This window comes from Anomaloglossus baeobatrachus, chromosome 8 (assembly GCF_048569485.1).
Source record: "Anomaloglossus baeobatrachus isolate aAnoBae1 chromosome 8, aAnoBae1.hap1, whole genome shotgun sequence".
Classification (NCBI taxonomy): Eukaryota; Metazoa; Chordata; class Amphibia; order Anura; family Aromobatidae; genus Anomaloglossus; species Anomaloglossus baeobatrachus.
In genome coordinates, this window is record NC_134360.1 from 218,363,755 (window position 1) to 218,435,079 (window position 71,325).

The 71,325-nt window shown below is 50.7% G+C and overlaps 2 protein-coding genes, 1 long non-coding RNA gene and 7 other non-coding genes across 10 annotated transcripts; all 10 read left to right on the plus strand.

Annotated features, from left to right (window-relative positions):
* Positions 1 to 10,364: 10,364 nt before the first annotated feature.
* Positions 10,365 to 18,137, plus strand: RPS8 (ribosomal protein S8). Its single transcript, XM_075320204.1, has 6 exons — positions 10,365 to 10,442; positions 12,366 to 12,472; positions 12,808 to 12,907; positions 13,143 to 13,318; positions 17,012 to 17,141; positions 17,966 to 18,137. The coding sequence occupies exons 1-6, from the start codon at positions 10,439 to 10,441 to the stop codon at positions 18,073 to 18,075; spliced, it is 627 nt and encodes a 208-aa protein (XP_075176319.1). The 5' UTR covers positions 10,365 to 10,438; the 3' UTR covers positions 18,076 to 18,137.
* On the plus strand, positions 12,209 to 12,287 carry LOC142250207 (small nucleolar RNA SNORD55/SNORD39). Its single transcript, XR_012725141.1, has one exon. It is a non-coding gene; the product is annotated as a small nucleolar RNA SNORD55/SNORD39 (small nucleolar RNA).
* Positions 12,633 to 12,738, plus strand: LOC142250211 (small nucleolar RNA SNORD46). The gene has a single exon (XR_012725145.1). It is a non-coding gene; the product is annotated as a small nucleolar RNA SNORD46 (small nucleolar RNA).
* LOC142250208 (small nucleolar RNA SNORD38) lies at positions 13,360 to 13,431 on the plus strand. Its single transcript, XR_012725142.1, has one exon. It is a non-coding gene; the product is annotated as a small nucleolar RNA SNORD38 (small nucleolar RNA).
* Positions 18,138 to 18,202: 65 nt separating the features above from the next.
* On the plus strand, positions 18,203 to 18,332 carry LOC142250222 (small nucleolar RNA SNORA35). Its single transcript, XR_012725155.1, has one exon. It is a non-coding gene; the product is annotated as a small nucleolar RNA SNORA35 (small nucleolar RNA).
* An 8,947-nt stretch (positions 18,333 to 27,279) lies between these two features.
* On the plus strand, positions 27,280 to 30,186 carry LOC142248862 (uncharacterized). The gene is made up of 3 exons (XR_012724952.1): positions 27,280 to 27,311; positions 28,589 to 28,635; positions 30,103 to 30,186. It is a non-coding gene; the product is annotated as an uncharacterized LOC142248862 (long non-coding RNA).
* On the plus strand, positions 28,360 to 28,430 carry LOC142250209 (small nucleolar RNA SNORD38). The gene has a single exon (XR_012725143.1). It is a non-coding gene; the product is annotated as a small nucleolar RNA SNORD38 (small nucleolar RNA).
* On the plus strand, positions 28,695 to 28,765 carry LOC142250210 (small nucleolar RNA SNORD38). The gene has a single exon (XR_012725144.1). It is a non-coding gene; the product is annotated as a small nucleolar RNA SNORD38 (small nucleolar RNA).
* A 28-nt stretch (positions 30,187 to 30,214) lies between the features above and the next one.
* LOC142250223 (small nucleolar RNA SNORA35) lies at positions 30,215 to 30,343 on the plus strand. Its single transcript, XR_012725156.1, has one exon. It is a non-coding gene; the product is annotated as a small nucleolar RNA SNORA35 (small nucleolar RNA).
* A 6,478-nt stretch (positions 30,344 to 36,821) lies between these two features.
* Positions 36,822 to 52,725, plus strand: BEST4 (bestrophin 4). The gene is made up of 8 exons (XM_075321105.1): positions 36,822 to 36,973; positions 42,837 to 43,165; positions 43,590 to 43,744; positions 44,942 to 45,019; positions 45,928 to 46,062; positions 46,148 to 46,228; positions 46,345 to 46,499; positions 49,814 to 52,725. The coding sequence occupies exons 1-8, from the start codon at positions 36,822 to 36,824 to the stop codon at positions 50,244 to 50,246; spliced, it is 1,518 nt and encodes a 505-aa protein (XP_075177220.1). The 3' UTR covers positions 50,247 to 52,725.
* Positions 52,726 to 71,325: the final 18,600 nt, after the last annotated feature.

The following is a 71,325-nucleotide window of genomic DNA, read 5'->3' on the forward strand; positions in this document are numbered from 1 at the left end:
GAGCAGACTGAAATCCTGCAGATGTGTCTGTATAGTGAGCAGAGGGAAAAACCTGCAGATGTGTCTTTATAGAGAGCGGAGGAAAAACCTGCAGATGTGTCTGTATAGAGAGCAGAAGGGAAAAACCTGCAGATGTGTCTTTATAGAGAGTGGAGGAAAAACCTGCAGATGTCTTTATAGAGAGCGGAGGGAAAAACCTGCAGATGTGTCTTTATAGAGAGCGGAGGAAAAAACCTGCAGATGTGTCTTTATAGAGAGCGGAGGGAAAACCTACAGATGTCTCTATAGAGAGCAGATGGAAATCCTGCAGATGTGTCTGTATAGAGAGCAGAAGGGAAAAACCTGCAGATGTGTCTTTATAGAGAGTGGAGGAAAAACCTGCAGCTGTCTTTATAGAAAGCGGAGGGAAAAACCTGCAGATGTGTCTGTATAGAGCGCAGAAGGGATAAACCTGCAACTGTGTCTTTATAGAGAGTGGAGGAAAAACCTACAGATGTGTCTGTTTAGGGAGCAGAAGGGAAAAACCTGCAGATGTCTTTATAGAAAATGGAGGGAAAAACCTGCAGATGTGTCTTTATAGGGAGAAGGGAAAAACCTGCAGATATGTCTTTATGGAGAATGGAGGAAAATTCTTGTAATAATCTCGTTGCCGTCTTTGAACTGACTCTAACTTCTGAATGTCCTTTTTAAAATGTGGAGCCCAAAACTGGATCCCATATTCCAGATGTGGCCTTACCAGTGCTTTATAGAGGGGTAACAATATGTTGGGATCACGGGATCTCGTCTCTTTTTATACATCCTAGAATTTTTTTCTGCATGACACTCTTATCCAATTGTATGGCACATGGGACTCTGGAGCAATGTCTCTGTATTTTCCGCTGCTGTGCCATTAGTAACATATTTCTTTGAGATCGTGTATTGCAGAGGACACTTTAGTTGTTGCACGGCTTATTGGTGGCATTGCACCTCGTATACAAAAACATGTTTTGTTCCTCTATTCAGCCTCAGATCTGGATATTGCACACAGAATCCTTTGTGCATTAGACGCCTATTGATCTGTGTGTTACACTTCATCTCGGGGAATAGCACCGCTTTCTCTGTTGATATCTGCAGGGAAGTTTTGCATTTGGAAACCTCTCCTTTGCACCAGCACCTTATGTAATTATACACCGTCTCCCCCCAATTTTCTTTTTCCCGTGAATATTTAGTTATTTGGAGCCTCTGTGTATTCTGCTTTATTGTCCTGTGGGGAAAGTTGCTATTTTCGCCGCTATGTGTATTGTAGAGTGTAAGATCCAGGGAGAGGCCACCGCTCCATCATCACCGCAGTATCCATCATGTCCGCACAGTTCTTGTGGTGTTGGGTTCAGTGTTACAGTGCAGGCCCGGACTGACCATAGGGCAATTCTGGCAAATCGCAGATGAGCCGGTCCCAGTAGTGTGCCGCTGTATCTGCAGTCACCGCCGTGCTCCTCAGCAGTGTGTGCATGCCGGGCACACTAGATGCAGCAGGAGCAGGAGGCAGCGCTGTGCTGTGTCAGCCCTGCTGTGTGACAGCGTGCCCGGCATGCACACACTGCTGAGGGATGCGGCGGTGGCGGTGACTGCAGCTTCCTCCTTCCTATTCCAATGTATTTGCGTCTTTCAGACGTAAATACATTTGAACTGTGCGCCGGGACTGGGCCTCGCCCCCGATGTGCAGAAACGTGATGAGATCAGCTGCTGACGTCATCACAGTGCTGCGGGCGCCACACTGGGACGCATCAGGCAGCGGTAAGCGCTCCATGGAGGAGCCGAAGATACAGGTTTAATTAATGGGTATGAGTGGGGAGGGGCTGAGGACACATGATGGGGAATATTTGTGAAAGAACACAGCTTTGTGACAGGCAGAGGGGGAGAACTGTATTCTGAGGGGGGGGGGGGCAGGAGTGTATTCTGAGGGGGGGGGCAGGAGTGTGTAGTAATGGGGTAGTGTAATTTGTGTGTGTAGGTGGTGATGGAGATGCATTGTATTATGTCTGGGGAGGGGGGTAATGGAGGGTGCATTGTATTGTGTCTGTGTATGTGTGGGGGGGAGGGTGTAATGGGGGGTGCATTGTATTTGTGTGTGTGTAGTGGGTGATGGGGGGGTGCATTGTAATGTGTGTGGGGGAAGGGGTAATGGAGCGTGCATTGTAGTGTGTGTGTGTGTGTGTAGGGGTAATGGGGTGCATTGTATTGTGTGTGGGGGAGGGGTAATGGAGCGTGCATTGTATTGTGTGTGTGTAGGGGTAGTGGGGGTGCATTGTATTGTGTGTGTGTGCGGAGGGGCGTGGAGTCATTAATCGAGGACTAATTAGTGTGATATCAGTGATATTAGTGCTGGACCTGTCCGCACAGGTACAATCCCCTGTAGTGACTGCAGCGCTTGTAGAGTGATTAGGACACAGGTATGTGGCCGAACAATCCACAAATCAGGGAAGCAAAGAGCAGAAAATACATCAAGGTCTGCTACACACTGCAAAAATGTGTCACATAGTGCCATACAGTACTTACATCATGCCATACAGTACTCACATAGTGCCATACAGTACTCACATAGTGCCATACAGTGTCACATAGTGCCTTACAGTACTCACATAATGCCATACAGTGTCACATCATGCCATACAGTACTCACATAATGCCATACAGTACTCACATAGTGCCATACAGTGTCACATAGTGCCATACAGTACTCACATCATGCCATACAGTACTCACATAATGCCATACAGTACTCACATAGTGCCATACAGTGTCAAATAGTGCCATACAGTACTCACATAGTGCCATACAGTACTCACATAGTGCCATACAGTGTCACATAATGCGATACAGTATTCACATAGTGCCATACAGTACTCACATAGTGCCATACAGTACTCATTGTGCCATACAGTACTCACATAATGCCATACTGGCCGTATTTCCCATTAGGCACCCGTGGTCCGGTGCCTGGGGCGGCAGGTTGCGGGAGGCGGCACCTTCTAGCAGCAAAAAAAAATATTATTTTTTCTTTTTCGGAGGGGGGAGGGGGGAGAGGCACACCTCCATTTATTTGTGTCCGCGTCAATTAAGACACGAATGCAAACAAACTGCAGCCGCCGAGCACAGGGAGAGGATTGACCCCGGAACTGCCGGCGCCTGCACTTCCGGGGTCACAGGCGCGCGCCAATCAGCTCCTTTCTCTGTGCTGCGTCCACTGCTGTGTGGACATCACATGCAGAGCTCACAGCTCACAGCAGGACGACGCGATGGAAGCCGGTGTCAGAAGAGGATACTCACGTGAGCCAGGAAGATGGCGGCGGGCACTGGATCAGGTAAGTGCTCGCAGAGCTGAAGATTCATAAGGAGCGTGGGGGTGTCTCTAATGCAGACCGGAGATCTGCGCATGCGGGGGGGAAGGCAGAGGCTGATACTGGGGGGAGGCTGGAGGGAGGCAGAGGCTGATACTGGGGGGAGGCTGGAGGGAGGCAGAGGCTGATACTGGGGGGAGGCTGGAGGGAGGCAGAGGCTGATACTGGGGGGAGGCTGGAGGGAGGCAGAGGCTGATACTGGGGGGAGGCTGGAGGGAGGCAGAGGCTGATACTGGGGGGAGGCTGGAGGGAGGCAGAGGCTGATAGTGGGGGGAGGCTGGAGGGAGGCAGAGGCTGATACTGGGGGGAGGCTGGAGGGAGGCAGAGGCTGATACTGGGGGGAGGCTGGAGGGAGGCAGAGGCTGATAGTGGGGGAAGGCTGGAGGGAGGCAGAGGCTGATACTGGGGGAGGCTGGAGGGAGGCAGAGGCTGATACTGGGGGAGGCTGGAGGGAGGCAGAGGCTGATACTGGGGGGAGGCTGGAGGGAGGCAGAGGCTCATACTGGGGGAGGCTGGAGGGAGGCAGAGGCTGATACTGGGGGGAGGCTGGAGGGAGGCAGAGGCTGATACTGGGGGAGGCAGAGGCTGAGACTGGGGGGAGGCAGAGGCTGAGACTGGGGGGGAGGCTAGAGGGAGGCAGAGGCTGAGACTGGGGAAGGCTGGAGGGAGGCAGAGGCTGAGACTGGGGGGAGGCTGGAGGGAGGCAGAGGCGGAGAGTGGGGGGTGGCTGGAGGGAGGCAGAGGCTGATACTGGGGGGAGGCTGGAGGGAGGCAGAGGCTGATACTGGGGGGAGGCTGGAGGGGGGCAGAGGCTGATACTGGGGGGAGGCTGGAGGTAGGCAGAGGCTGATAGTGGGGGAAGGCTGGAGGGAGGCAGAGGCTGATACTGGGGGAGGCTGGAGGGAGGCAGAGGCTGATACTGGGGGAGGCTGGAGGGAGGCAGAGGCTGATACTGGGGGGAGGCTGGAGGGAGGCAGAGGCTCATACTGGGGGAGGCTGGAGGGAGGCAGAGGCTGATACTGGGGGGAGGCTGGAGGGAGGCAGAGGCTGATACTGGGGGAGGCAGAGGCTGAGACTGGGGGGAGGCAGAGGCTGAGACTGGGGGGGAGGCTAGAGGGAGGCAGAGGCTGATACTGGGGGGAGGCTGGAGGGAGGCAGAGGCTGATACTGGGGGGAGGCTGGAGGGAGGCAGAGGCTGATACTGGGGGGAGGCTGGAGGGAGGCAGAGGCTGATACTGGGGGGAGGCTGGAGGGAGGCAGAGGCTGATACTGGGGGGAGGCTGGAGGGAGGCAGAGGCTGATACTGGGGGGAGGCTGGAGGTAGGCAGAGGCTGATAGTGGGGGAAGGCTGGAGGGAGGCAGAGGCTGATACTGGGGGAGGCTGGAGGGAGGCAGAGGCTGATACTGGGGGAGGCTGGAGGGAGGCAGAGGCTGATACTGGGGGGAGGCTGGAGGGAGGCAGAGGCTCATACTGGGGAAGGCTGGAGGGAGGCAGAGGCTGATACTGGGGGGAGGCTGGAGGGAGGCAGAGGCTGATACTGGGGGAGGCAGAGGCTGAGACTGGGGGGAGGCAGAGGCTGAGACTGGGGGGGAGGCTAGAGGGAGGCAGAGGCTGAGACTGGGGAAGGCTGGAGGGAGGCAGAGGCTGAGACTTGGGGGAGGCTGGAGGGAGGCAGAGGCGGAGACTGGGGGTGGCAGAGGCGGAGACTGGGGGGGAGGCTGGAGGTAGGCAAAGACAGAGACTGGAGGGAGGCTGAGACTGGAGGGAGGCTGAGACTGGAGGAGGCTGAGACTGGGGGGAGGCTGGAGGGAGGCTGAGACTGGGGGGAGGCTGGAGGGAGGCAGAGGCTGAGACTGGGGGGAGGCTGGAGGGAGGCAGAGGCTGAGACTGGGGGGAGGCTGGAGGGAGGCAGAGGCTGAGACTGGGGTAGGCTGGAGGGAGGCAGAGGCTGAGACTGGGGGGAGGCTGGAGGGAGGCAGAGGCTGAGACTGGGGGGAGGCTGGAGGGAGGCAGAGGCTGATACTGGGGGGAGGCTGGAGGGAGGCAGAGGCTGAGACTGAGGGGAGGCTGGAGGGAGGCTGAGACTGGGGAGAGGCTGGAGGGAGGCTGATTCTGGGGGGAGGCTGGAGGAAGGCTGAGACTGGGGGGAGGCTGGAGGGAGGCAGAGGCTGAGACTGTGGGAGGCTGAGACTGGGGGGGGCTGGAGGGAGGCAGAGACTGGGGGAGGCTGGAGTGAGGCTGAGGCGGAGACTGGGGCAGGCTGAGGCGTGGGGGGAAGTCAGAGGCTGAGACTGGGGGAGAGAGGCTGATGCTGAGGGAAGATAGAGGCTGATGCTGGGGGAGTGAGGCTGATGCTGGGGGAGAGAGGCTGATGCTGGGGGAGAGAGTCTGATGCTGGGGGAGAGAGGCTGATGCTGGGGGAGTGAGGCTGATGCTGGGGGAGTGAGGCTGATGCTGGGGAGAGAGGGGCTAACGCTAGAGACAGAGGACAGGGGTTGAGGGATAGTGCAATGACAAAATCGATTGGGTGGGGAGAGTGAAAGGACTCAGAATAAGAGGGGGGCAGCATTGGGAGCTCATTATGGAGAAGGGGCAGCATGTGTGGGCTCAGTATGGAGTGGAGCAATGTAGGGGAGTTAATATCAAGAGTGGAGTAGTGTGTGTATGGGGGGGGGGGTGTCAGCATAAACGTTAGTGTGGTGGTCTTAGCATGAGTGGGGCAACATGGAGGTGTCATTATGGAAAAGAGGAAGGCAGCATTAGGAGCTCATGGAGAGGGGCAGCATGCATGGGACATTGTGAGGAGGGAGCAGCATGCATGGGACACTGTGAGGAGGGAGCAGCATGCATGGGACACTGTGAGGAGGGGGCAGTATGCATGGGACACTGTGAGGAGGGGGCAGCATGCATGGGACATTGTGAGGAGGGGGAAGCATGCATGGGACATTGTGAGGAGGGGCAGCATGCATAGGACATGGTGAGGAGGGAGCAGCATGCATGGGACATTGTGAGGAGGGGGCAGCATGCATAGGACATGGTGAGGACGGAGCAGCATGCATGGGACATTGTGAGGAGGGGGCAGAATACATGGGACACTGTGAGAAGGGGGCAGCATGCATGGGACACTGAGGAGGGGGCAGCATGCATGGGACATTGTGAGGAGGGGGCAGCATGCATGGGACATTGTGAGGAGGGGGCAGCATGCATGGGACATTGTGAGGAGGGGGCAGCATGCATGGGACATTGTGAGGAGGGGGCAGCATGCATGGGACATTGTGAGGAGGGGGCAACATGCATGGGACATTGTGAGAAGGGGGCAGCATGCATGGGACATTGTGAGAAGGGGGCAGCATGAATGGGACATTGTGAGGAGGGGGAAGCATGCATGGGACATTGTGAGGAGGGGGCAGCATGCATGGGACATTGTGAGGAGGGGGCAGCATACATGGGACATTGTGAGGAGGGGGCAGCATGCATGGGACATTGTGAGGAGGGGGCAGCATGCATGGGACATTGTGAGGAGGGGGCAGCATGCATGGGACACTGTGAGGAGGTGGCAGCATGCATGGGACATTGTGAGGAGGGAGCAGCATGCATAGGACATTGTGAGGAGGGGGCAGCATGCATGGGACATTGTGAGGAGGGGGCAGCATGCATGGGACATTGTGAGGAGGGGGCAGCATACATGGGACATTGTGAGAAGGGGGCAGCATGCATGGGACATTGTGAGGAGGGGGCAGCATGCATGGGACATTGTGAGGAGGGGGCAGCATACATGGGACATTGTGAGAAGGGGGCAGCATGCATGGGACATTGTGAGGAGGGGGCAGCATGCATGGGACATTGTGAGGAGGGGGCAGCATGCATGGGACATTGTGAGGAGGGGGCAGCATACTTGGGACATTGTGAGGAGGGGGCAGCATGCATGGGACATTGTGAGGAGGGGGCAGCATGCATGGGACATTGTGAGGAGGGAGCAGCATGCATGGGACACTGTGAGGAGGTGGCAGCATGCATGGGACATTGTGAGGAGGGAGCAGCATCCATGGGACATTGTGAGGACGGGGCAGCATGCATGGGACATTGTGAGGAGGGGGCAGCATGCATGGGACATTGTGAGGAGGGGGAAATATGCATGGGACATTGTGAGGAGGGGGCAGCATGCATGGGACATTGTGAGGAGGGGGCAGTATGCATGGGACATTGTGAGGAGGGGTCAGCATGCATGGGACATTGTGAGGAGGGGTCAGCATGCATGGGACATTGTGAGGAGGGGGCAGTATGCATGGGACATTGTGAGGAGGGGTCAGCATGCATGGGACATTGTGAGGAGGGGACAGTATGCATGGGACATTGTCCTCACATCATGCTGCTCCCTCCTCACAATGTACAGATCATATTTAATAATTGAGGAAGGTGTGGTGGGTATAATTTATAAGGGAGGGAAGTGTGTAGTTTATTAGGAGCAGTGTGACAGTCACAGTATATAAGTGGGGATGGTGTGGTGGGAATATTTTTTACTCATGCTATGTTTTGATGTGCCTGTGGTGATCCCCATTGGGGGGGGTTAGTGCCCTTCGTTTCTCATTGATACTTTTTAAAGTGTTTTACAGAGTAGATCTGCCTTAAACAGATGTCGTGTGCGAAAACTCAGTTTTACATTGTCACTAAGGGGCGCGACCACTTAAAGTGCCTAGGGCAGCATGAAGGCAAAATACAGCCCTGCATACAGTACTCACATAGTGCCATACAGTACTCACATAGTGCCATATAGTACTCATAGTGCCATACAGTACTCACAAAATGCCATACAGTACTCACATAGTGCCATACAGTACTTACAAAATGCCATACAGTACTCACATAGTGCCATACAGTACTCACATAATGCCATACAGTACTCACATAGTGCCATACAGTACTCACATAGTGCCATACAGTACTCACATAGTGCCATACAGTGTCACATAATGCCATAGAGTACTCACATAGTGCCATACAGTGTCACATAGTGCCATACAGTACTCACATAGTGCCATACAGTACTCACATAGTGCCATACAGTACTCACATAATGCCATACAGTGCTCACATAGTGCCATACAGTACTCACATAGTGCCATACAGTGTCACATAGTGCCATACAGTGCTCACATCTACAAGTGCACAAAGATATTACACATTCATCACGCAAAAAGTGAGCCTGTGTACCCCCAAATGCCAGGGCTGAATTTTAGTCCCAGTCCGGCCCTGTTACTGTGTGATGGGATTCTCCGCTCTGCACAGTGTGATTTCTCAGGATTCTTCCATGTGTTGTAATTCTGTCTGGTATCATATGCAGCAGAGATGCTGCTGCTGCATATGATACTGTGTGGAGGGAAGGACTTTTATATAAATTTCTGAAGGTGATTCCATGTAAGAAAATGATGTACCTCTTGAACAATATGATTGCAAATTGAACTTTTCATCTTATTATGGGCGATTCAACCAGTTGTAAGAAATCTTTAAACAACGGACTGGCCCAGGGATCAGTGCTGGCACCTCTCCTGTTTGCCCTGTACCTAGCTGATATTCCTAAAACAGTGTCACGGAAATTTGGATATGCCGATGACTGGGCACTTGCTATGGTAAGCAAAACAATGGAGGAAGCAGAGGACGTTCTTACAAAAGATCTTAGTGTAATGGGAAAGTACTTCCGACAATGGAGATTAAAACCTAACCCATCAAAAACGGAAGTTTGTTGCTTTCATTTACACAATGCAAGTGCCAAGACTGAACTTAAAGTACAATTTGAAGGCCAATCTGTTAAACACAATTTCAATCCTAAGTATTTAGGTGTAACCCTTGATAGAAGTCTAACTTTTAAATCCCATCTGGATAAACTGGCACAGAAACTGAAAGCACGTAATAATATTATTCAGAAACTTTGTGGATCCTCATGGGGCTCGGCAACATCTGTTTTGAGAACATCTACTCTTGCCCTGGTGTACTCTGCTGCAGAACACTGTGCTCCAGCATGGTTAAATAGCTGTCATGTAAACTTAATTGACACTCAGCTGAACAACTCTTTGCGTATAATATCTGGTGCTATTAGACCTACACCTGTTCACTGGTTACCTGTGCTGAGTCATATCGCACCCGCAAATCTAAGAAGACAAAAGCTCTTACTTAAAGAGTACACTAAAGTAGTGAATAATGAAAAACTTCCAATACACCAAAATATCAGAGATGTTACAATACAACGAATGAAATCAAGACACCCGCCCATCCGAACTGCAATCACCTTGCATGAACAAAACTTCAATTTAGAGGAGAAATGGCGAGAACTTTGGGTCAATGTAGAAGAAGGTGATCCCCAAATGTTCCCTAATTTACAAAACCCTCCACCAGGCTTCAATCTACCGAGGAAAACATGGGTTACTCTAAATCGTATCAGAACAAACTTTGGCGTCTGTGCAGATTTTATGTAGAAGTGGGGAAAATATGACTCTCCGACCTGTGACTGTGGAGCAGATCGTCAAACTATCCAGCACATTGTTGAGGAGCCCCCTGAGATCCTACCATGGTGACAAGAAGGATTTCTATATTGTAAATGATAACGCTATTGCATATATAGAAAATCTTGATATTCAAATTTGATTTTTATCCTGTTGATATTTTTCAATCACTGTCTATTGTCTGGTGTTTATTTTTATATGATGGTAAGATATACGTTCATACGATTAAATAAATTCTGTCTGGAATAAATAATTATGTTACTACTTCTTGTTGTCTTCTTGCCTTGCTGGGGTTTCCTGTCCATCCTGGGGATTTGCTTTTGACTCCACACACATTCAGGCCTTGCTTCTTGAATCTTAAGATTCCACTCACTCCCCCCACCCCCATCCCGTGTAAGAACGAGATTGTATATGTTTTGTCCCTTGCCGGTCACCATACTCTTGCTTGGCGGCGTCTCTGTTGCTATGTGTGACGTCACACCCTGGGTATTGTCGCGAGGTTTCGAGGCTAACAAACTTTCCCGAGATCCTTTGCGTTTCCTCTTTCCTGCCAGCGCCTGAGAATGGGTAAGTAATGGCCGCTCCGCTGCCTGTGCTGGGCTGACCAGCAATCCGCTTGCATCCGCCCGCGCCGGGGACCCTGAGGTCCGGCTTGTGCCCGGAGAGGTTTGTTACCGTCTGAGGTTTCTAGGCCGGGGCTTATCTGCGAGACGTTTGTTAGTAGAGTGTGGAAACCCGGGTGTTGGTGTAAAGCGGGCTGCGGGCCCGACATAGCCGCCGCCATACTGCACTGCAGCCTCGGCCGGACTGGTGGGCAATAATCCTCCACGTGCTGCGCCTACAGCGCCCGGTGCAGGCGGTAACCCCGAGCCATGCGCGCCCCCAGCCCGTGCCGCTGCGACTCTCCGTGCACGCGCCCCCTGCCCCCTGATATCAGCACCACCATTGTACTGTACAGTGTGCGGCCCCCGGCTCCTGTGCCCCCTGTATAGTGTGCAGCCCCCGGCATTCTCTGTGCCCAGTCCTGGCATTATCCTGGCTCCTGTGCCCCCTGTATAGTGTGCAGCCCCTGGCATTCTCTGTGCCCAGTCCTGGCCTTATCCTGGCTCCTGTGCCCCCTGTATAGTGTGCAGCCCCCGGCATTCTCTGTGCCCAGTCCTGGCCTTATCCTGGCTCCTGTGCCCCCTGTATAGTGTGCAGCCCCCGGCATTCTCTGTGCCCAGTCCTGGCCTTATCCTGGCTCCTGTGCCCCCTGTATAGTGTGCAGCCCCTGGCATTCTCTGTGCCCAGTCCTGGCCTTATCCTGGCTCCTGTGCCCCCTGTATAGTGTGCAGCCCCTGGCATTCTCTGTGCCCAGTCCTGGCCTTATCCTGGCTCCTGTGCCCCCTGTATAGTGTGCAGCCCCCGGCATTCTCTGTGCCCAGTCCTGGCCTTATCCTGGCTCCTGTGCCCCCTGTATAGTGTGCAGCCCCCGGCATTCTCTGTGCCCAGTCCTGGCCTTATCCTGGCTCCTGTGCCCCCTGTATAGTGTGCAGCCCCCGGCATTCTCTGTGCCCAGTCCTGGCCTTATCCTGGCTCCTGTGCCCCCTGTATAGTGTGCAGCCCCCGGCATTCTCTGTGCCCAGTCCTGGCCTTATCCTGGCTCCTGTGCCCCCTGTATAGTGTGCAGCCCCCGGCATTCTCTGTGCCCAGTCCTGGCCTTATCCTGGCTCCTGTGCCCCCTGTATAGTGTGCAGCCCCCGGCATTCTCTGTGCCCAGTCCTGGCCTTATCCTGGCTCCTGTGCCCCCTGTATAGTGTGCAGCCCCCGGCATTCTCTGTGCCCAGTCCTGGCCTTATCCTGGCTCCTGTGCCCTCTCTATAGTGTGCAGCCCCTGGCATTTTGTGCCCAGTCCTGACCTTATTCTGGCTCCTGTGCCCCATGTGTTGTGGGCAGTCTGTGCCTGCTCCTGTCCCTCGTTATTCCCCCTGTACAGTGTTTAGTCCCCCGCATTCTCTGTGCCCAGCTCTGTTGTATCTCTTCTCCTGTTCCTCGTTATTCTCCCTGTATTTTGGATAGGCATTCTCTGTTCCTGGTCTTGGCCAGGCTCCTGTGCCTCGTTATTCCCCCTGTATTGTGTGCAGCTCCCGGCATTCTCTGTGCCAAGTCCTGGCCAAATACTGGCTCCTGTGCCCCCTGTATTGTGGGCAGTTTGTGCACGATCCTGGCTGGTGTGCCTCATTATTCCCCTTGGATTTCATGGTGTGCAGCCCCTGGCATTGTACTGGTGCCCGGAGGCTGCAGGTTTGCCCCTGGTATCGGTTTGTACCGTGCTGGTGCCAGGCTGCGGGCAGAGTGCATATGATGACTTTTTCATGCTGCGAATTTCTGAACTAGCAATGTGGAAAACTCCCTTGGAGAGCTGAGCACTCTGCCCCGTCCTGCCCAGTGAATGTTGGGGTTCACTTACTTTTGCTCTTTTTATAATTGCCGGAACCGTTTTTCTTGCAGGTATCTCAAGGGACAACTGGCACAAGCGCCGCAAGACTGGAGGCAAAAGGAAGCCCTACCATAAGAAGAGGAAGTATGAGCTGGGCCGCCCCGCTGCCAACACAAAGGTTCGAGATTGCTGTTTATATTGATGGGATTAACGGGGGGCTGTCACCAGTTGCTCCAGGAGTTGTGAGCCCCCTTAGGGCCTGCACCACCTTTGGGCTCATGGGTTTGTGAGAAGTGATGGTTTCAGCTTCTGGAAAGAGGGGGTGGGGGGAGATCAGCGGCGCGTGTGATGAAATATTACCCTTAGGCCGGCAGCGGTGGTCGTTTTGGCCTCCGTTTATGCTGCCGGCCGATGATAGGATCGTCATAGTTACACTGACGCGTTGCTCTCGTTGTAATGAAGATTTCGGTGTTTGATGTTTTTATCTGAGAACGTAGTTTTCTTTTTTTGCAGATCGGTCCTCGCCGTATCCACACCGTGAGAGTCCGCGGCGGAAACAAGAAATACAGAGCTCTGAGGTTGGACGCTGGCAACTTCTCCTGGGGCTCTGAGTGTAAGTGATGGCCTGAGCTTTATGGCAGATCAGTGGTCACATGACTGTGGGGGTCACATGACTGGGGCTACGCGTGATGATAACTGTGACCTTATGTGATGGTCTTACGGTCATTCTGACTTGTGGACTTCACCATGATAGGACTTGTCATAGTGCTGACTGTGCCGTGGTTTTCTGCTCGATGCGTGGGGGGTGCTTGTGGTCTCCTGTTCATGTAATGTTTCCGTTCTGTAAGGCTGCACCCGCAAGACCAGGATCATAGACGTCGTCTACAATGCCTCCAACAACGAGCTGGTCAGAACAAAGACCCTTGTGAAGAACTGCATTATTCTTATCGACAGCACCCCCTACAGACAGTGGTATGAAGCACACTACGCCACGCCACTCGGTCGCAAGAAGGGAGCTAAGCTGGTAAGTTGTCACGCTCCGCCATCATTTCCCCTCCCCCGCGTCTTCCAGTGATGATAACTATGTCCAGTTCTGCTACTGAATGGAAAGCGATGATCACTGTATATCTGAGGAAGACTAAAAGCCGCCTGTGTGCGGAGCTCCCGGTGATTGCCAGTGTCTGCAGGCGCTCGTCCCATCACACGACTGGTCGGATCAGAATCTGTCCTCTCACTGCAGCCTTAAGATTGTCGGCCAAAACTGCCCCCCCCCCCTTGCATATTTTACATGGTGGTTGTCCGCCTGTAAGACACTGGTGTTGGATTGAGACTCCGATAGGCGCGTTCAGTCCTCTTTATTTCACAATTCTCAGGATCTCTACTGTATAGTCAGAACGTGAAGCCTGATGTTCAGATCCGGAGCTGAGGGTTTAATCACTTCATGCCAGACTGGTCCAGTGTAAGAATGTAGGTAAAATCCGATGGGTGTCCAGCACTGCCTGCATCGGGCACTGTTGTAACAAACCCTCAGCTGTGAACAGGCAGAGCTGTGCATTTTATGCCTCTTTGATGGAAGCCAACATTAAACTGTTCGCTGGGTAAAATCCTCTGAGGGACAAGTGCCGGTGTCTGCTCGGTGTAAAGGCCCCGTTACACGCAACGACATCGCTAACGAGATGTCGCTGGGGTCACGCACATCCGGCCTCGTTAGCGACGTCGTTGCGTGTGACACGTACGAGCGACCGCTAACTATCAAAAATACCACAGCGTTGATCGTTGACACGTCGTTCATTTTCAAAATGCCGTTGATCTTCTGAGACGCAGGTTGTTCGTCGTTCCTGAGGCAGCACACATCGCTACGTGTGGCACCCCGGGAACGACTTAACAGCGTACCTGCGTCCTCCGGCAACGAAGTGGGAGTGACGTGAATTCGGCTGCTCTATTCCCCTCCGTTTCTATTGGAGGCCTGCTGTGTGATGCTGCACGAACCGCCTCCTTAGAAAAGAGGTTGTTCGCTGGCCTCAGCGACGTCGTTTGGCAGTTAGGTACGTGTGACGCGTACCTCCGATTTTGTCTGCCAGGGGCAACAATTTGCCCGTGACGCACAAACGACAGGGGCGGGTGCGATCGCTAGCGATGTCGCAGCGTGTAAAGCGCCCTTTAGGATCATCCATGGTTTGGACTCAACAGCTGAATGTAAATGGGGAAATCCTTTCTTGTGGATATGGGGGAGTATCGTAGACACTCGAATCCATGGTTGGTGCGGATTATGCGCTTGAATCTTTGTTCCCTCTGATTTATATTGGGGCAAATGTACCGTCACACAACGAGATCGCTGCTGAGTCACTGTTTCCGTGACGCAGTAGTGATCCCATTAGCGATCTCGTTATGTGTGACACCTACCAGCGATCAGGCCCTTGCTGTGAGATCTCTAGTCATTGCAGAATGGTCCAGGCCATTTTCTTCAAAGGCGATTGTCTTGCTAAATTCTACTAAAAAGGGGGCTGAAAGCCCGTACTTACGAAGCGCTCACTGATATCCTAATCAGGCACGAATACTAATATTCTTTATAGCAAGATACTATTTATTTTAATAGCACATGAATAGTTAATGGTACATAGGCATTTAGAAATATAGTCATAGAATCTTATACAATAACAGAAATATGCATCAACATTACCGTTTGTTGTAGCAATCCTTTCACATCGGAGGGAACTCGAGTTAATGATAAGGAAACAACATGGCATCTTGCATCACAGGAACAGTGCGTACGTACACTTCAATGTCCTGGAAGGTTTCCCTTAACATTAAGCGAGTCCGGTGTATTTTTATAGGAAAACGTTGTAGGTTGTGTTTAAATGGTCACCAGCATGTGACAGCTGAGTCATGTTCATGTAACTTGACCACAAACTGCTGTGGGCACCAGCAGGTTCCTGCACATTTACTTGTACATCCTGCCAGTTGACAACTGACCGACCACAGTTGACCATAGTGTTAGTGAAATATTGCAATGAGCCGTAAATTTCATATGCAAGCTTCCTTAAACCTGTCTTTAAGCCAACCACAAGTTTCCGGTAAGTGGAACTGTAAATGTGACTTCCTCATTATCTTGAAACTGCTTCAAAACCTGTTTGACATGTATTCTTTGGTCATCATATTGGCCATCCAGAGGACATCTCTTTGATACTGAATTATTGATAGGTCAAATAATATCTGGGATCACTCCTATCTTTTGATTATGATTCCTATCTAATCACACATTCTTTCAGTCATATCACATTGGTATCACAGCGATGTCCAGCTGGGCAGGACACATCGCTGTGTTTAACACTGTGTGACAGGGTCACAGTGACTGCTGAGATAGTTATACAGGTCGTTACTGCGACCTGTATCGTTCCTGCATCGCTGGTAAGATCTGACTGTGTGACATCTCACCAGCGACTTCCCAGCGATCCCTATCAAGTGGCATCGTTTTCGGGATCGCTGGTAAGTCGTTGTGTGTGACTGGGCCTTAAGAGCCACATACATATCAGTGGCAGAGGTCTGGGAATGACGTAGACTACTGCCTCCCACCTCCACCGCTCTTGTTTCTGCTCCGCTTTCTGTAAAAGGTCCAGTTGCTGTCCGCACCAATGACATGGACACTGCTGCTGCCAGTGATTGACTGCAGTGGTCATGTGGCCAGTTGTCAGGTGTTGACTTAGCCTGATCGAATGGTTTGTAGAGCAGAGATGCTTCTATGGTAATTGCTGATATTTTAATTTTGGGAGAGGTTGAGTCACATATGTGTCTGTGGTACATCGGGTTTACAGTTCTACTGCAAGATGGCTGACAACCTGCCCCATGTGGAGCGCCGCTCTGAACCTTCACATCTATGTGTGACGTAATCGAGCGCTGCTCCGTGGTCAGTGAATGCACCCTCCACTGTGTTAAAGTGACGTCTGCCATCTGATAGCAATTCAGATTAAAAGGGTCATAACATAATCTTCTCTGGTTGCACGCGGCTTTATTGCCAACTTTCCAGCTACTTTAGACTAATTGCTCTTCTGGACAGTGACCGTTGGGGCTTCCTCGGTCATGTAGAGTAGTCGGGACGTCTTCATCCTACAAGTTCATAGTAACCGCCGATTAGTGATGTGCCCCCTGTAGTGTAAAGGGTACTTTACATGCTGCGACATCACTAGCGATCTCGTTAGCGATGTGAATTTCTACACCGCAAGTGCGATCTTTCGAGATCGCACATAGGTCATTTTACGCATGTGCAATCTCAAAAGATCGCACTTGCGATCTAGAATTTCACATCGCTAACGAGATCGCTAGCGAGGTCGCAGCATGCAAAGTACCCTTAAAACTCTCCTCCAGCCACAAGATAAATGGTAATTGACTGAAATCAACCCCTGTATACAAGGCTGGAGTCGCATGGCTGCGGGACGTGCAGAACAATGCAGTGTTTGCATGGATTGCAGCTAAAGGCAGTTTCATGGTGTTTAGATGTCAGACCATGTGGCTATTACTAGACTCGCTGCCATCAATGTGATCTCTGGCGTTTTGCATGCCGGCGTGCCTTGTCACACCTCGGATGTGTTGGCCGATAGGTCAGACCCTGCAGAAGAGGAGAGAGGAGCATCTGGGGAGAAGGAAGGTGGTAGAGCGAAGCATCAGGGCTACTCTGAATTATGTGCACATCTTCAATTACTTTCTTGCTTTTTGCCTTCAGACCCCAGAAGAAGAGGAAATCCTGAACAAGAAAAGATCCAAGAAAACACAGAAGAAATACGAGGAGCGCAAAAAGACAGCGAAGATCAGCTCTCTGCTGGAGGAACAGTTCCAACAGGGAAAACTCCTTGGTGAGTGATCAGTGACAGGCAGTCAGTGCCCCCCACAAGGATTCAGGGGGTTATAATCTGATTCCACGGACCCTGTGCCCCTGATGCTTCATCATCCTCTTTCTCATCAGTTTAGTTTTCATCTTGAGCTCAGGAGACAAAATGTTCCTTCCAGTTTCTTGTGGGTTCATCTATGGGGGGGGGGGGGGGAGTCGTCAGCCCCTTCCTCTTGTCATTGCATCTTTCCTAGGGGCGCCATGCGGCATCTGATTTCAGTCTCCGAGATCAGCCTCTTCCATAGGATCGCTGCGTGCGGTTCGGTCACATGCTCCTCCACCAGTGGTCACTGTATGGACAGATCAGTCTGTGAGAAAAGCTGCTTTCACACTTTGCATTTCTTAGGGTTACATCGTCAGCTTAGTGACCAGATACAGATATCCCGTTGATGGTGCAGATGATATTTTGCGGCCCCTCGCCCATTAATGCCCCTTCTGTGGAGCGCAGGATTCTTCATTTTGCAGACCCTCTGCTTTATCCCCCCTGAGGGCACATTGTCTAATGGTTCCCTGAGCTTGTTGCTAGCGTTCTGCAGTCCACACATGGTCCCGATGTCTGTGTTTCTGGGTTTTGTGACATTTTTCTGTCTTTACCATCATGTCATTGTGGAGCCTCCGCGTCTGCTCGGTTCTGCTCCGTCACTTGTGACCTTCAGATAATGTCAGCTTGTGTATAAGCTCGTCCGAGCCGTGTTCTGTAGGCTGTGGGTCCATGCTGGGAGTTGTCGTCTAGGAGCGGTGTAGAATTTGAGGATCACGATGTGTAACCTGTCGCCCCTTTCTTCACAGCCTGTATAGCCTCCAGACCAGGCCAGTGCGGCAGAGCTGACGGATATGTTCTCGAGGGCAAGGAATTGGAGTTCTACCTGAGGAAGATCAAGGCCAAAAAAGGCAAATAAACCTGTTCCCATCTGTTCCGCTCCAAGTAAACGAAAGTTTAATAAATGACCGTTTAATACAAGGCTCTGCTCCGTGTGGCTTATTCACTGCCGGCTTGTGTGACTTGTCCTGTAGGTGCAGGTGACTTTGCACTGATAAGTGTCCCCTTAGTCTTCACCTTGGCTTTGGGGTCTCATTCCGGTGCTAGAACAAATCCCTTCCTGCAGAAAGGCCGGGCCCCGCAGTGACCTGTCCTTCCCGATGGCTGGGTACAAATGTGTGGTCAATGCTCTATGTGATGCACAATAAACCTCCGCCTGCAGTGACTTGTGTCCTCTTTATGGTGGTGGGGGGACGGCCGGCCTCTTGTGATTGTGGGAAATGTTTACTATGGAAGACCTTCACGTACAGGTGGATTGTATACGGTGACAATGTAACCTGCAGGGAATTGGTCATTGGACTATAAATCAGACACTGGTAGTGGAAACTCTGACCCAGGGCGTTTTCGCTGACCTTTTGCCACATTTTAGGGAAATCTTAGTAAATCTGGCTGTGCATCTCGCCTAATGAGTTCAAGATGGTTCCCAGTGTCTTCTCATTGTCTTGCTCGCTGGAGTGTACACTGGGAGAAACTGGTCAACCAAGTGGATTGGCGCAGTGAGAAGCCGGCACAGATATTCCGCAGAATAGCTGAGATATAAAGAGTTAAACCTACCCGCTGCAATTCTGGATTTATTTTCCCTTTTGGTCCAGGCAACATGAATCTAATCGCAGGTTCCCATGTTTAGGCCCTGTGCGCACACTGCGTTTTTACCTGCGTCTTTTTTTGCTGCAGAATTGTGAGAAAATGGTTGTAATCTTTACGCAGACATTCCCCAGCAAAACCTATGGAAGAAAAAAATTAGCTGTGAACACACTGCAGTTTTTTTTTCTTTTCTCAAGGACATTCTTTCTGCAGAATTTCTTGAGAAAAAGAATGTGCATGTCACTTCTTTTCTGCAGGTACCTGTGTTTTTTGCCCTAGATAATGGTAAAAAAAACCATGTAAACGCATGCGTTTTTCTATGCGTTATTGGTGTGTTTTTTTTTAACACAAGTGCACTAATCTTTCAGATTCAAGAAATCTCTTGAGAGAAATCCTTTTTCTATTGCGCAAAAGGCCTTAATGTGTCAAATGTAGATAAGTGTCCAGCCCAATACTGTACAGGCTGAGCTAGGAGGGGCTTGGACAGTCCATTTTACATGTACAAGGGGAGTAATGAGAAGAATAGTGATGGGCGGCCATGCTTGGTGCTTGGTCGAGCATTCTGGTACTCGCATACTATGCTCAAGTCCCAGGCCCGGATGCTTCCTGGCTTTATATCATCCAGTAAACATGCAGGGAGCCTGCCAATCATGGTATTGACGCAGAGACACAATGTTACCTGCACTGTACCCAGAAATGGGAGATTCTGCTGGAGAAGGGACAGTGTGTGATAATGTGATAGGACCTGATGGTGAAACAGTACAAGCCGTCCTTTCAGGAATGATAGAAGACTTCTATTCTATACTAATACCGCTCTTATTCTTCATTAAGGGTACCGTCACACTTTAGGCGACACTCCAGCGATCCCACCTGGTCAGGATCGCTGGTGCGTCGCTACATGGTCGCTGGTGAGCTGTCAGGCAGATCTCACCAGTGACGTGTGGAAGCGATGCTGCACTTGGTAACGAAGGTAAATATCGGGTAACCAAGCGCTTGGTTGCCTGATATTTACCTTGGTTACCAGCGCACACTGCTTAGCGCTGGCTCCCTGCGCTCCTAGCCAGAGTATACATCAGGTTAATAAGCAAACCGCTTTGCTTATTTACCCGATGTGTACTCTGGCTACGTGTGCAGGGAGCCGGCACTGGTAGCGTGAGACCGGTGGACGCTAATAACCAAGGTAAATATCGGGTAACCAAGCAAAGCACTTCGCTTGGTTACCCGATATTTACCTTGGTTACAGCTTACCGCAGGCTGCCTGACGCCGGCTCCCTGCACAATTCAGATCGTTCCTCTCTCGCTGTCAAACATTGCTCTCCCGCTGTGAAGCACACATCGCAATGTCCAAAAACATTAACCAGCACTGTGTAACGAGCAGCGATTTTCACAGTAGGGGCCCGATCGCTGCTCACAGCGAGATCGCTAATGAGGTTACTGGTGCGTCACAAAAACTGACTCCGCAGCGATCTCTCGATGTGAGAAGTACCCCTAACTGTAGGATGAGCTTCTGCAGTAGGGACAGTGTATTAGAGCCCGGTAGGCAGGGATTATAACCCTAGACTGTGCTGCTGATTAAAAAAATAATAATTTACATTTATTCTCTAATGCTGCTTTTTAGTGTAGGGCACGCTGCTGGAGAAGTGACAGTGTATTAGAGGCATGTAGGCAGGGATTGTAGCCTTAAAGACTTTGTTGCTGCAACCTAAAACAAATAGTCCCTGTCAGGCCTACATCTGTTCTATTCCTTTATTAATACCGCTGTTGGCTGCATTCAGTGTAGGGATGGCTGCTGGAGGAGGGAGAGGTTTGGATCAGAGGCATATAGTCAGGTTATATTGCTTTACAGTCCTATAGATATACTGCTGTTGCCACCTAACTGCATTGGTCAGGGCATGGGTGATGTTATGGGGAAGGTGTAAGGCTTGGCAGCTGCGCATGGAGTACCGCAGGACGGCTGCGGCCATCAGTCTGTGGAAAGCTTCAGAGTCCACAAGCCTAAACGCCAACACTTCTAGAGGGTGAGCAGTCGGGATATGCTGGCACATCGCACCCTGTGCACGTTCTCCATCTCCACCTGGTCTGTCCACACTGCTTCCGCTCCAGTTGTGAGCAGTCCCAGAAGCAGGATGGTGACGCGGGTCATGGCGTCATCACCGCTCACCATCTTGGTTCATTCCTCAAAGTTTTGTGAGTTGACTGAGGGCCGGCTGCTTGTCCTGTAAAAAATCATGAGCAAGTGCCGCATGAGGACTGTGGATGTGGTGGAGGAGAAGAAAAATAAGAAACGTGACCCGTATACTTTTTTTGGGTGTGAGAAGGGGCGCATGGGAAAAACAACAAAAACCATATTTGCTTTAGGTTCGGCTGCTGTTTCCCGCTTGGGATTACAAGTTGGGGCCAATGCAGGTATTAATCATTTTAAGAACGGTTGACAGGTGAATGTGCCGATTAGTTATTATGCCCTCGGTGCCAATAAAAACCCACAGAATGAACATAAAGCGGTGTTCCATCTCTAAGATCCTCTCACACTATGTAGATGTAATAATATTACCAAGTGCCTCCACTTAGAAATGTAGTATAGTTCTCCTAATTAGCCACGCCTCTTACCTCATGTACAGGGCATTGCTGCTTAGGTATCCATGGTTACGACCATGAGCTACTAATGCACTGTACATGAGGTAAAAGACATGGCTAACCAGGAGAACTACAGTATACTACATCTCTAATTAGAGGTATTTGATATCATTATTATTACAGCTACTGCATATTGGGATAGGATCCTGGAGATGGGAGTACCCCTTTGAGTAGGGAGGGAGCAGTGACTGGCCTGTGACACTTACATTATTTCCATGGTGTGGAGGCAAATTTTATTAGAAGCCTCGGGGCCACTGGATTCCCTGAGCCAGCACAGGAGGGACTGCCGCCCACCGAGTCCCATACCTGAAGAGCCTTGATGTGTCCCCTTTAGCCTGAGTAATGGCCCCTGGGGCTCCTTGTGCCACAGAAGGCCCCCTCCTTATTGTGAATGTTTTGGGAGGCCTCATCTATGTGTTCCAGAGTGTATTAGAGGGCCTCCGTATAATTTTTGGCCCAATGTGGCAATCTATACTACTCGTGGCACTTCTTGTAAAGAAAATATATATAATATTAAATGGAATATATCAAAATGTATAGTAAGAAGACCTATGTCATAAAATATTACAATTATCACATAAAAGAACATCCTACAACTACTGGATTAAATCTTATATCTGGAGCGAGGAAGAGGCGAAGTCTACACTTTCTACCACATCATTAACCCATTAAGTACTGACGCCTACAGAGGTAGAAGAAGCCCCGAGGCCTACAGAGATAGAAGAAGCCCCGAGGCCGACAGAGATAGAAATCGAAGGTATCTTCAGCTCACCTGCCACCCGGGCTGTTGGTCCTTGCGGGTGCCTGGGATCCACCGGTAAGTCCCAACCGGTTGAAGGTAATGGAAAAGATGAGGAAAGAGATCCGGCACAACCTCCTCTGAATAAAACATCCAAACTTTATTGGCAAATATTAAAAGGGTTCCATCCGTGAGAACAAAAAGGAGGGTATTAACCCATGGAAACTTTACGCGTTTCGGACTTCCACATTAAAACAAAAAATCACTTATGATTAAGGACTCTTTTTTGTTTTAATGTGGAAGTCCGAAACGCGTCCTGCATCCCCTGCATAATCTATGAAGATTATGCAGGAGCCGTGCGCATGTGGCGTTTTAAGAGCGCAGCGCTTCGGCTGCTGCCCAAAGCGCGCGTTCTAAGAAGTGACATGTCACTTCTTTTGTGCGTATTGGTTGTAATGTCGGTCTCTGTGTCTCCCTGTCGTCGGTCTCTATCTCTCTCTGTCGGTCTATCCCTCTCCCCCCTCTCATATACTCACCGATCAGCTGCACGGCGTTTACACTGCTCCAGCGGCTTCTCCTGCTTTTGAAAATGCCGGCCGCCCATTATTCAATCTCGTATTCCCTGCTTTCCCTGTCCACCGGCGCCTATGATTGGTTGCAGTCAGACACGCCCCCATGCTGAGTGACAGCTGTCTCTCTGCAACCAATCACAGCCGCCGGTGGGCGGGTCTATGTAGTGCAGTAAAATAAATAAATAATTTTTAAAAAAAATGGCGTCCGCTCCCCCCAATATTGATACCAGCCAGGGTAAAGCCACACGGCTGAAGGCTGCTATTCTCAGGATGGGGAGCCCCCCAGCCTAAAAATATCAGCCAGCAGCCGCCCGGAATTGCCGCATGGATTAGATGCGACAGTCCCGGGACTGTACCCGGCTCATCCAGAACTGCCCTGGTGCGGTGGCAATCTGGGTAATAAGGAGTTAATGGCAGCCCATAGCTGCCACTAAGTCCTAGTTAATCGTTGCAGGCGTCTATGAGACACCCCCAATGATTAACCTGGTGAAAGTAAATAAACACATACACCCGAAAAATCCTTTATTTGAAATAAAAGACAAAAACCACCCTCTCTCACCACTTTAATAAAGTCCCCAAATACCGCTCCAGGTCCGGCGTAATCCACGAGGTCCCGCAACACATCCAGCTCTGCTACATGAAGCTGACCGGAGCGGCAGTACAACACCGCCGTTCCTGTCCGCTCCATGTAGAAACTGAAGGGAATCGCGCTGTCAGCGGGGACGTCACTGAGGTAATGCCGGTGTGTGTGCGGGGATGATGTGGGCTGTAGTGTCAGGATGTGTGCGGGGATGTCGGGCTGTGTGCGGGGATGTCGGGATGTGTGCGGGGACGTCTCTCAGGTTACCCGCGGCCACAGGTCTCGGGTGGAGGACTCGAGCTGGCCGCGGGTAACCTGAGTGATGGCACCGGTGATCGCGTGGCTCACTGCAGTCACTCAGATTTGCGGTCACAGGTGAGTCCTTCACCTGTGACAGCAAATCAAGCCGCGGCACACAGACAGCCACGCGATCACAATGAAGTCGGGTGAAGTTCACCCGAGTTCATTCTGATTGCGCGGCTGTCTCCCGCAGCCAGCCATGTGCTCTTTTTGACATTCCGATCCCAGTCGGCTCTGCTGCAAGTCTATGGGGATGCAGCAGAGCCGAGTGGGACCGCACTGTCAGTGTGCTCTGGATGCTCTTCCCATGGCAGAGAAAGCATCCAGAACGCATGAATTCTGCAGGAATGTACGCACGTTGTGTTGTGCCGAATGAGTCTCAGAACGCAGCTTTTCGGCTGCGTTCTGAGACGCACATGCAGTGACTATTTACTCTGCGTAATAGAACGCAACGTGCGCACATAGCCTAACCTCTACAACATGGGCAGCCAAAGAGCTGTCTAAGCATATCAGGGACAAGATCATAGACCTGCACAAGGCTGGAATAGGCTACAAAACCATAAGTAAGACGCTGGGTGAGAAGGAGACAACTGTTGGTGCAATAGTAAGAAAATTGAGAAAATACAAAATGAGCATCAATCCACATTGATCTCTGGCTCCATGCAACATCTCACCTCGTGGGGTCTCCAGGATCATGAGGAAGGTGAGAGATCAGCCTAAAACTACACAAGGGAAACTTGTTAAACTGAAGGGGTCATCAACGGATTCCGCTGTTTCCCATAGACTTGTATGGATGACGGATTGTGCCAAAAGTACCTGCGTTGCTTCCGCCGAGCGGAAGGAACACAGCATGTAAAGTTAATTGCTTGCGTTAAAATGACGCCGAGCGGCGGATTCCGTTACATCCGTCAATAGTTATAATGGATCCCTATGGTGGCGGATTCCGTTGCAAAGTGCTTTACAACGGAATCCGCCAATTTCTACTGAGCATGCCCAGAATGAAAAAAATGGAAAAAACAAAAACGGAGCCGACGCATTCCGTTAGACGCCAAACGGATGCAACGGGTCCCTTATTTCACAGGAATCAGCTAACGGATTCCTGTGAAATAACGGACCAGTTGCATCCGTTGACAACACAAAAATAACGGATGCGTCAAAACGACGCAACGGACCCAGCAGATTCAACCCAACGCGTGAAACTAGCCTTACTTAAGATGAGCACCGGAGCGAGCAGCGATATTTGGGCTGGAAAGTGGTTCATGAGTGACAGGATGTGTGCGAGGCGAGAATGTACAATGTGTGGGGAGGGAAAGAGCGACCAGTCGTGGTGGATTTGCAGTAAATGTCTTTGTGAAGGGACTGGATGTGAGACCTTAGGGATGGAGCAGAGTTTGCGTTCCCACTGCTGCGGACACCACTATCTGCAGCACAGAGGACAGCAGAAAGCCTGCCTGTAATGCTGGGGGTACAGGGTCATCGGGGCAGAGTGCACTCACTGAGGCCCGTCCAGTCACTCCATATTTCACACCACAATCCCATGCCATGCAGAGGCCGTGCGCACGTTGTTTATTGCTGCAAATTTGTGTTGCTGCTTCTACAGAGAGGAACTTTTCTTCTGCAGCGCTGGAAAAGTGTTTCTGTGTTAATTCTAACATCTTCAAAAGTATGCAACTTTATAGAAATATCTGATTCTGGGGGCCGTATGATACCGTCCGGACAGATCTGTGGCTGTGTGGTGTTCAGCTGTTTACATTTGGAGATTGTGAATTTGAACAGTTAAAGAGCCTCTGCCAGCACAGGCACTTGTGCATCATGGCAGCCAATCGTTCATGTGTACCTTCCCACCTGCTTGCTGTCCATCCACCTGGTCCCTTCTCTGAGCCAAATGTCAATCAAAGATGAAGGGTGGGTAGAGACTGAGGGAATACAAGCAATTTAAATGATCAGCTGCCATGATGCCCGAGCGCCTGTGCTTGGTGTGAACAGTCATCCTGTGCTGACAGAGACCCTTTAATACCACAGAAGTTTTCTCTGTGCAGTGGAGCATCAAGTGGTTTTGGGTTGTTTTTTTTTTTTTTTTTTTTTTTTTCCTTTTTGGCCGCTTCTGCTCCAGAACAGCAGAATCTGAGGGTCACTTTTTTTTTTTTCTTTCACATGGGAAAATTCTTTGGTTCCAGATTCATAATTTCCATTTTTTTTTTCTTACTTTCCCTTTAAGCGCTTGGGGTGAGGCCATGGTGTGGTGTCCACAGCGTCAAGAGTGTTACTGTGGCATCTGGGGTGAGGCGGCCTACGTGGGTTCAGAGTGAGACGGCTTCCAAAGCATCTGGTTTAGGCGCAGCGTCCAGGGTGAGGGGGGCCCTCCTCGGTGTCCGGTCTTGGCGTGGATCCGTATCCGTAGTCCAGGGTGAGGTCTTGGCTTGCCTGAAGTGAGGCAGAGTCTTGGCGCGGCGCCCGGAGTGAGGCAGAGTCTTGGCGTGGCGCCCGGAGTGAGGCAGAGTCTTGGCGTGGCGCCCGGAGTGAGGCAGAGTCTTGGCGTGTCGCCCGGAGTGAGGCAGAGTCTTGGCGCGGCGCCCGGAGTGAGGCAGAGTCTTGGCGCGGCGCCCGGAGTGAGGCAGAGTCTTGGCGCGGCGCCCGGAGTGAGGCAGAGTCTTGGCGTGGCGCCCGGAGTGAGGCAGAGTCTTGGCGTGGCGCCCGGAGTGAGGCAGAGTCTTGGCGCGGCGTCCGGAGTGAGGCGTCCTCCACAGTGAGGCGGCATCCGGGCTAAGGGGTCCTCCGCGGTGCCCGGAGTGAGGCGGCATCTGGGCTAAGGCATCCTCTGCGGCAAATGGGGTGAGGCGCCTCTGCAGCATCCAGGGTGAGGTCATAGCGCACCTGTGGCGTCTGGGGTGAGGCGTCCTCCGCGGCATCTGGAGTGAGGTGGCATATAGAGTGAGGTCTTGGTGTGGAGTCTGGAGTGAGGCAGTCTCTGTGGCGTTTGGGGTGAGGCGGAGTGCGGGTTGAGTCGTCCTCCGCGGTGTCCGGAGTAAGGTCCTGGCGCAGCGTCTGGGGTGAGGGGACTGTAGCCAGGGATGGACGGAGACTCACTGGAGCGAAGGCAGATCCTTGTGGGGGTCTCTGCAGCGATGACGGCTTGAGGTGATGGGGTAGAATCGCTGTGGTCGGTGCGGCGCAGAGTGCGGCCATTATGTCGTGTGACCCCAGTGATCTGCGGCTCTAGACACTGGGGCAGCGGTGTTCTGCAGGTGAATGTGGCCGTACAGCGCCCGCGGGGGACCGAGACCGGAGGCCACACATTTTTCTCTTGGCTCCGGCTTCTTGTGACCGCGGCCTCGCGACGCCTCCACTCTCCATTTTATACCTGCAGCTCCTTGTGATCTCTGGCTGCACGGTCCGTGTCGTGATCCAACCAGGGGAGAAATGAGTTCAGAGGCAGGAACCATCAGTGTCTGGTCCTCAGGGGAAGAAATAATGGAAACTCGATCGGAAGTGACCACCAGTGGGGGATAGAGATGAGGGTGACACAGCACGTGACTGAGCGGAGCTAGACTCCGGAAAGATGGCGGTCGTCTCGTTGTGGGCGGGGACTGAGGAAATCTCGCGAGGTTTAAGCCTTATAAAAGACTCGGATCCCGCTCATTCTGTCTCTTTCTCATGTGTTACTGCAGTGAGCGGCGGCGGGAGAGGTAAGGAAGGGGCTGCACGAGGGGCCCGGATTATACAGGAGGCCATGGGTATACAGGCAGGCCCGGCTTATACAGGGAGCTGGGGGTGTATACAAGGGGTCCCGGATTATACAGGGGGGCCGGGGGTGTAGACAAGGGGGTCCCGGATTATACAGGGAGCCGGGGGTGTATACAGGGGTCCCGGATTATACAAGGGGGGGCCAGGGGGTCACGGATTTTCCAGGAGATCGGGGGTGTATACAGGCGGGCCCGGATTATACAGGGGGGTTTATGTATAAGGGTCGCTGTGTATTAATAATCTAGGTATGTTATAGGGGTCTTTGTTTAGTTGGGTCTCTGTTCCGGGGGTGCAGTGTTCCTGTGTATAGTGGGGGTCCCTGTTTCCAAGGTGCACTATTCCTGTTTCTTGGCGTGCAGTGTAGACCTGTGTATTGGTGGTCTGTATTTGTGGGGGTCCCTGTTTCTGGGGTGCACGGTTCCTGTATATTGGGGTGTAGTAGGTGTCTGTTTCCAGGGTGCTCTGTTCCTGTGTAGTAGGGGTCCTAGCTTCTGGCGTGCATGGTTCCTGTATATTGGGGTGTAGTGGTGGTCCTGGTTTCTAAGGTGCACGGTTCCTGTGTAGTGGGGTTTCTGGAGTGCACTGTTGTATATTGGGGTATGTTTCCACAGTGCACTGTTCCTGTGTAGTATGGGTCGGGTGCATGGTTCCTGTATATTGGGGTGTAGTGGGGCTCCTGGTTACTGTGGTGCACGCTTCCTGTGTAGTGGGGTTTCTGGAGTGCAGTTACTGTGTATTGGGGTGTAGTGAGGGTCTGTTTCCAGGGTGCACTGTTCCTGTGTAGTGGGGATCTCTGTTTCTGGGGTGCACTGTTGCTGTGTAGTAGGGGTCCCTGTTTCTGGCATGCATTGTTCCTGTGTATTGGGGTGTAGTATGGTTCCTGTGTAGTGAGGGTCTGTTTGCAGAGTGCGCTGTCCCTGTTTCTGAGGTGCACACTGGTGTATATGGGGGTGCTGTTCTCGGTCACCGCAGCTCCTGGATGTGACTGATCTTCCTGTGATGAGAACTTTGTCCAGTTCTGCTACTGACGAGCTGCGATGATAATTATACTTCTGAGGAAGATTGCTCTGTAGAGTGTCAGCTCCTAGGTCTGTGGGTCGGGGCTCATGGGGTCTTTACTGTTTTGTGTCCTGCAGTGCCCCTATAGTATTCGCCCTGCAGTCCCTGGTTGTGGGCTCTCGGGCGGTGTCTGGATTGCTCTGATCATCTTTTCTTGCAGGGCTCGTGGCCGGTCGTCTGGACGTTGGCGGCAGAGCGCGGTATAAGGTAAGCGTGTGGCGGTGGCTGCCGTCCCTCCCTCTGTACGGGGCCTCACCAGATGGCGTCCTCTAATGATGAGATCTATGTCCAGTTCTGCTACTGACGTTCAGCGATGACATCGGCTAATCTGAAGCGGACGGCTCTGGTGGGGCCCCGGGTCTCTGCCTGTTCTGTGACTTTGGCCTATTCTGTTTTGCATTCGGAGACTTAGAGGCTACAAGGTGTAGAGGCCACATATGTGTAAAGCTGAGACAGGCTTGTTCTAAATACCTTTTTCAAATTCAGCCTGTGAGTGGCGCTATCACTACCTGCTCATCACGTGACTCGGGCTGCTGCCTCAGTGACATCACGTCAAGTTCTGTATTTGTTACCCCCAACATCAGAGGTGAGACCCTGCCTCTTGCTGTGAAACTCCAGTCACTCCATCTTGCGTGCTTGTGGTTTTTAAGCGGTGACGTGCTGAGCGCTGTGACGGGTGATTAAACTCCACCCAGTGACTCGGGGAGACGGGGTCCCACCTCTGATGTCGGGGTCTCTGATAAATCCAGAACATGACATCAGTGGACATCAGGGCACTGCAGCCAGTGTCACGTGATGAGCAGACGGCGCCACTCACAGGCTGAATGGACAACAGAAGGTATTTGGGCCTGTTTCACACATCCGGCATTTTGCCGGATCTGGCACACTCAAGTACCGTGCAATACTGTACAATGGCATCGTGGCAAGCTTGCAGTCATGCCATTGTACTAGAGTGTGCTGGATCCGGTGACATGCCAGATGTGTGAAATGGCCCTTAGAAAAAGCCTTCAGTCTCAAGTGATGTGGCCTCTGCTTTATACTAGAGTGGCCCTTTAATCTGTCCTGTCTGATTACCCCTCACTGTTCGTTACAATGTGTCACAGCAGCACAGTCTCTACCTGTAGTGACCTTTTGGCTGCAGCCTCTTAGGCTATGTGCGCACAGTGCGTTTTTCGCTGCGTTTTTTGGCCTCAAAACTGCATGACTTTGCTTCCCCAGCAAAGTCTGAATTTTCAATTTTGCTGTCCGCACACAACTGTTTTTTTTTTTTAAGCTGCGTTTTTGAGATTGAAAAAAAATGGACATGTCATTTGTGTTTTTCTGCGTTTCCCCCATGCAATGCATTGGAAAACTGCAGAGATCAAAAACTCACCAAATCGCGGTAAAAACGCATGCATTTTTTGCTGTGTTTTTTGACGCGGGTGCGTTTTTGTGCATTTTTAGCGGCCAAAAACACAGCGTCAAAGAAACGCACTGTGTGAACTTAGCCTTACAGGGATGAAATGCTGCGTAGTAAGGACACGTGGGGGGTGGTCTAGATGGTTGTCTAGGTGGGTTGGGACCATCACTAGTCTCCTGTGGGGCTCGGCTTCTGATTGTGGGGGAGGGGGCGGCTGCTGTGGGTCCCGGTTTCTTCCCATATCTTTAATCATTGTCTTTTTTTTTTTCTCACAGGTTTCTGGTGACTGCGGTCGTGCCATGTGGATGGTTTGTGGTTTTGTAGTTTTGACTCTCTAATAAAGCGTTTTTTGTTCTATCCTCCCCGCCTCTGTTGTCCTTTATTTGTCCGCACTGCAGAGAGTCTCCTGGTCTTCTCCAATGACCCTGGGGTCTTATTTTGGTGCTAGAGTAACCCCTTCCTGCAGAATGGCCGGGCTCTGCTGTGACCCAGTTATTCCGATGGTCGGGTACACTGTTTCTTATCCTTGTGGCTGCAGATTCCAGCAGGAGCTGTGCCAGGACTAATGTGGTGATTATACCCGGCTGTAGCGCCATATGGTCAGTCCCATGTAACTTTTAGAAATAGTTAAGTGATTCCCTGCCCCAGTGCTCAGTGGCTAAGTTTTAATAGAAGGTTATCACTAGATAGATGGGGAAGGTGGATTAGATACAGTGCCTGAGCTGGTATCACACAGGGTTGGGCTCCTCTGGGTAGCAGGTTTAATTGGTGGAGTAGTTATAATAGACCCTTTCAATGCTGCCAGCTGTGGTGTCTGAGCGGTTATATATAACGAGGGGCTTCTGTCCCCTCACCTTGATAGCAGGGCAGCTGCCATATTCTCTGTCCTGTTGGCCACAATACTCGCATCCACGTGTGTCCTATTAGATTTATTTTCTGGTTAATCGCAGATAATAATTATTAAAGGATTATATGGTTACATTACTGTGTATCTGTCTGAATCTGGGGAAATCATCCTTGTACACTACACCAATGAGGTGTGAGGGTATTGCAGCTCAGGGGCAATCTCCATAAGAGGACTGTTCACACCAAGCACAGGTGCTAGTGGTTCATGGTGACTACTAATTTATATCCACCTTCCCACCTGCTGTGTTCTCAATCTTTTTTTCTCTGGATTGATGAAGCCAGATTTGTCACTCACAGGAGGATGAGGAGGAAAAAAAACACCTGTGAAGATGGATATAAATGATCAGCTGACATGATCTACAATCGCTTGTGCTTGGAGTGAACAGTCCTTTGCTGATATTTCTTTTAGGCTACTTTCACACATCCGGTTTGAGCAGTGCGGCTCAATCCGGCTGTGAAAACTATGCAACGGATGTGGCGAAAACACTGCATCCTTTGCATAAGTTTTTACATGCGGCCCGTCCGTTTTTTCCCAGTTGTGGCATGCTACTGAGCATGCGCAGTGAAAAAAAAACGCATGCGGCGACCGGATGTGGTTTTTCCGCATCGTGCTGCATCCGGCCTCCATAGGTATGCATTGAAAAATGCGCTGCGGCGCGATGTGTTTTTTTTTGCCGGAGCAAAAAAACGTTGCAGGGAACGTTTGATCCGGCTGCATGCGGCAAAAACCGGACTGAACGCAAGTCCCTGCGGCACAATACGGCACTAATGTAAGTCTATGCAAAAAAAACACAACTGGCGTCAAAAAAAACGGTTGCGGTTTTTCTGCAGAACGCCGTATTGTGCTGCAGACCAAAAAACCGGATGTGTGAAAGTAGCCTTAATAACACTCCCTAAGTTATGTTTTTATTTCCCCTCTACATATTGTTGGACTTGCCGCCCACTGAGCCTCCTCGGGCCGCCCACTGAGCCTCCTCGGGCCGCCCACTGAGCCTCCTCGGGCCGCCCACTGAGCCTCCTCGGGCCGCCCACTGAGCCTCCTCGGGCCGCCCACTGAGCCTCCTCGGGCCGCCCACTGAGCCTCCTCGGGCCGCCCACTGAGCCTCCTCGGGCCGCCCACTGAGCCTCCTCGGGCCGCCCACTGAGCCTCCTCGGGCCGCCCACTGAGCCTCCTCGGGCCGCCCACTGAGCCTCCTCGGGCCGCCCACTGAGCCTCCTCGGGCCGCCCACTGAGCCTCCTCGGGCCGCCCACTGAGCCTCCTCGGGCCGCCCACTGAGCCTCCTCGGGCCGCCCACTGAGCCTCCTCGGGCCGCCCACTGAGCCTCCTCGGGCCGCCCACTGAGCCTCCTCGGGCCGCCCACTGAGCCTCCTCGGGCCGCCCACTGAGCCTCCTCGGGCCGCCCACTGAGCCTCCTCGGGCCGCCCACTTCTACCTGCAGGTTGATGTTAGATGGAGCTGAGGATGGACACATCCTTCAGAGGCTGCATTATGCAGGGCACCGCGGCTGATGCTGTTGCTGCTGACTCAGTGCTGAGCCTCTCGCTACGGCCTCCCACGATCGCTGCTGCCCCCCTTTCCGTGCTGGGACTTCCTCCAGGCCTTATAAGCAGCCTCCGGAGTCCCTTCTTCCTCTTACCACAATCTGCCCTCAGGGTGAGCATCGCCCTCCCTCCCTTATAAAAGTTTTGTTACATGTTGGGAAGTCACAGCCGGTGGAAGAGGGATTTGGTGAGAGCCAACCTGCCACGGATGGCCGTAGGCATCGGGCCTCCTCCCTCAGGTCTAAGGCGGGTTTGTGCCTATGGTTAGAGCTGTGGCCAAAATAAGCAACCCCCTTTTTATATCAACATTGAATGCTGAATGGATACCTTCAATAAAGTACAAAAGAAAAGATAATCCATGTGTGGTCTCATTCATTGTGGGGTGGGGGAACCGGTGGGTGGGTCTCGGCAGTCAGAGCTTCCTCCCCCCCCAGAGCGCTGGGGGTTTTTTTGTGTAAAGCAATGCTGTGTGTCTGGCCGGGTGCTACTGTGAGGTGGTGCGGCAGCATCCCAGGGTGGTCTCCATCATACAGCAGCATCCAGGTCAGATTGAGCTGAAGATGAAGCTGCGCAAAACCACCGTATCTTTGCCTCCTCCATACACATCCACTGGCGCGTCCATCGTGGCACCATTCATAAATCCTGTGTACAGAGAAGAACTTGCTGTGCTTTGGAGGCCTCGTAGATGCACTGGATACACTGATTCTTTAGGAGACTCCCATAGTGTGTGCAGGGGCGTCCTGCGCAGCTGCTTTACCTGGAGCATCCTGCAGCTGCCGATCACAGATCTGTGCACTTAATGCTGCAATGGCAGAGGGGAGTCTGCAGGGGGCGCAGTGTACAAGTGCAAAGGAAGCATCTAGTGTGTGTGTATCTGTAGGAGAGAGTGTGTGTGTATATATATATATATATATATATATATATATATATATATATATATATATACATACACATATAATAGTGATAAGGTGGCAGATGCGAAAATTCAGTCTAAAAAGGACCAAATCTACATACAATAAATGAAAAACCTACTGTATATTATCAATCAGCACATTCATGTTTATTCTAAGCAATCTTACCCCCATCAGCTTGTAAGAAAAGTGCAGAATAGAGTCTGCAGCTCTGGAGGATAATACATGACTGATCCGAAGTTCAATCCTATGTGTACTTAGTGACTGCACCAGCAGAATAATGAGTGCAGCTCTGGAGTATAACACAGGATCAGTAATGTATGTATACAGTAACTGCACCAGCAGAATAGTGAGTGCAGCTCTGGAGTATAATACAGGAGGTAACTCGGGATCAGTAATGTAATATATGTGCACAGTGACTGCACCAGCAGAATAGTGAGTGCAGCTCTGGAGTATAATACAGGATATAACTCAGGATCAGTAATGTTTGTGTGGCGCCCCTGAGGCTTCAGGCGCAACAGGGTACTGCACCTCCATTAGGGTGTAGTACTTATCCTGGGTCCAGGGAAAGTCTGTACCAGTTTCCACTTACCCAGACATGCAGTAACACTGGGTTGCCCTCCCCAATGGGGACGGCCAGGGTCGCATCACAGTAGGGAGTCACTACAGTGGTGGGTTTACAGGATGCCACTGCACCTAAGGCTCCCGACCCACTGGCTGAGGCTGCCCGATCCACTAGAACCGGGAACTCGGGGTCAGGGAGCAGACAGTGGGAAGAGCAGGTTGACCTAGTGAGAGTAGTAAACCAGCCGGTGGCAGCGGCTGGACGCAACAGCTCAGAACACACAACACAAGTACAACAGAGAGAACAGCAGAGCGGACATGCCGCGAGCAACTCTGTGGGCCAAGGCGTTCAACATGGTCGCTGGGTAGAAGCAGGCGGCTGCTTCCACAGGAGCGACGCTGTCGGGATACAGAATCCTAGGGCAGATATACTTTATGTTATCTACCAACTCTGCAAGGGTCGCAGGGAGCGGCTAGAACAGTCCCCGGACCAGCCCCAACGAGTCTGCAGCCAAACAGCATATAGGATCCGGGGTTGAGGACCGGCCCCACAACGGAACCGCGCTATCAGCATACAGAATGGGACACTTTATTGACACCGGGATCCCCAAGTGCTTCACGCCATGGGGGTCCGATAGTGCATCAAAAAAGGAAAGGGCTCACAGGCTGACACACCGGATTTGACCTTTCACGGATCCGGGATCGGCTGGAGCCCATCGTGGCAGAGAACGGTACTCTGGGGCAGCGCCTGAATGACTTGTGAGTAAAAGACCTGGAACCGCAGCCCCTGTCTCTGCCTCTCCTTTACCGGTGCCGTCGCCCAGCGCTGCGGCGCCAACGGGGACTTCTACCACCCCCGCCATCATCTCGGGGCCTGCTCCGCCTGCGGGGAGCAATACCATCCTGGCTGCACCCGACGTTCCCCGGTGAGAGACCCTGCAGCGGCGGCCCCCATCCCTGGCCGCGTACCACAGGTGGCGTCACAATCATAAAAGACTTTCCTAACCTCCAACTACCACCTCCAGCCCTCCTTCCTGTATGCCTCGGGGCAACGGAACCGGGCCAGGCCACCCCGTGACGACACAGAGGCTCTGCACCCCTGACCCGGCAACAAGTAGGTTAAAACACCTGCCCCGTGGGGCGCTACATATGTACACAGTGACTGCACCAGCAGAATAGTGAGTGCAGCTCTGGAGTATAATACAGGAGGTAAGTCAGGATCAGTAATGTATGTACACAGTGACTGCACCAGCAGAATAGTGAGTGCAGCTCTGGAGTATAATACAGGAGGTAACTCAGGATCAGTACAGGATCAGTAATGTAATGTATGTACACAGTGACTGCACCAGCAGGATAGTGAGTGCAGCTCTGGAGTATAATACAGGAGGTAACTCAGGATCAGTAATGTATGTGCACAGTGAGTGCAGCTCTGGAGTATAATACAGGAGGTAAGTCAGGATCAGTAATGTATGTACACAGTGACTGCACCAGCAGAATAGTGAGTGCAGCTCTGGAGTATAATGCAGGATAAGTGATATCTAGAGATATCACTAGATGCATTCTCTCTCCCCCTTTGTGGTCTGTACATTTTGCAGTCCCTGAGAAGTTTGGACACTTTTTTTTTTCCTTTATGGAAACTTTTGGAAATTATTTGATTGTGATTACTTCATCACTTTCTTGAGTAATCCAATCAGTGCGGCGTCCTCAGTCCTGCAGGAGGGGAGACCTTGGTTTGTCCCCGGGCTGCGCCTCTTATTCCATGGTGGGGGGTGCGGGGAGGGTCCGGGTCATATCTGGGCCATAGATTTCATAAAGAGGAACTTTCAGCGTCACAGTCTCCTTCACTTAAGATTTATTGACCCCGATAACTGCCAGCGACGCACAATAAATGTCACCATATACCACCCGCTAAATATAGAGATTACCGCTGGGAACTGGGAGAACCCCTCCGAAACGGGATAGGATGCAGCAGACGGTATCACACAGGATAGGATTAGATACACAGCTCAGCAAACAGTATCACACAGGAGATTAGATACACAGCTCAGAAGAAAGTATCACATCGGATAGGATTAGATACGCAGTTTAGCAGACAGTATCCCACATGATGGGATTAGATACACAGCTCAGCAGAAAGTATCACATAGGATAGGATTAGATACACAGCTCAGAACGCAGTATCACACCTGTTAGGGTTGGATACAGCAGCTCAGCACTGTCCTCTTGATGTGGATACTGCCTTGTCCAGTGCGTTGGATGCACCCGGCTGCTCATTATAACCTGTTCTTCCTGATGTGCTCAGTGTGTTTCAGAGTTAATATCTCTGCTTGCTTTCTTTGCTTTCTTCGCTTTCTTCATTCTTTCACTGATTTCATCTTATTGATAAATGATATAATTTTTTTCAGCCTGCAGCGTCCACTAGGGGGCACTCATGCACTGACTGGTACAGGGGTGAGTGCCTCCTAGTGGCCGCGTACCACTGTGTGCACTGAAGCAGCACTATGAACCCCCACCTCGGACCCCCATAATGTGGCTGTAGACATGACTGATGGTGAAAAACACTGCCCCCCGCACCCCACCTGTCAGAATCATGTGTAAGTGAAGATGCGATGCCAGAGGATGAACCTTTGTAACGCTGGCATCCTCAGAAGAAGCTCTGTTCTCACTCCGCCGCCATCTTTCACCTCGGTGCGTGAGAACCAGCGGATCCGAGGCGATGTGTGCACACGGATTAATCTGTACTCAACATTATGGGGCAATAAATCAGGATGCAAGCACATAACCATCCCTATATAAGGCCCTGGTGAGCTGCGGGCCGGCGGCAGCTGCGCTCCTGGGACCTAGAGGTAAGTCACACTCCGCAGTGTATCCACCGGAGGCTGAGATACCGGAGACTGGGAGCAGAGGTCAAGGTGCCCACCCAAACTACAACATGGGCACCATTCCTACAGACGCTGGAGACCGGGCTCCTGTATCCAAAGATTAAAGTACTGCAGGGAAACCATCAGCATGGGGGGAGGATATTCACAGATGGGAAGTTCATCTTCTTCACTTTGTGGCAGGAGACACAATGACGGTTTCTTATACCCTGGAAGTGGCCAATGCCAGATTTGGTGGATTCTCCAAACTGCTCTTCCGCTGGAAAGGAAGCATCTACAAGTTACTGTACAAGGAGCTGCTCGTCTTCTCCTTCTGCTATGCCTTACTGAGCATCATCTACAGGTGAGGAGCGGTACTGCAATATATATACAGAATACTACAGGTACGGAGGATTACACCCAGTATACAGGACAGGAGAAGTGGTACTGTGCAGTGTATATACAGAATACTACAGGTACTGAGGATTACACCAGTATACAGGACAGGAGAAGTGGTACTGTGCAGTGTATATACAGAATACTACAGATACTGAGGATTACACCAGTATACAGGACAGGAGAAGTGGTACTGTGCAGTGTATATATACAGAATAATACAGATACTGAGGATTACACCAGTATACAGGACAGGAGGAGTTGTACTGTGCAGTGTATATATACAGAATAATACAGGTACTGAGGATTACACCAGTATACAGGACAGGAGAAGTTGTACTGTGCAGTGTATATATACAGAATAATACAGATACTGAGGATTACACCAGTATACAGGACAGGAGAAGTGGTACTGTGCAGTGTATATATACAGAATACTACAGGTACTGAGGATTACACCAGTATACAGGACAGGAGAAGTTGTACTGTGTAGTGTATATATACAGAATAATACAGATACTGAGGATTACACCAGTATACAGGACAGGAGAAGTGGTACTGTGCAGTGTATATATACAGAATACTACAGGTACTGAGGATTACACCAGTATACAGGACAGGAGAAGTGGTACTGTGCAGTGTATATATATACAGAATACTACAGGTACTGAGGATTACACCCAGTATACAGGACAGGAGAAGTGGTACTGTGCAGTGTATATACAGAATACTACAGGTACTGAGGATTACACCAGTATACAGGACAGGAGAAGTGGTACTGTGCAGTGTATATACAGAATACTACAGGTACTGAGGATTAGAACAGTATACAGGACAGGAGAAGTGGTACTATGCAGTGTATATATACAGAATACTACAGGTACTGAGGATTACACCAGTATACAGGACAGGAGAAGTTGTACTGTGCAGTGTATATATACAGAATAATACAGATACTGAGGATTACACCAGTATACAGGACAGGAGAAGTGGTACTGTGCAGTGTATATATACAGAATAATACAGATACTGAGGATTACACCAGTATACAGGACAGGAGAAGTGGTACTATGCAGTGTATATATACAGAATACTACAGGTACTGAGGATTACACCAGTATACAGGACAGGAGAAGTGGTACTGTGCAGTGTATATATACAGAATACTACAGGTACTGAGGATTACACCAGTATACAGGACAGGAGAAGTTGTACTGTGCAGTGTATATATACAGAATAATACAGATACTGAGGATTACACCAGTATACAGGACAGGAGAAGTGGTACTGTGCAGTGTATATATACAGAATACTACAGGTACTGAGGATTACACCAGTATACAGGACAGGAGAAGTGGTACTGTGCAGTGTACATACAGAATAATACAGATACTGAGGATTACACCTAGTATACAGGACAGGAGAAGTGGTACTGTGCAGTGTATATATACAGAATACTACAGGTACTGAGGATTACACCCAGTATACAGGACAGGAGAGGTGGTACTGTGCAGTGTATATACACAGAATAATACAGGTACTGAGGATTACACCAGTATACAGGACAGGAGAAGTGGTACTGTGCAGTGTATATATATACAGAATACTACAGGTACTGAGGATTACACCAGTATACAGGACAGGAGAAGTTGTACTGTGCAGTGTATATATACAGAATACTACAGGTACTGAGGATTACACCAGTATACAGGACAGGAGAAGTGGTACTGTGCAGTGTATATATACAGAATACTACAGGTACTGAGGATTACACCAGTATACAGGACAGGAGAAGTGGTACTGTGCAGTGTATATATACAGAATACTACAGGTACTGAGGATTACACCAGTATACAGGACAGGAGAAGTTGTACTGTGCAGTGTATATATACAGAATACTACAGGTACTGAGGATTACACCAGTATACAGGACAGGAGAAGTGGTACTGTGCAGTGTATATATACAGAATACTACAGGTACTGAGGATTACACCAGTATACAGGACAGAAGAAGTGGTACTGTGCAGTGTATATATACAGAATACTACAGGTACTGAGGATTACACCAGTATACAGGACAGGAGAAGTGGTACTGTGCAGTGTATATATACAGAATACTACAGGTACTGAGGATTACACCAGTATACAGGACAGGAGAAGTGGTACTGTGCAGTGTATATATACAGAATACTACAGGTACTGAGGATTACACCAGTATACAGGACAGGAGAAGTGGTACAGTGCAGTGTATATATACAGAATACTACAGGTACTGAGGATTACACCAGTATACAGGACAGGAGAAGTTGTACTGTGCAGTGTACATACAGAATAATACAGATACTGAGGATTACACCTAGTATACAGGACAGGAGAAGTGGTACTGTGCAGTGTATATATACAGAATACTACAGGTACTGAGGATTACACCCAGTATACAGGACAGGAGAGGTGGTACTGTGCAGTGTATATACACAGAATAATACAGGTACTGAGGATTACACCCAGTATACAGGACAGAAGAAGTGGTACTGTGCAGTGTATATATACAGAATAATACAGATACTGAGGATTATACCCAGTATACAGGACAGGAGAAGAGGTACTGTGCAGTGTATATACACAGAATAATACAGATACTGAGGATTACACCCAGTATACAGGACAGGAGAAGTGGTACTGTACAGTGTATATATACAGAATAATACAGATATGGAGGATTACACCCAGTATACAGGACAGGAGAAGAGGTACTGTGCAGTGTATATATACAGAATAATACAGATACTGAGGATTACACCCAGTATACAGGAAAGGAGAAGTGGTACTGTGCAGTGTATATATACAGAATAATACAGATATGGAGGATTACACCCAGTATACAGGACAGGAGAAGAGGTACTGTGCAGTGTATATATACAGAATAATACAGATACTGAGGATTATACCCAGTATACAGGACAGGAGAAGAGGTACTGTGCAGTGTATATATACAGAATACTACAGGTACTGAGGATTACACCCAGTATACAGGACAGGAGAAGTGGTACTGTGCAGTGTATATATACAGAATAATACAGATACAGAGGATTACACCCAGTATACAGGACAGGAGAAGTGGTACTGTGCAGTGTATATATACAGAATACTACAGGTACTGAGGATTACACCCAATATACAGGACAGAAGAAGTGGTACTGTGCAGTGTATATATACAGAATACTACAGGTACTGAGGATTACACCCAGTATACAGGACAGAAGAAGTGGTACTGTGCAGTGTATATATACAGAATAGTACAGGTACTGAGGATTACACCCAGTATACAGGACAGGAGAAGTGGTACTGTGCAGTGTGTATATACAGAATAATACAGATATGGAGGATTACACCCAGTATACAAGACAGGCGAAGTGATACTGTGCAGTGTATATATACAGAATAATACAGATACTGAGGATTACATCCAATATACAGGACAGGAGAAGTGGTACAGTGCAGTGTATATATACAGAATAATACAGATACTGAAGATTACACCCAAAAAGGAGGGGAGCCAGCACTGCTTATGAATGGCATGCAACAATGAAGAAATAAAAAGTGTATTATTCACAAATTCGTTCCTACTGTAAAAATTCAATGAGATTTTTTGCAAATGATTGATCAATGATTTGAGCCCCCCTGCCCCGTCACGGCAAATCTCTATAGGGGGGTCCCTAACGCTATATTTATAAATTATTATGTACCAAAAGGTCTCATATAATGAGCAGGACCATATGGAGACACCACTTACCTGAGACATGTCTGAACCGCTCCCATGCTGCCAGGACTAATAACAGAGAGTAGTAGAGAATGGGTTTCACAGCCGCGCCAAAAGACTACTGGATTCTTCTCAGATTAATGTTTCTTTTATTTCATAACAGGTCAAGTCTACGCGTTTCAGAAGGACACAGCTCCCTTCTTCAGGACAAACCAGCAAAGAATCATCAAATCTCTTGATTTGATGATTCTTTGCTGGTTTGTCCTGAAGAAGGGAGCTGTGTCCTTCTGAAACGCGTAGACTTGACCTGTTATGAAATAAAAGAAACATTAATCTGAGAAGAATCCAGTAGTCTTTTGGCGCGGCTGTGAAACCCATTCTCTACTACTCTCTGTTATCTGCCTCTTGGGGACCGCTGCCGGGACTTGGTGTTACATGCTGCTATAGGTGTTGTGACTGTCACAACCCGAATTGGTGAGTAGGATTATTCTTTGCTTCACCCTATATATATTGGGGTAAGACCCTATTGCGCTTTCTTTTTCCACAGTTTTCACTTATGCTGCCAGGACTGACAACCGCGAATAAAGGCAGCCCAGGTGCCAGTGTGTGTGGCAGAACCACACACACCAGCACAATGTCAGGACTGGCCCTCACAGTGCCAGACCAGCAAACATGGATGAGGGCGGAACAAGGTTCAGGCAGGTGGTGTTTAAATAATGATGCCTTGGAGCAGGAGGTGGTGGCTGTGTGTGAACAAGCACCAAACTGAATTTTGATGGCTACAGAAGGAATTTGCAAACCACACTGGGCGTGCACGGCATGGTGGCGGTCGACCACCTGACCAGTGAAGATTACACCCAGTATACAGGATAGGAGGAGTGGTACTGTGCAGTGTATGTATACAGAATAATACAGATACTGAAGATTACACCCAGTATACAGGACAGGAGGAGTGGTACTGTGCAGTGTATATATACAGAATAATACAGATACTGAGGATTACACCCAGTATACAGGACAGGAGAAGTGGTACTGTGCAGTATATATACACCGAATAATACAGATACTGAGGATTACACCCAGTATACAGGACAGGAGGAGTGGTACTGTGCACTATATATATACACAGAATAATACAGATACTGAGGATTACACCCAGTATACAGGACAGGAGAAGTGGTACTGTGCAGTATATATACACCGAATAATACAGATACTGAGGATTACACCCAGTATACAGGACAGGAGGAGTGGTACTGTGCAGTGTATATATACAGAATAATACAGATACTGAGGATTACACTCAGTATACAGGACAGGAGAAGTGGTACTGTGCAGTATATATATACAGAATAATACAGATACTGAGGATTACACCCAGTATACAGGACAGGAGGAGTGGTACTGTGCACTATATATATACACAGAATAATACCGATACTGAGGATTGCAGGTGGCTGCAGACAGAATCTTATCATGTATCTCTTTACACAGAGAGCTTCCCCTAGTGGTGACTGAAGACATAATCTTATCATGTATCTCTGTATAGAGGGAGCTCCCCCTAGTGGTGGCTGCAGACAGGATCTTATCTTGTATTTCTGTATACAGGGAGCTCCCCCTAGTGTTGACTGCAGACAGGATCTTATCATGTATCTCTATATACATGGAGCTCCCTTTTTTGGTGGCTGCAGACAGAATCTTATCTTGTATCTCTGTATAAAGGGAGCTCCCTCTAGTGGTGGCTGCAGATAGAATCTTATCATGTATCTCTGTATACAGGGAGCTTCCCCTAGTGGTGGCTGCAGACAGGATCTTATCATGTATCTCTATATACAGGGAGCTTCCCCTAGTGGTGGCTGCAGACAGGATCTTATCATGTATCTCTATATACAGGGAGCTCCCCCTAGTGGTGGCTGCAGACAGAATTGTGTTATTTATTTGTGTGGCTGTGAGGAAAAATCAAGTATTTTGGAGATTTTTATAAAAAAAAAAACCCAAACTGTTAGTGTATGGACATCTGTGTAGTGGAGTTTTCCTTTTATCTGATTGCTTTCTTCTTTCTTATGGGCAGACTGGTTCTAACAGAGCATCAGAAGATCATATTTGCGAAGGTTGCAGATTACTGCAATGAAAACAGCAAGCTGATCCCTCTTCCCTTCGTCCTGGGTTTCTACGTCACGCAGGTCATGAAACGTTGGTGGGACCAGTACACCAGCATCCCTTTGCCAGATCAGCTCATGTGTGTGGTGTCCAGCAATGTCCATGGAGGAGATGAGAGAGGGCGTCTTCTCCGACGCACCCTAATCCGCTACGCCAACCTGTCGTCGGTGCTGATCCTGAGATCCGTCAGTGTCCGTGTGCTGAAGAGATTTCCAACAATGGAACATATAGTAGAAGCAGGTGGGATCTATTCACACGTTATTGGATCCATAGACCGCCGGTCACTGGACCATAGACCGCCGGTCACTGGACCATAGACACCCGGTCACTGGACCATAGACACCCGGTCACTGGACCATAGACACCCGGTCACTGGATAATAGATGGTCACCGGGTGTAACTTTGGTCGTGAAGGTCGTGCTTGCATTTAGGGGAATAAGACAAAGCCGTGTGAGATAATTTGGGGTTAAAACGCGCCGGGTGTGCAGAAGTTCAGTAAAGGTCATGGGTCGTCAGGGGTGATAGACCGAGGGTGAGAGATCCCAGGTAGATCTATTCCTGATCCCTGTGATCCTGGTGTTTATGGCATCACCTCCAGAAGCTTCGGGGGAGGCTCGGGGGATCGATTTCTGTTGGTTTTGAGGACGATGTCTTTTTCTTTTAGGATTCATGACCCACGAGGAGCTGAAGAAATTTGAGAGTTTATCATCAGACTTTAATAAGTATTGGATCCCCTGCGTGTGGTTCACAAACCTGGTGGCTCAGGCTCGGAGGGATGGAAGAGTGAGGGACGACATCGCCCTGAAACTCCTCATGGACGTGAGTTCTGTGTGGTTATATACAGTATATGTGTGTTTTCTGGGGCCACTGCGACTGGTATTGTCGGGCCACTGCGACTGGTATTGTTGGGGCACTGGGGTTGGTATTGTGGGGGCACTGCGGCTGGTATTGTGGGGCACTGGTATTGTGGGGGCATTGCGGCTGGTATTGTGGGGGCACTGCGACTGGTCTTGTGGGGCATTGCGGCTGGTACTGTGGGGCCACTGCGGCTGGTACTGAGGGGGCATTGCGACTGGTATTGTGGGGGCCTCGTGGCTGATACTGTTGGGGCACTACGGCTGGTATTGAGGGGCACTGTGGCTGGTATTGTGGGGGCACTGCTATTGGTATTGTTGGGACACTGCAGCTTGTATTCTGGGGGCACTGTGGCTGCACTGCGGCTAGTATTATGGGGGCACTGTGGATGATACTGTCGGGGCACTGCGACTAATATTGAGGGGTACTGTGGCTAGTATTGTGGGGGCACTGTGAATGGTATTGTGGGGGCACTGCGACTGGTATTGTGGTAGCACTGCGGGTAATACTGTGAGGGCACTGCGGCTGGTATTGCGGGGGCACTGCGGCTGGTATTGTAGGGGCACTGTGGCTGGTATTTTGAGGCATTGCGGCTGGTATTGTGGGGGCACTGCGGCTGGTATTGTAGGGGCACTGTGGCTGGTATTTTGAGGCATTGCGGCTGGTATTGTGGGGGCACTGAGGCTGGTATTGTGGGGGCACTGTGGCTGGTACTGTGGGGGCACTGCGGCTGATATTGTGGGGGCACTGCAGCAGTTTTGATTGTGGGGGGCACTGAGGTTGCATTGTGGGTGGCTCTTCGGCTGGCCATGTAGGGGGCGCTGTAGCTGCCATTATCCAGGTTGATGGTATGGACATTGCTTTTTGGGACGAGGCTGAGAACTGGAGAGAAGTATTTGTGACCCATAATAAAGGAGAACCCATGAGATCCTGGGGGTCCCTTTATTTGTGGGGCGCAGACGTTGCTGAGGGGCACAAACCTTCCTCTTGTCCGGTATCCGAGCCGAGATACAAAGGACGCAGAATATTTTGTTTGTTACAGATTTTGCATTGGAGTCACAGGCGCTAAAGTAATAATAATGATTAATAACCGTTATCTTCCCTCCCGTTATATCTTATATCAGTGTCGTTATAATGTTCTCCTCACTTCTGTCTCCTCAGGAGCTGAATAAATACCGCGCCAAGTGCAGCATGCTCTTCCATTATGACTGGATCAGCGTCCCCCTCGTCTACACGCAGGTCAGTTAGATTAGTAACATATCCATCAAGAGAGAAGGATCAGGTATTATTCTCTAGTCACCTCCAGAGCTGCAGTCACTATTCTGCTGTTACATCATGTCTTATCCTCCAATCACCTCCAGAGCTGCAGTCACTATTCTGCTGTTACATCATGTCTTATCCCCCTGTCACCTCCAGAGCTGCACTCACTATTCTCCTGTTAAATTGTGTCTTATCCTCCAGTCACCTCCAGAGCTGCAGTCACTATTCTGCTGTTACATCATGTCTTATCCTCCTGTCACCTCCAGAGCTGCACTCACTATTCTCCTGTTAAATCGTGTCTTATCCTCCAGTCACCTCCAGAGCTGCAGTCACTATTCTGCTGTTACATCATGTCTCATCCTCCTGTCACCTCCAGAGCTGCACTCACTATTCTCCTGTTAAATCGTGTCTTATCCTCCAGTCATCTCCAGAGATGCAGTCACTATTCTGCTGTTACATCATGTCTTATCCTCCAGAGCTGCACTCACTATTCTCCTGTTACATCATGTCTTATCCTCCAGAGCTGCACTCACTATTCTCCTGTTACATCATGTCTTATCCACCAGAGCTGCACTCACTATTCTCCTGTTACATCATGTCTTATCCTCCAGAGCTGCAGTCACTATTCTGCTGTTACATCAGGTCTTATCCTCCAGAGCTGCAGTCACTATTCTGCTGTTACATCAGGTCTTATCCTCCAGAGCTGCAGTCACTATTCTGCTGTTACATCAGGTCTTATCCTCCAGAGCTGCAGTCACTATTCTGCTATTACATCGTGTCCTATCCTCGAGAGCTGTGGTCACTATTCTGCTGAGGGCACATCATTAGTGTGATGGGAGTTGTAGTCTCCAGTACAGGTATATTGCAGTATGATGTCCTCCCCACAGGTGGTCACCATCGCCGTGTACGTGTTCTTCGCCTCCTGCCTTATTGGTCGTCAGTTCCTCGTAGTGTCCCGACTGGACATTTATGTCCCCATCTATGCGCTGCTGGAGTTCTTCTTCTATTTCGGGTGGCTGAAGGTTTGTGACCTCGTCAGTTCCTCTGCCCCGCCCCCTCGTTGTGCCGCCATATTGGTGCTCAGTGACGTCACTCTCTATTTTCCAGGTGGCCGAGCAGATCATCAATCCCTTCGGAGAAGACGATGATGATTTTGAGACCAACAGACTCATAGACAGAAATCTGCAGGTGATGGCTGATGGGGGAGGGGTGAGGTCTGCGGCCCCATCTGCGCCTCGCCGCACTCTCCGTACTCGCCGCACTCACCATACTGACCGCACTCACCGCCTCCCTTTGTCCTATAGGTTTCCCTCCTCTCTGTGGATGACATGTACCAAAACCTGCCACCGATGGGGAAAGACAAGTACTGGGACGAGCAGAGCGCTCTGCCGCCATACACCCTCGCCACCGCCGCCGAGACCCTCAAACCCTCCTTCATGGGCTCCACCTTCGATATGCGGTGAGGACGGCGGACGCCAGTCGCTACTATTTTATGTTTCAATTCCTTACTACTTTTAAGATCACTGCTTGCTGCCTGTGAATAGAAATACAGAGAACTGAACACTCCTCTGCTGAGTGTTACAATGTGTCAGTGCAGCAGCTCCTCCCGTCAGATGCGGTTGTTACAATGTGTCAGTGCAGCAGCTCCTCCCGTCAGATGCGGTTGTTACAATGTGTCAGTGCAGCAGCTCCTCCCGTCAGATGAGGTTGTTACAATGTGTCAGTGCAGCAGCTCCTCCCATCAGACGAGGTTGTTACAATGTGTCAGTGCAGCAGCTCCTCCCGTCAGATGCGGTTGTTACAATGTGTCAGCGCAGCAGCTCCTCCCGTCAGATGCGGTTGTTACAATGTGTCAGTGCAGCAGCTCCTCCCGTCAGATGAGGTTGTTACAATGTGTCAGTGCAGCAGCTCCTCCCATCAGACGAGGTTGTTACAATGTGTCAGCGCAGCAGCTCCTCCCATCAGACGAGGTTGTTACAATGTGTCAGCGCAGCAGCTCCTCTCGTCAGATGCGGTTGTTACAATGTGCCAGCGCAGCAGCTCCTCCCGCCAGACGAGGTTGTTACAATGTGTCAGCGCAGCAGCTCCTCTCGTCAGATGAGGTTGTTACAATGTGTCAGTGCAGCAGCTCCTCCCATCAGACGAGGTTGTTACAATGTGCCAGCGCAGCAGCTCCTCCCGTCAGATGCGGTTGTTACAATGTGTCAGTGCAGCAGCTCCTCCCGTCAGATGCGGTTGTTACAATGTGTCAGTGCAGCAGCTCCTCCCGTCAGATGCGGTTGTTACAATGTGTCAGCGCAGCAGCTCCTCCCGTCAGATGCGGTTGTTACAATGTGTCAGCGCAGCAGCTCCTCCCGTCAGATGCGGTTGTTACAATGTGTCAGCGCAGCAGCTCCTCCCGTCAGATGCGGTTGTTACAATGTGTCAGTGCAGCAGCTCCTCCCGTCAGATGCGGTTGTTACAATGTGTCAGCGCAGCAGCTCCTCCCGTCAGATGCGGTTGTTACAATGTGTCAGCGCAGCAGCTCCTCCCGTCAGATGAGGTTGTTACAATGTGTCAGTGCAGCAGCTCCTCCCATCAGACGAGGTTGTTACAATGTGTCAGCGCAGCAGCTCCTCCCATCAGACGAGGTTGTTACAATGTGTCAGTGTAGCAGCTCCTCCCATCAGACGAGGTTGTTACAATGTGTCAGCGCAGCAGCTCCTCTCGTCAGATGCGGTTGTTACAATGTGCCAGCGCAGCAGCTCCTCCCGCCAGACGAGGTTGTTACAATGTGTCAGCGCAGCAGCTCCTCTCGTCAGATGAGGTTGTTACAATGTGTCAGTGCAGCAGCTCCTCCCATCAGACGAGGTTGTTACAATGTGCCAGCGCAGCAGCTCCTCCCGCCAGACGAGGTTGTTACAATGTGTCAGTGCAGCAGCTCCTACCGTTACATGAGGTTGTTACAATGTGTCAGCGCAGCAGCTCCTCCCGTCAGACGAGGTTGTTACAATGTATCAGTGCAGCAGCTCTTCCAGTCAGACGAGGTTGTTACAATGTGTCAGTGCAGCAGCTCTTCCCGTCAGATGCGGTTGTTACAATGTGCCAGCGCAGCAGTGCCTCCCGTCAGACGAGGTTGTTACAATGTGCCAGCGCAGCAGCTCCTACCGTTACATGAGGTTGTTACAATGTGTCAGCGCAGCAGCTCCTCCCGTCAGACGAGGTTGTTACAATGTATCAGTGCAGCAGCTCTTCCAGTCAGACGAGGTTGTTACAATGTGTCAGTGCAGCAGCTCCTCCTGTTACATGAGGTTGTTACAATGTGTCAGCGCATTAGCTCCTCCCGTCAGACGAGGTTGTTACAATGTGTCAGTGCAGCAGCTCCTCCCGTTACATGAGGTTGTTACAATGTGTCAGTGCAGCAGCTCCTCCCGTTACGAGGTTGTTACAATGTGTCAGCGCAGCAGCTCCTCCCGTTACATGAGGTTGTTACAATGTGTCAGCGCAGCAGCTCCTCCCATCAGACGAGGTTGTTACAATGTGTCAGCGCAGCAGCTCCTCCCATCAGACGAGGTTGTTACAATGTGTCAGTGCAGCAGCTCCTCCCGTTACATGAGGTTGTTACAATGTGTCAGCGCAGCAGCTCCTCCCGTTACGAGGTTGTTACAATGTGTCAGCGCAGCAGCTCCTCCCGTTACGAGGTTGTTACAATGTGTCAGTGCAGCAGCTCCTCCCGTCAGACAAGGTTGTTACAATGTGTCAGCGCAGCAGCTCCTCCCGTTACAAGGTTGTTACAATGTGTCAGCGCAGCAGCTCCTCCCGTCAGACGAGGTTGTTACAATGTGTCAGCGCAGCAGCTCCTCCCGTTACAAGGTTGTTACAATGTGTCAGCGCAGCAGCTCCTCCCGTCAGACGAGGTTGTTACAATGTGTCAGTGCAGCAGCTCTTCCCATCAGACGAGGTTGGTACAATGTGTCAGTGCAGCAGCTCCTCCTGTTACATGAGGTTGTTACAATGTGTCAGCGCATTAGCTCCTCCCGTCAGACGAGGTTGTTACAATGTGTCAGTGCAGCAGCTCCTCCCGTTACATGAGGTTGTTACAATGTGTCAGTGCAGCAGCTCCTCCCGTTACGAGGTTGTTACAATGTGTCAGCGCAGCAGCTCCTCCCGTTACATGAGGTTGTTACAATGTGTCAGTGCAGCAGCTCCTCCCATCAGACGAGGTTGTTACAATGTGTCAGTGCAGCAGCTCCTCCCGTTACATGAGGTTGTTACAATGTGTCAGTGCAGCAGCTCCTCCCGTTACGAGGTTGTTACAATGTGTCAGCGCACCAGCTCCTCCCGTTACATGAGGTTGTTACAATGTGTCATTGCAGCAGCTCCTCCCATCAGACGAGGTTGTTACAATGTGTCAGTGCAGCAGCTCCTCCCGTTACGAGGTTGTTACAATGTGTCAGCGCAGCAGCTCCTCCCGTTACATGAGGTTGTTACAATGTGTCAGTGCAGCAGCTCCTCCCATCAGACGAGGTTGTTACAATGTGTCAGTGCAGCAGCTCCTCCCGTTACGAGGTTGTTACAATGTGTCAGTGCAGCAGCTCCTCCCGTCAGACAAGGTTGTTACAATGTGTCAGCGCAGCAGCTCCTCCCGTTACAAGGTTGTTACAATGTGTCAGCGCAGCAGCTCCTCCCATCAGACGAGGTTGTTACAATGTATCTGTCCGTAGTTGCGGCTTTCAGGACATGCTGGGAGTTGTAGTGTCAGCATGGCAGATGTGTGTGTCTTTCTTATTCCAGCATTGACATGGACCCGGAGCAGAGTCAGCAGGTGGCGGCCACCCCCAACCTCCCGCGGGCCCGCACCCCGATGCTCAGCCGTTTCTTCTCTTCTGCCGCGTCCCCTGCAGTTGGCATGAAAAATCTTAAGGGCCTTGGGGTGAGAAGCCAACTTGTCCGTTTCAGAGGGGACGGATTTCCTTCCCCCAACACCAACACCCGTTACACAGACCTGGACCCTGACGGGCGTATTGATGAGGAGGAGACCACCGAGGATGAAAGGGAAAGTCGGGCCAGTGAGCCGCCGACCCCCAAAGTTGTGTCCAGATTCCCCCGACGTCTGGAGGCGTCTGAGAGACAGAAAAAGATGGAACAGCCAAAGACCCCCAACATCCTCATCACCGTGGATGAACCTTCCGAGGAAAACATCGAGACCGACCAAGCGGAGTGCTGAAGACCCTAACTAGCCGGGACCCTGCGACACCCCCCGGAAAATATCATCACCACTGCCTGCTATCCTGGAGAACTAGGAGATAGACGTTCTGGTAGACGGCGCTGCTGTAAACCTCCAGACATTACATATGTGACTGATATCAGCCCCTCTTATAACGCTCCAGTGCTGATATAATCTCCAGACATTACATATGTGACTGATACCAGCCCCTTATAACGCTCCAGTGCTGATATAACCTCCAGACATTACATATGTGACGGATATCAGCCCCTTATAACGCTCGTGCTGATATAACCTCCAGACATTACATATGTGACTGATATCAGCCCCTCTTATAACGCTCCAATGCTGATATAACCCCAGACATTACATGTGAGACTGATATCAGCCCCTCTTATAACGCTCCAGTGCTGATATAACCCCAGACATTACATATATGACTGATATCAGCCCCTTATAACGCTCGTGCTGATATAACCCCAGACATTACATGTGAGACTGATATCAGCCCCTCTTATAAGGCTCCAGTGCTGATATAACCCCAGACATTACATATGTGACTGATATCAGCCCTCTTATAACGCTTCAGAGCTGATATAACCTCCAGACATTACATATGTGACTGATATCAGCCCCTTATAACGCTCGTGCTGATATAACCCCAGACATTACATGTGAGACTGATATCAGCCCCTCTTATAACGCTCCAGTGCTGATATAACCCCAGACATTACATATGTGACTGATATCAGCCCTCTTATAACGCTTCAGAGCTGATATAACCTCCAGACATTACATATGTGACTGATATCAGCCCCTTATAACGCTCGTGCTGATATAACCCCAGACATTACATGTGAGACTGATATCAGCCCCTCTTATAACGCTCCAGTGCTGATATAACCCCAGACATTACATATGTGACTGATATCAGCCCTCTTATAACGCTTCAGAGCTGATATAACCTCCAGACATTACATATGTGACTGATATCAGCCCCTTATAACGCTCGTGCTGATATAACCCCAGACATTACATGTGAGACTGATATCAGCCCCTCTTATAACGCTCCAGTGCTGATATAACCCCAGACATTACATATGTGACTGATATCAGCCCTCTTATAACGCTTCAGAGCTGATATAACCTCCAGACATTACATATGTGACTGATATCAGCCCCTTATAACGCTCGTGCTGATATAACCCCAGACATTACATGTGAGACTGATATCAGCCCCTCTTATAACGCTCCAGTGCTGATATAACCCCAGACATTACATATGTGACTGATATCAGCCCTCTTATAACGCTTCAGAGCTGATATAACCTCCAGACATTACATATGTGACTGATATCAGCCCCTTATAACGCTCCAGTGCTGATATAACCTCCAGACATTACATATGTGACGGATATCAGCCCCTTATAACGCTCGTGCTGATATAACCTCCAGACATTACATATGTGACTGATATCAGCCCCTCTTATAACGCTCCAATGCTGATATAACCCCAGACATTACATGTGAGACTGATATCAGCCCCTCTTATAACGCTCCAGTGCTGATATAACCCCAGACATTACATATGTGACTGATATCAGCCCTCTTATAACGCTTCAGAGCTGATATAACCTCCAGACATTACATATGTGACTGATATCAGCCCCTTATAACGCTCGTGCTGATATAACCCCAGACATTACATGTGAGACTGATATCAGCCCCTCTTATAACGCTCCAGTGCTGATATAACCCCAGACATTACATATGTGACTGATATCAGCCCTCTTATAACGCTTCAGAGCTGATATAACCTCCAGACATTACATATGTGACTGATATCAGCCCCTTATAACGCTCCAGTGCTGATATAACCTCCAGACATTACATATGTGACTGATATCAGCCCCTTATAACGCTCCAGTGCTGATATAACCTCCAGACATTACATATGTGACTGATATCAGCCCCTTATAACGCTCCAGTGCTGATATAACCTCCAGACATTACATATGTGACTGATATCAGCCCCTTATAACGCTCCAATGCTGATATAACCTCCAGACATTACATGTGTGACTGATATCAGCCCCTTATAACGCTCCAGTGCTGATATAACCCCAGACATTACATATGTGACTGATATCAGCCCCTTATAACGCTCCAGTGCTGATATAACCCCAGACATTACATGTGTGACTGATATCAGCCCCTCTTATTGTCCGCCCATTGTTTTGATATATTGAGGCAGAAGAGTTAGATTTTTTTGTATTTAATATCAGAATAATCAGCCCCTTGGGTGCAGACAGGGGCTCGTACTTCGGCGGTGTTGGGGGCTGTGGTGCAGGTTCGGGGGGAGTCTTCTGTAATAAGCGGCTGCAGGTGTCTTTTCATCACAGTAAATTTGCTGGAGATTATAATGTACATGATCTGAGGAGCCTCAGGAGACGTCCGGCAACACAGAGACGATTTGTTATTCAGCTTCTTATTTCTCTCTCGTTTCTACAAATAATTTGTTTGTGGGAAGAAATGTTTTTTAATATTTTTTTTTTTTCAAATAAACTTTAACTTCAAAAATGTTATAAATTCTTTGTTTATTTTCCTGAAGTACAAAAGAATCCGGAGACTGCAGCTCTGATATTCACCAGCAGGTGGCAGTGTGATCCGCACAAAGAGCAGGAAGACGCTCAAGCCTCATTCACACGTGCGGGAAAAATGGGACCGGGGTCGTCAATGCGTGGACCGCGATCGTCGGTGTTTAGATTGGGCATGTGAGTGTTTGGACCGGAGTTCGTCAGTGTTTGGGCCGGGGTCGTCAGTGTTTGGGCCGGGGTCGTCAGTGTTTGGACTGGGGTCGTCAGTGTTTGGACCGGGGTCGTCAATGTGTGGACCTGGGGTCATGAGTGTTTGAGCCGGGGTCATGACTGTTTGAGCCAGGGTCATGAGTGTTTGAGCCGGGGTCATGAGTGTTTGAGCCGGGGTCATCAGTGTTTGAGCCGGGGTCATCAGTGTTTGAGCCGGGGTCATCAGTGTTTGAGCCGGGGTCATCAGTGTTTGAGCCGGGGTCATCAGTGTTTGAGCCGGGGTCATCAGTGTTTGAGCCGGGGTCATCATTGTTTGAGCCGGGGTCATGAGTGTTTGAGCCGGGGTCATGAGTGTTTGAGCCGGGGTCATCAGTGTTTGAGCCGGGGTCATGAGTGTTTGAGCCGGGGTCATCAGTGTTTGAGCCGGGGTCATGAGTGTTTGAGCCGGGGTCATCAGTGTTTGAGCCGGGGTCATCAGTGTTTGAGCCGGGGTCATGAGTGTTTGAGCCGGGGTCATGAGTGTTTGAGCCGGGGTCATCAGTGTTTGAGCCGGGGTCATGAGTGTTTGAGCCGGGGTCATCAGTGTACAGTCCGTGCCCATTTTTACCATCAGTCATCAGTGGTTTTCACTACTAGAGTAGAGATCTCCTGTACTTTGCGATGTTAAACCCGTGCAGCACATTGCACACTGCTGCCCTCTGTGCGCTGGACGTCTCCGACCCATAGACTTGTACTTGCCGTTGTCATCAGAGATACCGGAAAAACACTGACATGTGAAGGAGGCTTAATTCAGTATCACACCTGAGAGGATTAGCTACAGCAGCTCAACAGACAGTATCACACATGATGGGATTAGTTAGATACATGGCTCAGCACACAGGGGGCACACAGGCGGGGACAGGCTGGGCTGGGGTACATATACCCCCCCAAGCTGCTCTCTCAGCAGTGGTACAGGGCCGCCTGGTTTTTTTTGGCACCCTGCGTAATAGCTGTCACTTTAGTAGATATGGCCGGGACACAAAAAGAATTAGTGGCAGCCCGGCCTCTTCATTGCCAGGAGACAAGGCCGTAAATGCTCTGTGTGTGGACATGTCTACTAAGGTGACGGCCGGCATACAGCACCCTACACAGCCACATACCCAGGAGGTGCGGGACGGAGGCAAGCAGGGGAGGGGAGGAGGCTGCTGCCGGCTGCTCCATAATAATAATATGTATAATGTGTCTGTATCTGTATGCATGATGTGTATCTATGTATGTCAGGTTCTATGACTGTATACATCTATGCAGGGCTGCCACTAGGAATTTCAGGGCCCCATACTGGCAAAAGTTCGGGGCCCCCTTGAGGCTCCACCCCAGCTCCGCCTCCACCCCAGCTCCGCCTCCAGCCCACGAATCTTCCACAGTCTCCCGCCACTCTTGGAAAAACGTCACTTCTGCACTACAGCCGCACCAATCACACATTAACCCTTCACACTGAACACCGTGTCACACACACAGCCATCAGATTTTGTTTTGGCCAAAAGATTTTTGTAAGCCTGCCTCCACGACAAGGTAGACTCTTTTGGCCGGGCTCTACTTTACTCTTTTTTTTTTTTTTTTTTTAAATCTAACTTCTTTGGTCTATATTTATTTTTGGTTTACCTATTTTTTTTTCTTTAGGGGAATGTGTCACATACAGTTTTTAAAGTAATTGAAACCAAATTGTGATAATGCAGACTTGTGGATTTAGACCTGACAACCCCTTCAAAGGGAATCTGTCACCAGGTTTTTAACACCTAATCTGAGCGCAGCATAACATAGGGGAAGAGATCATGATTCCAGCAATTGTCACTTATTGGGCTGCTTAGTATAGTTTTGATAACATCACTGGTTAATCAGCAGGAGATTATCATTACAGGGCTACTCGTCATGCTGCAGGTAGTCCAGCATATTCATGAGCTCTGTATAACTGCTAGATCTGCAGCAGAGAAAACATTGATTTTATCACAATGAAAGCAAACAGCCCAGTAAGTGACATCGCTGGAATCAGGGTCCCTCTCTCTACTTTATGCTGCTCTCAGATGGGGGAGCAAAAACCTGCTGACAGATTCACTTTAAGGCTTTTCAGCAGATAGATAGAATCATAGATAGATGGCTAGGTAGATAGATAGATATGTGGCGCCCCTGTGGCTTCAGTCACCACATGGTACTGCACCTCACTTAAGGTGCAGTACTTATCCTGGATCCAAAGGAGATCGGTACCAGTTCCACAACACAAACTCATATACACAACCAGGTTGCCCTCCCCATTGGGGACCAGGCTAGGGTCGGGTCTTAAGGTAGTCACCAAACATGGGGGGCGGCCACCCACTAGTGACAGGGAACCGGGGGAGGAGCAGCCACCAGGGGAAGTTAGGAGCTTACACAACAGTTAGAGTGTTCTCCAGCAGGAGAGAACAGGAGCGGGACCGGTGCCGTTCAGGGTGCAGAGCCTTAGGCTATGTGCACACGCTGCGTTTTTTTGACGCTGCGTTTTTGTGCGTTTTTGGCCGCGAAAAACGCACAAAAACGCACCTGCGTCGAAAAAACGCGGCAAAAAACGCACGCGTGTTGCCGCGATTTGGTGCGTTTTTTTGCTGCGTTTTGCTGCGTTTTTGCTCACTGCGTCTTTATGCGTTTTTTATCAGTGAACAAAAAAAAAAAGGTCTGATGTCATTTCCTTCTTCAATGTGTTCTTCATTCTCCACTAGTGTATGCAGAAGAGCAGACAGCTGCAGAACTACAAGTCTCAGCATCCTCGATCCAATAGTGTATGCAGGAGAGCAGACAGCAGCTGTCGAACTACAAGGCTCAGCATATGCAGAAGAGCAGACAGCTGCAGAACTACAAGTCTCAGCATCCTCGATCCAATAGTGTATGCAGGAGAGCAGACAGCAGCTGTCGAACTACAAGGCTCAGCATCCTCCTTCCAGGACTGTATGCAGGATTTCTTTGCCCCCCCCCAAAAAAAAATGACATGGGCTTCGCCATATTTTTGTATGCTAGCCGGGTACAGCAGGCAGGTACGGGCTGCCCCCAACCCCCAGCTGCCTATTTGTACCCAGCTGGGAACCAAAAATATAGGGAAGCCCTTTTTTTTTTAAATTATTTCATGAATTTCATGAAATAATTTAAAAATAAAATGACGTGGGCTTCGCCCAATTTTTGAGTCCAGCCGGGTACAACTAGGCAGCTGGGGATTGGAATCCACAGTGCAGGGTGCCCATGCTTTCTGGGCACCCCCGCTGTGAATTGCAGTCCCGCAGCCACCCCAGAAAATGGCGCTTTCATAGAAGCGCCATCTTCTGGCGCTGTATCCAACTCTTCCGGCTGCCCTGGTGACGGGTGGCTAGCCGGGTAATAATGGAGTTAGGGTTAGCTGTATATTATCAGCTAGCCCTAAGCCCGAAATTCATGGTGTCACGCCAATATTAGACATGGCCACCATGAATTTCTAGTAAAGATAAAAAAAAAACACAACACACAGAAAAATATTTTTATTAGAAATAAAACACAACACAATTAGTGACTCCATCTTTATTGAAATAAAGAAGCCCCCCTCCGCAGTAATCCTGGGTCAGGGTCCCGCGCCGTCCAATCTGGATCCAATATCATCTGATCGGTTTGCTGGAAGGCAAAGCGATCAGATGATGTGTCAGGATCAAGTGCCTGAATCACATGACACAGCAGCTGATTGTATAAACGACTTTTATACAATCAGCTGATGCATCAGCGCAAAAAAAAATAAAATAATAATAATACTCACTTATGTGCTGAATACCGGCAGCTCCTGCAGCGATGGGGCGGGAGTCTGATCCTGTCCGATCGCTGCAGCAGCTGCCGGTTATCAGGGATGAAGTCTCCTGACGCATCCGCTGATACCGGCCGGGCGCCCGCGTCATCGCGATACTTACGATCACCTGATGCGTCAGGTGACTGCATCAGGTGATCCATCGCCAGGTCCTGCATCCATCGGAGCCGGAGGTTTCCCGGCCGTCTGCACACAGCCGGAGCGGGGGTGGCGATACCGTGAGAGGAGCTGGGAGCGGGCATGGCACCGGGAGTCTGCAGACAGGTGAGTATAACTTTTTTTTTTTCTACTGTTAACTTTTGTTTTCGCAGCCGCTTCCATCTCCTGCCTGTACATGGCGCCGCACGGCAGCATACATGCACAGGACGGGAGGTGGAAGCGACGGTGATGGTACCGGGAGGATTCACGCTTCTGTCTATACTGACAGAAGGAATCCTCTTCCTGTACACGTCACTTTACTACCCACCTCCTGCGTTTATAGCTGCGTTTTTGGTCTTAGAAACGCACCAAAACGCAGCTATTTGCGTTTCTCATTGCGTCTTTCAACATCCCATTGAACTCAATGGATGAAAAGCGCAGTGAAAAACGTGGGAATAATTGACATGCTGCGTTTTTGTGGTCACCACAAAAACGCAGCTGAAAAAAAACGCTGTGTAGGGACAGCAAAAATGAAAACTCATAGACTTTTCTGGGGAAGCAAAGTCATGCAGTTTTGAGGCCAAAAACGCACCCGAAAAACGCGCAAAAACGCCGCGAAAAACGCACCGTGTGCACATAGCCTTAGGGTGGAACAGACTTCACCTTGTATCACCAGAATCTAAAGGACAGGGGGATTGCAGGTCCCTCTGACCACCACGAGATCCCGAAGCGCAGTGCCACATAGGGTCCGGAGTCGTGATTACAGTCAAGCCCCACAGCGGCCACGCGTCACCTACACACGGGACAGGAGCTAACACTACACAAACCAGGGTCCTCAAGCAGCTTCAGGCCACGGCGATCCATCTGTAAAGGCGCAAGAAGGAAGGGCCCATCGACCACCGTACCGGTTCTAACCTCCAACGGATCTGGGATCGGCTGGGGCCCATCACGGCTGGAACCACAGCAGCTGATTCAGCCTTTTGATTGCCGTCGCTCTGCGCTTCAGCGCCAACGGCCACTACTCTCCTCATCATCCTCCCCGGGGCCCCGCTTCACCTGTGGGGAGCAGAACCATCCTTGCTGCAACACCATCTGCCCCGGAGGACAGAGACAGCAGCGGCGGCTAATCCCTGGCCGCGTACCACAGGTGGCGTCACAAGACTATATCATCCTCATCATTCCCCCACCATCATCCAAATCCCCTTTTATTGTCACCTCGGGGCCACGAAGCCGGGCAGAGCCACCTGTGACATCCCCCTGACCCGACATCACCGGCCCGGCGACGAGTAACATTTAACCCCTGTGCCGTGGGTGCTACAGATAGATGAGAGACGGAGGGACGGATGGCCAGAGGGACGGATGGCCAGGGACGGATAGATGGGGGGGGGGGTCACAGCAGGTGGGGGAAGGTGGGAGAGGGGGCAGCAGATGAGGGAGGTGGGCAGATGGAGGGGACGCAGCAGATGGGTTCAGTGCCGCTTGATCAGGGACACTGACTGCTGGTGCAATGGCGGCAGCTGAAAGAAGACAGTGTCACTCTGTAACTTACCGATTGCTCCTCCCTCGGCTTTCACAGACGCTGGAGTGAAGCTGAGGGGGCGGTCTCCGGCCCCAGATCCACAGTGATTGGACAGATCGGTCACAAGGCCGGTCTCTCCAATCAGAGCTGGGGGCGGGTGTAACTGAGGTCACCCAGCTCCAGCCAATGATCGGTGCCATAGCTGCACTGAACATGGCTGGATTTCAATGTTTCAGCCATTTTCAATGGCTGAACATTACAGTGGCTGTGATTGGCTGAGCGGCGTTCGTCAGCCAATCACAGCCTCCTTAGATCCGGGGAGGAGACACCACCCCTCCTGAGGTCAGGCAGAGGGCCCCTCCTCCCCGAATCTAAGATACAGTATTTGCAAAGCGATCGCAGCTACCAGGGCAGCGATTTCGCCATGACGTACTGGGTACGTCATGGGTCCTTAAGTACCAGGGAGCTATGTCGTACCCAGTACGTCACAGGTCGCTAAGGGATTAACACGTTTTCAGGCTCTAGGGGCCCGCTCTCGCTTGGGGCCCCTGTGCGACTGCAGGTGCTGTAAGTGCAACGTCCCCGCCTCCTGCCCATGGGGCCCGGTGAGCAGAGGAATGAAAGGGGCCTGTCAGCGTGTCCAGGCCCCCCTCCTGCCTGCTGCTCACCGGACCCAGTACAGGAGTCACACTAGTAATGCCCTGATGGCGGCCCCCCTGCATCTATGTCTGTTTATATGTATCTTTGTGACTTTTTCTTCAAATATATATATATTTACATATGCCTGTATGTGTGCGTATGCCTGTATGTGTGCGTATCATTGTATATGTTTATGTGAATGTCTGCATATTAGTGTATGTCTCTGTGTGTGATCATATGTCTACGTATGTGTGCATGCGGCGTACTGTATTTGTGCTTTTTATCCTGACCCCATGTTGTTCCCATATCTCTGTAGTAAGCTTCGGTTTGGCCCTATTTCTATGTAGTAAGCTCAGCTCCCGTACTTACATAATAACAGAACTGAACTTACTACATATGTACTAGGCTTGGTTCTGTTCCAGTATCTATGTAGTAAATCAATTCTGTTTCTATAGCTATGTGGTAAGCTCAGTTCTGTTCTTATATCTATGTAATAAGCTTGATTCTGTTCCCATATCTATATAGTAGGCTTGGTTTTGTTTCCATATCTATGTAGTAAGCCCTATTCTGTTCCTGTAATTATGTACTAGGCTAGGTTCTGTCCCTGTATTTATGTACTAGGGTTGGTTCTGTTCTCTTCTCTTTCTGTTCTCCATGCTTAGTGCGGCACACACAGACAAACAAAGCAAAGATTGAGGCAACTTCTCCCCTTGTTATCTGGTCTCAGATGTGATTTTCATATTGCCCACACCTGTTAATTGCCACGTAGGTGTTTGAACTAGAATTACATGCTGGAAAAAGTTGTTTACCCACAATTTTGAAATCTGCCAACAGTTTGGTCCAGCCTATGTCCAGCCCATTTTTGGGGATTTGTGTAAAATTATTCCCAATTTGTCTTGTTTACTCTTTTTTTCCCTGTGTGTTTTATGTAACTGCACTAATATTCTGGCAAAAATAATTCATTTTCTGGAACAGTTTCAAGGGTGCCAACACTTTCAGCCATGACTCTATCAAGATGCTAATTAGACACCTTGATTATTGCATAGGTGCGCCTTAGGCTGGCCACAATAAAAGGCCACTCTAAAATGTGCAACTTTGCTGGGGCACTTCAGAGGGGGAGCTGTGGCTGTGGACTGTTGACATCAGCAAACAGCTCACCCACAGGATGCTGTACACACAGTCCGCCGTCTGCCCTGTATGGTGAAGAGCGGGATTCATCCCTGAAGAGAAAACGTCTCCACCATGCCAAATGCCATCAAACGTGAGCATGTACCCACAAAAGTCGGATACAATGATGAGCTGCAGCCAGGAGGAGACCCCAATGAGGATGATAAGCTGCAGTCAGGTGGAGACCCCGATGAAGATGATAAGCTGCAGTCAGGTGGAGACCCCGATGAGGACTAAAGCTGCAGTCCGGTGGAGAGCCCGATGAGGATGATGAGCTGCAATCAGGTGGAGACCCCGATGAGGATGACAAGCAGCAGTCAGGTGGAGACCCCGATGGGGACGACGAGCAGCAGTCAGGTGGAGATCCCGATGAGGATTACGAGCAGCAGTCAGGTGGAGACCCTGATGAGGACGACGAGCAGCAGTCAGGTGGAGATCCCGATGAGGATTACGAGCAGCAGTCAGGTGGAGACCCTGATGAGGACGACGAGCAGCAGTCAGGTGGAGACCCTGATGAGGACGACGAGCAGCAGTCAGGTGGAGACCCTGATGAGGATGACAAGCAGCAGTCAGGTGGAGACCCTGATGAGGATGACAAGCAGCAGTCAGGTGGAGACCCTGATGAGGACGACGAGCAGCAGTCAGGTGGAGACCCTGATGAGGACGATGAACTGCTGTCAGGTGGAGACCCCGATGAGGATGACAAGCAGCAGTCAGGGGGATACCCCGATGAGGATGACAAGCAGCAGTCAGGTGGAGACCCCGATGAGGATGACAAGCAGTAGTCAGGTGGATACCCCGATGAGCATGACAAGCAGCAGTCAGGGGGATACCCCGATGAGGATGACGAGCAGCAGTCAGGGGGAGATCCCGATGAGGATGACGAGCAGCAGTCAGGTGGAGACCCCGATGAGGATGACGAGCAGCAGATGAGCGTCCCTGAGACAGTGTCTGACAGTTTGTGTAGAAATTCTTTGTTTTTGCACTGATTGTTGCAGCCGCTGTCCGGGTGGCCGGTCTCAGACGATTTTGGAGGTGAAGATGCTGGATGTGGAGGTCTTGGACTGAAGCGGTTACACGTGGTCTGCGGTTGTGAGGTCGGTGGGATGTTCTGCCAAATTCTCTGCAAGACCTTTGTAGATGACTTATGGTAGAGAAATGAACATTCAATTAATGTGCAGCAGCTCTGGTGACATTCCTGCAGTCAGCGTGACAAGTGCACGCTCCCGCCAAACCTGCGACATCTGTGACATTGTGTTGTGTGAGGAAACTGCACATTTTAGAGTGGCCTTTTATTGTGGCCAGCCTAAGGCGCACCTGTGCAATAATCACTCTGTATAATCAGCATCTTGATCTGCCGCACCTGTGAGGTGGAAGATCATCTCTGCAGAGAAGTGCAACTAAAGGCCACGTCTCACTAAGCGACATCGCTGCTGAGTCACAGTTTTTGTGACGCAACAGCGATCTTGCTAGCGATGTTGCTGTGTGTGACATCCAGCAACGACCTGGCCCCTGCTGTGAGGTCGCCGGTCGTTGCTGAATGTCCTGGACCATTTTTTTGGTTGTTGCTCTCCTGCTGTGAAGCACACATTGCTGTGTTTGACAGCGAGAGAGCAACGATCTGAATGTCCAGGGAGCCGGCTTCTGCGGACGCTGGTAACCAAGGTACACATCGGGTAACCAAGCAAAGGCTTTGCTTGGTTACCTGATATTTACCTTGGTTACCAGCATCCACAGCTTCTAGAAGCCGGCTCCCGGCTCCCTAAACACGTAGCCAAGGTTACACATCGGGTAACTATAAGCAAAGCGCTTTGCTTAGTAACCCGATGTGTACCACGGTTACGAAGCACAGCGTCGTTACACGGGTCGCTAGTGGCTGGTGGCTGATCTCTGATCGCTGTGGAGAGCTGCCTGATTGACAGCTCACCAGCGAGCATGTAGCGACGCTCCAGCGATCCCTGCCAGGTCAGATCGCTGGTGGGATCGCTGAAGTGTCGCTTAGTGTGACGGTACCTTAAGGCCTGTTTCACACGTCAGTGAAAAACACAGACGTTTTTCACTGACATGTAAAAAAACACTTATGTCCCTCCGTGTGCCATGATTCACGGCACACGTGGGTTATCCATGTGCTATCCGTGATCTGTGTCCGTCATCCGTGATATCACATGGACGTATACTCACTTGTCCCCGCCCCTACTGTCCGTGGTGATAAACTCTATGGCTCTGCTGAGTATCCGGCCGCCACTGACCCCACTGCAGCTACTTCCGGGTCGGCTGCTCCGTGCATAAATGAATAGGCATGAGAATAAGCAGCCGGGCTGGAAGGAGGAGGCAGCTGAGGCCGGAGACAAGCAGCGCTGGAGAAGGTGAGTATAAAAAGCTTTTTATTTTCAATTTGCGTTTTTTTATGGTACGTGTTTCACGGATCACACCATAGTGTGGTCTGTGGGACATCAGTGATGCCAGAAAAAACGGACATGTCTCCGTGCGGAGCACACGGACACGCATGTACGCTGCACGGAGACACGGTCAGTGAAAAATCACTGATGTGTGCGCAGACCCATTGATTTTATCGGGGGGCAACTCGAGGGTCACTGCTTTCTGACTGCCCCCCAGTCCAAAATTTGCCAATCAGCCCCTGCACACAGGATAGGATTAGATGCACAGTTCAGCAGACAGTATCACATGGTGGGATTAGATACACAGCTCAGCAGACAGTATCACACAGGATAGGATTAGATACACAGCTCAGCAGACAGTATCACACAGAAGAGGATTAGATACACGGCTCAGCAGACATTATCACATGGTGGGATTAGATACACAGCTCAGCAGATAGTATAACGCAGGATAGGATTAGATACACGGCTTAGCAGACAGTATCACACAGGATAGGATTAGATACACGACTCAGCAGACAGTATCACGAATGATGGAATTAGATACACGGCTCAGTAGCTCTGGTCTGATCCTGAGGCTTCTGAGGATTTTGGTGCTGCCTCTATGGCTTCTCATCACGTTTTGTGTGGAGAACAAGGCCTCGTTGTGCGCGGCCCCCTGCTCTGCTGCCATGAATGTCGGCATTGAGGGATCCGGGTGAAATGTGATCTATTTGCAGATGCACGGACACCTGCAGCCCCCAAGGACCTGGCCCATGCAGGATCGGGCCAATCGCTCGTCACTACTTGGTCTGAGCCCGGGGATGCTGTTGAGATATCGGATCCACCGGACCTCAGGTACATCGTCACAGGGCAGGTGTCATCCTGGAGTTTGGGAAAGCGGAGTGACAACCAGTGTGAGCCTCACTTCACAGATCAGAGGAGTTGTCAGGTTCCCGGACTCCTTGTCCTCGGCTCCACCAGCGTATGGCGTCCGCAGCGATCAGAGCACAGGTTTGGAGAGGAGGAGAGCACTTTCTCCATATCCTCCATGGTTTCTGCGTATATTGCACTCACACACTCCATAGACATGAATGGGAGCGCGAAATCCGAGACTCGCTGACAATCATGAGAAAAGAATGGCAGATGGATGCTGCCCCATAGATTACACTGGAGCGAGTGCAGCCCGAGGTTTTATCAAATCACAAGAGGAGCCGAGGCCGAATTCAGATATTAACCCCCGAACAGCAAAACAGGCGCAGTCTGGACGGGAAACACAGGAAGGGAAGGTGCATTGTCCACGGCCGGAGACGCCCAGGAAAAGAATTTCCTCCTGGAAGAAAAGGGTCAGCTGCGCGCACACTGCACTGCACAGCACCGAACAACACAACACTGCACAGCACACACTGCACAGCACCGAACAACACAACACTGCACAGCACAACACTGCACAGCACAGCACCGAACAACACAACACTGCACAGCACACACTGCACAGCACAGCACCGAACAACACAACACTGCACAGCACCGAACACCACAACACTGCACAGCACACACTGCACAGCACACACTGCACTGCACAGCACCGAACAACACAACACTGCACAGCACACACTGCACTGCACTGCACAGCACCGAACAACACAACACTGCACAGCACACACTGCACAGCACAGCACCGAACAACACAACACTGCACAGCACACACTGCACTGCACTGCACAGCACCGAACAGCACAGCACACACTGCACTGCACAGCACCGAACAACACAACACTGCACAGCACAACACTGCACAGCACACACTGCACAGCACAGCACCGAACAACACAACACTGCACAGCACACACTGCACAGCACAGCACCGAACAACACAACACTGCACAGCACACACTGCACAGCACAGCACCGAACAACACAACACTGCACAGCACACACTGCACTGCACTGCACAGCACCGAACAGCACAGCACACACTGCACTGCACAGCACCGAACAACACTGCACAGCACAACACTGCACAGCACACACTGCACTGCACAGCACCGAACAACACGACACTGCACAGCACACACTGCACAGCACAGCACCGAACAACACAACACTGCACAGTACACACTGCACAGCACAGCACCGAACAACACAACACTGCACAGCACAACATTGCACAGCACACACTGCACAGCACAGCACCGAACAACACAACACTGCACAGCACACACTGCACAGCACAGCACCGAACAACACAACACTGCACAGCACACACTGCACTGCACAGCACCGAACAACACAACACTGCACAGCACACACTGCACAGCACAGCACCGAACAACACGACACTGCACAGCACACACTGCACAGCACAGCACCGAACAACACAACACTGCACAGCACACACTGCACAGCACAGCACCGAACAACACAACACTGCACAGCACAGCACACACTGCACAGCACAGCACCGAACAACACAACACTGCACAGCACACACTGCACAGCACAGCACCGAACAACACAACACTGCACAGCACAGCACACACTGCACAGCACAGCACCGAACAACACAACACTGCACAGCACACACTGCACTGCACAGCACCGAACAACACAACACTGCACAGCACACACTGCACAGCACAGCACCGAACAACACAACACTGCACAGCACAGCACACACTGCACAGCACAGCACCGAACAACACAACACTGCACAGCACACACTGCACTGCACAGCACCGAACAACACACAACCGAACACCACAACACTACACAGCACAGAGAACACACTGCACAGCACCAAACAACACAACACTGCACAGCACAGAGAACACACTGCACAGCACCAAACAACACAACACTGCACAGCACAGAGAACACACTGCACAGCACCAAACAACACAACACAGCACAGAGAACACACTGCACTGCACAGCACCGAACAACACAACACTGCACAGCACAGAGAACACACTGCACTGCACAGCACCGAACACCACAACACTGCACAGCACAGAGAACAGCACAGCACCGAACACCACAACACTGCACAGTACACACTGCACTGCACCGAACACCACAACACTGCACAGAGAACACACTGCACTGCACAGCACCGAACACCACAACAATGCACAGCACAGAGAACAGCACACACTGCACTGCACAGCACCGAACAACACAACACTGCACGGCACAGAGAACAGCACAGCACCGAACACCACAACACTGCACAGCACAGAGAACAGCACACACTGCACTGCACAGCACCGAACAACACAACACTGCACAGCACAGAGAACAGCACACAACCGAACACCACAACACTACACAGCACAGAGAACACACTGCACAGCACCAAACAACACAACACTGCACAGCACAGAGAACACACTGCACAGCACCAAACACCACAACACAGCACAGAGAACACACTGCACTGCACAGCACCGAACACCACAACACTGCACAGCAGAGAACAGCACAGCACCGAACACCACAACACTGCACAGTACACACTGCACTGCACCGAACACCACAACACTGCACAGAGAACACACTGCACTGCACAGCACCAAACACCACAACAATGCACAGCACAGAGAACAGCACACACTGCACAGCACCGAACAACACAACACTGCACAGCACAGAGAACAGCACAGCACCGAACAACACAACACTGCACAGCACAGAGAACAGCACAGCACATCACCAAACACCACAACACTGCACAGAACACACTGCACTGCACCGAACACCACAACACCACAACACTGCACAGCACAGAGAACTGCACACACTGCACAGCACCGAACACCACAACACTGCACAGCACAGAGAACAGCACACACTGCACAGTACAGCACCGAACAACACAACACTGCACAGTACACACTGCACTGCACCGAACACCACAACACTGCACAGAGAACACACTGCACTGCACAGCACCGAACACCACAACACAGCACAGAGAACAGCACAGCACCGAACACCACAACACTGCACAGAGAACAGCACACACTGCACAGCACCGAACAACACAACACTGCACAGCACAGAGAACAGCACAGCACCGAACACCACAACACTGCACAGCACAGAGAACAGCACACACTGCACTGCACAGCACCGAACAACACAACACTGCACAGCACAGAGAACAGCACAGCACATCACCAAACACCACAACACTGCACAGCACACACTGCACCGAACACCACAACACTGCACAGCACAGAGAACTGCACACACTGCACAGCACAGCACCGAACACCACAACACTGCACAGCACAGAAAACAGCACACACTGCACAGTACAGCACCAAACAACACAACACTGCACTGCACAGCACCGAACACCACAACACTGCACAGCACAGAGAACAGCACTGCACAGCACAACACAACACAACACTGCTTAGCACAGCACAGCACCGAACACCACAACACTGCACAGCACAGAGAACACACTGCACAGCACCAAACAACGCAACACTGCACAGAACAGCACAGCACAGAGAACAGCACACACTGCACAGCACAGAACACCACAACACTGCACAGCACAGAGAACACACTGCACAGCACCAAACAACACAACACTGCACAGCGAACACACTGCACAGCACCGAACAACACAGCACAGAGAACAGCACACACTGCACAGCACCGAACACCACAACACTGCACAGAGAACACACTGCACAGCACAGCACCAAACACCACAACACAGAACAGCACAACACAACACAGAGAACAGCACACACTGCACAGCACAGCACCGAACAACACTACACAGCACAGAGAACAGCACACACAGCACAGCACTGCACAGAACAGCATAACACTGCACAGCACAACACAGAGAACAGCACAGCACCGAACAATACAACACTGCACAGAACAGCACAACACAACACTGCACAGCACAGAGAACAGCACACACTGCACAGCACCGAACACCACAACACTGCACAGAACAACACAACACTGCACAGCACAGAGAACAGCACACACTGCACAGCACAGCACCGAACACCACAACACTGCACAGAACAACACAACACTGCACAGCACAGAGAACAGCACAGCACAGAGAACAGCACAACGCTGCATAACACTTTTGGAGACAGCTTATTGGTGGAGAAATGAACATTCTATTCACAGGCAACAGCTCTGGTGACATTCCGGCTGTCACATTGACAAGTGCACTCTACCTCCAAACCTGCGACATCTGTGACATTGTGCTGTGTGATAAATCTGCACATTTTAGAGTGACCTTTTATTGTGGCCAGCCAAAGGCGCACCTGTGCAATAATCATACGTCTAATCAGCATCTTGATCTGCTGCACCTGTGAGGTGGGTGCATTATCTCAGCAGAGAAGCGCTCACTTAGGCCTCCTTCACACGTCCGTGTTTCCAGTACGTCTTTGGTCCATTTCCTCACGTGCCAGTCTGCTCTCATGTCCGTGTTTTGCCATGGACCGTGTGTCCATGTGGAGCATATGTGTGCCCGTGTGCTCCACACGTAGATATGTCCGTTTTTCTCCGGCATCACGGGTGTCACACAGACCGCACTGATGTGATCCCCGTGTGATACGCACTGGAGAAAACACATGTGCCTGTGAAATAAAAAGAATTTGTGTACTCACCTTCTCCAGCGCTGCTGTCTCTGCCGCTGCTGTCACTTGCTTCTGACCCCCGCTCATTATGCTCATTGCATATTCACTCCACTGCGGGCCGGAAGCAGCAGCAGCGGGGAGTCGGCAGGGTGGGAGACCGCAGATCAGCACCACGGACAGCAACGCCAGGAACAGGTGAGCAGAAAGTTCCCGTTCTCCGTGTGTTATCATGGGTAACACACGAAGAACACACGTGAGCCATAAACACGGCACACGGAGAGCAATATGCGTCTGTGAAAAATGTGCGTGATTTGCACTGACTTATGAAAGAGGCCTTAGGCCCGTTTCACACATCCGGCATTTCGCCGGATGCCAGTTCCGGCACGCATGCAGTACAGTACATTCATTTACAGTGGAAGCGCAACACCATGCGGTTGTGTGCTTCATGCACAACCACATTTGTCCGCATAGTGTCGCGCTTACACTGTAAATTAATGTACTGTACTGCATGCGTGCCGGATCCGGCGAAATGCCGGGTGTGTGAAACAGGTCTTAGGCCTCTTCCATAACCTTCAGCAGGAATGCCGGGCCTCAGAACTCGGAGCCTAATCCTGTCATGGTGCCTCCAATAGCTCCGGCAATCCACAGGTTGGTAGGCAAATGTAAAAGGGAATACAGTAGTAGGAGAAGATGAGTAGGTGGTCGCAGGGCTGATTCCATAGTCAGTAGTAGGGGAAGGTAAGTTGGTGGTCGCAGGGCTGATTCCGTAGTCAGTAGTAGGGGAAGGTAAGTAGGTGGTCGCAGGGCTGATTCCGTAGTCAGTAGTAGGGGAAGGTAAGTAGGTGGTCGCAGGGCTGATTCCGTAGTCAGTAGTAGGGGAAGGTAAGTAGGTGGTCGCAGGGCTGATTCCGTAGTCAGTAGTAGGGGAAGGTAAGTAGGTGGTCGCAGGGCTGATTCTGTAGTCAGTAGTAGGGGAAGGTAAGTAGGTGGTCGCAGGGCTGATTCCGTAGTCAGTAGTAGGGTAAGGTAAGTAGGTGGTCGCAGGGCTGATTCCGTAGTCAGTAGTAGGGGAAGATAAGTAGGTGGTCGCAGGGATGATTTCATAGTCAGTAGTAGGGTAAGGTAAGTAGGTGGTCGCAGGGCTGATTCCGTAGTCAGTAGTAGTAGGCTGATTCCATAGTCCGGCTATGTATAGTGGCTATGCTCCCTGGTCTGGTGTGACTTTCATGTGGTTCCTGCCATGCGCAGACACCCAGATCATATGGGATGAGGTAGAGCCGGGGTGAATGCAATTCCACAAGAAACAGAGACACCGGAGGTTTCATAAACGAAGAGAAGGAACTTTTACTTCACAAACTGCAGTGATGACAATGCACACTGTAAGCCACTCCATATAACAGTCTCCACATATTACACTTATTCCTTTTCAGGATTAACTCTTCCTCATCCAAGCTCTGAGAGGATCTTACCATCAGGCATTTATAACGGTCTTGACTTTTAGCAGTTTGTGGTTTTCTGAATCTCGCTATTGTTTGGGGCCTACCATGATTAGAATAAATGGCAGCCTGGATTTTCCCTTTCCACAGAGAGTTTCCTTCTCCCTACCAGACACAGTCACTAGAGGATAGAAGTGACTGGAATTAGCCCCCAGACTCCAGCGTTCATACACCTCTCCCACCAAACTCAGCCCGCACCACACTGAGCCCTTCACCTCACTCAGCCCCTCACCTCACTCAGCCCCTCACCTCACTCAGACCCTCACCTCACTCAGACCCTCACCTCACTCAGCTCCTCAGCCTGCACCACACTCAGCCCCTCACTTCACTCAGACCCTCACCTCACTCAGCTCCTCAGCCCCTCACCTCACTCAGACCCTCACCTCACTCAGCCCCTCACCTCACTCAGCTCCTCAGCCTGCACCACACTCAGCCCCTCACCTCACTCAGCCCCTCACCTCACTCAGCTCCTCAGCCACTCAGCTCCTCAGCCCCTCACCTCACTCAGACCCTCACCTCACTCAGACCCTCACCTCACTCAGACCCTCACCTCACTCAGCCCCTCACCTCACTCAGACCCTCACCTCACTCAGCTCCTCAGCCTGCACCACACTCAGCCCCTCACCTCACTCAGACCCTCACCTCACTCAGCTCCTCAGCCCCTCACCTCACTCAGACCCTCACCTCACTCAGCCCCTCACCTCACTCAGACCCTCACCTCACTCAGACCCTCACCTCACTCAGACCCTCACCTCACTCAGACCCTCACCTCACTCAGACCCTCACCTCCTCAGACACAGACATCTTTCTTTTTTTCCTGTCAGAAAAGACCCAGAAGTTTCTCCACTGCAGCTTCACTTGCTTGTACCATATGAGGCAGGGGTAGTTTTGAGAACGGCCAGCAGAGGTCAGTGTAGATGCTACAACGCTCAGGGCCAGGCTTCAGAAGGCACAGATAATGTCCAGCACTATAGAGGCACACATGGCCCATCAGGAGACAGTCTAGTAGTGTCTACTGTGAGTCACTACACCTCCTCCATACGTCCGTGCAAAACACTAATGTTTTACACGGTCCGTGGTGTAGGTGTATATGTGTGTCCATTTGTGTGTGTGTTCCGTGTGCTGTGTGACATCTGGATAGCACATGGACAACATGAGCTGCTATACTCACCTGTCCACAGCGCTGCTGTTAATTCCGGGTCTGTAGTCAGTGCAGTGAATATTCATGAGCATAATGAGTGGAGCAGGAGTAACAGCAGAGGCGGAGTCAGCTGAGGCAGAGACAGCAGCGCCAGAGAGAGCAGAGGAAGAGACAGCAGAGGCAGAGACAGCAGCGCCGGAATCAGTAGAGGCAGAGACAAGAGCGCCGGACACAGTAAAGGCAGAGACAGCAGCGCCAGAGACAGCAGAGGCAGAGACAGGAGCGCCAGAGACAGCAGCGCCGGACACACCAGAGGCAGAGATAGTAGCGCCAGAGAC

What these genes read in the sequence shown, in the direction of transcription:
- RPS8 (XM_075320204.1), top strand. An exon ending in GCCCCGCTGCCAACACAAAG is followed by an intron (nt 12,473 to 12,807) that starts GTTCGAGATTGC and finishes CTTTTTTTGCAG; the next exon opens with ATCGGTCCTCGCCGTATCCA. An exon ending in GCAAGAAGGGAGCTAAGCTG is followed by an intron (nt 13,319 to 17,011) that starts GTAAGTTGTCAC and finishes TTTTGCCTTCAG; the next exon opens with ACCCCAGAAGAAGAGGAAAT.
- BEST4 (XM_075321105.1), top strand. Translation starts at nt 36,822, where the DNA reads ATGACGGTTTCTTATACCCTGGAAGTGGCCAATGCCAGATTTGGTGGA. An exon ending in TCCCCCTCGTCTACACGCAG is followed by an intron (nt 45,020 to 45,927) that starts GTCAGTTAGATT and finishes TCCTCCCCACAG; the next exon opens with GTGGTCACCATCGCCGTGTA. An exon ending in TCATAGACAGAAATCTGCAG is followed by an intron (nt 46,229 to 46,344) that starts GTGATGGCTGAT and finishes TTTGTCCTATAG; the next exon opens with GTTTCCCTCCTCTCTGTGGA.